This window comes from Thermobia domestica, chromosome 5 (genome assembly GCF_964235325.1).
Source record: "Thermobia domestica chromosome 5, izTheDome1.hap1.1, whole genome shotgun sequence".
Taxonomy (NCBI): domain Eukaryota; kingdom Metazoa; phylum Arthropoda; class Insecta; order Zygentoma; family Lepismatidae; genus Thermobia; species Thermobia domestica.
The window spans coordinates 306,821,688-306,893,776 of NC_137458.1; the positions used below are offsets into that span (position 1 = coordinate 306,821,688).

Sequence of the window (72,089 nt, forward strand, 5' to 3'; positions counted from 1 at the left end):
ATAAGTATCTAAAATATTTGTAATGATAAAGAATTACAAATGACCTTTAATGTATTTATTACTATGTTGCATTTTTATACAGTAAGTGTATTAATTGTTTTACCTCTTTTCCTTTCACTATACTACTAAATTTATTTGTAGTTTACAGTAAAAAGCTGCAATATAAAATGACTCACTGAAGGTTTGACAAGGTCCTGGAGGGCCTTAGGCAGAGCGAGAATGAATCTTTTTATTATTGCACCCCTAGTTGCGGGTGTAAGGAATTTATTTCCGGGGGTGGCCGAAAATTTTAGGGGGTACGCGGAGTGTGTTGCTGAATGTAGATAAATCACTGTGTATATGTATCTAAAATATTTGAAATGATAAAGAATTACAAATGACCTTTAATGTATTTATTACCACGTTACATTTTTATACAGTAAGTGTGTTACTTATTTTGTCACTTTTCTTTTCACTATTATACTAAACTTATTTGTGATTTATAGTAAGAAACTGCAATATGAAAAGACTCAGTGAAGCTTCGAATGCGACTCACACACTGATTCCATTTTTGTGACGTCACACTAAAACCCCCTCTTTTCGTTTGCCGTCACGTAAACAGCTGATTTTTGCAATCTTTGAAGCGTTGTATCTCCATAACGAAGAAATCTTTTTCTGAGATTTTTGTTATGTTGTATATTGAACACTAATTCTACACGATGATGTATTTAAATTACAAAGTTTGTCAAAAACGAAATGTCCATTCTTCTATTGTCACTAATATTAATTAACTTAGACCTATCACACCATAAATACATCCCTCAGAAATGAATAAGTTAATTATAATTCTATTTCGTAATTTTTGATAAAGTTGAGATGTCAAATCAGAAAGAATACATTTCTGATTTCGTATTTAATATATTTTGAATTTTACAGACTACGCATGTGCTAATTTCGTTTTCCGTAGTTGCCATATTTATTTTTCTCATCCGATGTATTGGAGTATTATTAGTTAATGATACTAAAATTAAAATTATTAGCTGACAATTATACTATTATACTAAACTTATTACTACTATACCATACTAAACTCACTATTATACTAAACTTATTTGTGATTTATAGTAAGAAACTGCAATATGAAAAGACTCAGTGAAGCTTCGAATGCGACTCACACACTGATTCCATTTTTGTGACGTCACACTAAAACCCCCTCTTTTCGTTTGCCGTCACGTAAACAGCTGATTTTTGCAATCTTTGAAACGTTGTATTTCCATAACGAAGAAATCTTTTTCTGAGATTTTTGTTATGTTGTATATTGAACACTAATTCTACACGATGATGTATTTAAATTACAATGTTTGTCAAAAACGAAATGTCCATTCTTCTATTGTCACTAATATTAATTAACTTAGACCTATCACACCATAAATACATCCCTCAGAAATGAATAAGTTAATTATAATTCTATTTCGTAATTTTTGATAAAGTTGAGATGTCAAATCAGAAAGAATACATTTCTGATTTCGTATTTAATATATTTTGAATTTTACAGACTACGCATGTGCTAATTTCGTTTTCCGTAGTTGCCATATTTATTTTTCTCATCCGATGTATTGGAGTATTATTAGTTAATGATACTAAAATTAAAATTATTAGCTGACAATTATACTATTATACTAAACTTATTACTACTATACCATACTAAACTCACTATTATACTAAACTTATTTGTGATTTATAGTAAGAAACTGCAATATGAAAAGACTCAGTGAAGCTTCGAATGCGACTCACACACTGATTCCATTTTTGTGACGTCACACTAAAACCCCCTCTTTTCGTTTGCCGTCACGTAAACAGCTGATTTTTGCAATCTTTGAAGCGTTGTATCTCCATAACGAAGAAATCTTTTTCTGAGATTTTTGTTATGTTGTATATTGAACACTAATTCTACACGATGATGTATTTAAATTACAATGTTTGTCAAAAACGAAATGTCCATTCTTCTATTGTCACTAATATTAATTAACTTAGACCTATCACACCATAAATACATCCCTCAGAAATGAATAAGTTAATTATAATTCTATTTCGTAATTTTTGATAAAGTTGAGATGTCAAATCAGAAAGAATACATTTCTGATTTCGTATTTAATATATTTTGAATTTTACAGACTACGCATGTGCTAATTTCGTTTTCCGTAGTTGCCATATTTATTTTTCTCATCCGATGTATTGGAGTATTATTACTTAATGATACTAAAATTAAAATTATTAGCTGACTGAACATCAAAAAGTACACCCTTCTTAGTACAAGGCTAATATGATGCTAATTAATTGTGTGACGAACGCTGGACTAACGAATTCTCATTGAATACCACCCATTTTATTAAGTTTGGTAAAGTATTTCATTCTAAATTACTTACGCCGGAGGCTAATTACGAAATAATTTATTGATATCGAAGTGTCATATTCTAGATATGCAATGTAAGAGACTTTCAATCATATACTGGAACTCATACGGAAAGGTTAGTGCGGTTATCTTATTCAATCTATCCTGTTTTAAATTCAATTATTGTTCCTAAATTTGTTGATCTAATACATTCGTATATTGATTTACAGATCGCATTTGCTTGCGTATTTGGGAAGATGTGATTGTCTACATTTGAATTATTCCTTCTGAGAGCTTTGTGTCCTAAACATCATTGGCCTTATGCGGAGTCGTTTGCAAGTATGACTAGAGTCTTACTAAAGATCTGACTACTGCAGGAAACAAACTTTAGTCGAACTCTAACCCTTTGCCCTGTTCAACTTGGCTTTCAACCTTCTATCACTGTCTGAACTTCTTTCCAGATTTTGACCTTTTTCCCGATTGTATCCTTTCTTCCCAAATGTGTCCTGTATTTTATTCAATTTCGTTCCTGAACCAAAAATCCTCCGTGTGAGGTACACATTTTACCATTATGAAATCGTAGGACACACGCCTGTCGAGCTGGTGCACCTTTCTATTTGACCGGTAATGGTCTACGACAAGACTAGACCAGTGTTGTCAGATGGCGGGAAATTTCCCGCAAAAGGGAAATTCTATCATTAGCGGGAATGCAGAAAATTATGTTTGAAAACGGGGAAATTCTGTCAACTTCCTTTTCATGTCTTCTCTTCCTCGCTCCTTGTCTTCATCTCTTTATACATGGAGTAGTACATGGATTCGAAGCGTCTTTGAAGGTCAAAAGAACAAGAACAGCAAGGGAGGTTTATAAACCGATCCAAATGGAACTGAGTATTAATCGCGCCAATATCCATTTTCTCGAGAAGAATGAAGGGAGAGAAGCTTTACGGCCGTCTGCTTAGTACAGGGTGCGAATTGGCGGGGGGGATGCCAGGGATTTCCCCCCCTGACAAAAATCTTTCCCACCCTGGAGAAGAAAAATTTTATCCCTGGCAGGGATAACTTTTTCCCCCTCTGGAGTATTTTTAAATGGACATAAAGATAAGATAGAAAAAGGGAACAATTCTTACTTTGCGTAACTAACCTAAATATTACTTGAGTGAAAATTTATGAAAGATCTCACATCTCAACTGTTTTGTACTTGTTAGTATATATATATATATATATATATATATATATATATATATATATATATATATATATATATATATATATATATATATATATATATATATATATATATATATATATATATATATGTATGTATGTGTGTGTGTGTGAGTGAGGGAGGGAGGGAGGGAGGACTGGGTGCGCATATGGGTGAAATTCATCCGCACCTGGGAAAATTTTTCAATTCGCACACTGGCTTAGTATATCTGTTATAGCGAGTCATTCAGTAATGTTAGGGTGAATAGAGGGAAAAGAGAAAAGAATATAATGTGTGAAGTAGCACACACACAAACACAATTTATATTTCTTTCTATATGAAATAAATTACTGATAGAAAATAGAAGCATGGCCCTATAATAGATTTCTCCTCCCACAGGAAAACATGTACTTCTGATTCATTATTCATAGTTATTTGATTTTAATTTAAAATTATCAATGTAATGATTAATTAATTAATCATTAATATTAATGAAATACTAATTAAAGAATAATATTCTTCCATGGCGGGAAATTTTGCAAGCGATCGGGAAATTTGAGGGCTTTGGGCGGGAAGTCTGTTATTCTGAATCTGACAACACTGCACTAGACAAGAGGAAGTTTCAAGAGTCACAATTTCAAGACAGTTTGAACTCCCATGGTAATTACGTAGGTAAATTACTTTAGCTTCATGTTTTATAGGTTAACATTACAACGCCCGCTCCGGCAGGTATACTCACTTAGAAACGAGAAATTACACACTAATAATTTTATGAAAATGGATGAAAGATTACTTAACCTTAAGCTAACCCGTTCCTAACCCCTACCCTACTTCTTTCTATCTCATTCTACTCTACCTTACCCTACTGTACTATACTTTTTAAAAGGGCCCTACTTATCGATCCGCAGCTAGAGCGCGTTTGGTAAAGTTTACCCTGTTTGATTGTTGGTATCGCGTAAAACTCTGTTCAATTTCTAAGATGTCGAGCATCTGGATTATTATTATTATTATTATTTATGAGTGTACTGTATTTCAATTGTATTAAGATTTATTCCTACTGTTCTTGAGAGAAGAATGTGGATAGCTCTATGTAATGTCCATAAACATAGTATTTTATGGTTACGAAAGCATATATGCAAACCTTCCGTGGTAGCAAATTAATATGGTTAAGTTGCGTTGTTGGTCATCCGTTTCTTACTAAATTCGGAAAACCTACTGAAAACAAATGGACAATTTGTTCGTTTGTTTCCTTAATAATATGCAAGGAAAACGGATATTGTGTACGTTTTTCTTTATAAGTGTTTGTAAACATGGTACTATTTGGCAAGTGGAGGGGACTACTTTAAGCAAAATTACCTCATGCCTGGATTGCGGGAAGATTACTGGCATCTGTATTCTGAACATGGCTGCAGGTGTACAGAGACTCACCAGTTGTTATCCTCACGCAAAGGCGAAAAGTTACAGTTCTTTTTTGTAACAAATTTGATCCAAACTTACCTAACTTTAAGCTAACTCGATCCTACCCTACTCGACCATCTCTACTTTATCATACCATTTTAACCCGTTTTTGCCCGAATTTTTTGAAAATTTGTGTTTTTCTGAATGAGAGGCTTCTATTTGTACGATTAATATTAAATTCTGCCACTTTTCGCCTGTTAATTCGGCTGTTTGGGCATGTTCCAATATTGGAACACCAGGAACGAACGGTACCAGTAAGATTTTTTCTAAACTCTCACATTACTAACGAACGTGACAGTAATGTTTGTTATATATGTTATTTACTCTACAAATAGAACACCTCTCTATGCCTCTACTTTTTCTAGATAGAAATTTCTTTATAAAACAACCGATCAATTTTCGTATTTTTATTTTGCAAATATACTTTGTACGAATATTATAGTATGAAATACAGGACGAACAGTATAAAATATAAATGTTTACTACAGAATATGAATATAAATATTCTTTAATAATTCTAAACTATGTATCCTATATTTCTTATAGGTCGGTATAGGAATAAAATAATAACACGTTTGATTTTCTTTCCGACAAATCTGACCAATTCAACAACTAAAATTACATAATTTCAAGCCAGAAAATGGTGCTGGCCTGCTTTTGCGTTCTGTATTGATTTCCCTTTCCACAATGTTTGGCAAAGAGTGTGGTAAGGTGTGAAGACCTCTACGGATGCGTGACAGAAATTCCTTGCTTGTTTTCGCCCTTCCGCTTAAAGATGGTAGAGAACTATATTTCTGCAAATATATTTCGACTATACTTCTTATGAAGTCGAGATAATCTATTGATGGGTTTGTTTCTGTTTTCCTGTAGAGTTGCCAAACATTGTGGAAAGGCATATCAATAGAGAACGCAAAAGCAGGCCACCACCATTTACTGGATCTGCTTGAAATTATGTAATTTTCAATGTTTTCATTCATCCTATCCACTCTTCCCATGAACTTGTTGTACTTTGAAACAGTATTAGGTTGTGGAACTGGTAATTTCTTCTCCCTAGCAATCCATCTCTTTGCAGGCTCCACAGCATTGCATATAGTTACCAAATGAACTATGCGATTGTCATTCCATTCCACCATCATGCATTTGCTAGCTCCGTCGGATTTGAAACAAATGCCCCCATCTTCTTTCTTTTGTTCCTGTAGATCTTTTAGTGGGCAACTCTCTGTTCGGTTCTTCATAACAGTTCCAGTAAAACCAATACCCAATTCGGCTAACTCACTTGCTAATGAAAGTGATGAAAATAGTCTATCCGCGTATATCTTGAAATGCTTATCTTTTGGAATTCAATTTGTCAACTGTACTACAACGTATTCTCCCAAGCCAGTGTCTTTAGGTGTATTTACATCTCGTCCAACGTGTGGCTGAAACTGTACTAGGTATCCTCGAGGTTCCCATATACACCACACAAATAAGAAATGAATTGTTAGATAATAATAATAATCTTTTGTGACTAAATGGTTAACGTTCTCGCATCTGGTGCAAGAGACCCAAATTAGATTCCTGGCAATTAAAAAACATCATAGAACCATCAGGTATCTCTGTAGAATGTACAACCCTACTACAAAGGGAATTGAACCTCGGACTCAGTGCACCAAATACATTCGTGATACTAACTTGTTCAGTGATGAATTATACATCCAGCATACATCAATGCTCCATAGCTTTTCAGAAAATAATTTATAATATTATATAGTGCAATAGTATAATATTACAACCAAATAATATTATGAGCTATCTTCGACACTTTTAGAATGATATAAGTGCTTGCGCGCCGCTAGAAACAAAGTAAATATAAACAGAGAAATCGTACGGAAAGCAAGAATCATTTATATTTTAATAAAAAAGTAATATACATTCCAAGTTGTGAGACAGAAATGAAATTTTACAATAATGAAAACAATGGACCCATTCGTTCCTGGTGTTCCATTATTGGAACATTGTACTTTAGATCACACTGTACAAGTTATAATTATTACTTGCTTTATATATCTTTAATATGACTTGAAACAACTATTAATCAAGGTATCTGAGGCAATAAACGGACAGAATTATAAAAATAAAGGAATATTTTCTTACTTTCTTTCCTTCACGGTGTATGTAAAATTTTCTTTGACAATGACGTCACCACCGCGAGGTGCAAAAGCTAATAGAGCAGGAAACAAGTACATCACCTCTTCATTCCATCGCTTGTGAATGCAGTTGGTACGTTCTGAACTAATGGCGATACAATGTAGCCAGCTGAGCAGGTATTTGCGCCATTTTTAAAATTGTTCCAATATTGGAACACCGGGAAAAAACGGGTTAAAGCGTTTCTTAAATTAATCCGCCTTATGCAGAGTCGTTTTGACGTATGATTAGCATCATACTAAAGGTCTGACTACTGTATCTCCTTAGTATGGCACTAATCACTTGTCATTACGACTCTGCATAAGGCCCAATGATTTTTAAAATTTCGTGTATGCTGTTTGTCGAAAACCAAGCAAATGACCAACCAAGCAAATAAATGCCAATTAATAATATACTGTGTTTCAGGTGAGCAGTAATGATTGCTGAAGATACATTACAGACGGAGGTACAGCTAAACTTCCGTACATGGGGTCTTCGATTTAACACACAAATAGAAACTTGTATTATTATTCATTTGAGTTACTTTAATATATCTAATCTATAATTACTTCTCTTTCATTTCAATCGTACTCTCCTGACTCTTAATCACATATATTTCTTAATATCATGCTTTCTTTGCCTTATTTAGATACATATTTATGTGTTGGGGTTAAGTTCCAAAGTTGGTCGTCCGTTTATAGCAAAATTTTGAAAATTTATCTGGAAGAAATGAATAAATTGCTTGTTTGTGTGCTTGGTAATATATAAGGAGAGTGTAAGTTGTATTTATTTTATTATATAAGTGATTCTAAACATGCAACTATCTGGCAAGCAGAGGGAACTACTTGGAGGCAGCTTACTGCATGGTAGGATTTTGGGAATGTAATGAGCATTTGTTTTGAAATCAGGATAGAGACGCGTCCCTGGACACGAGGTAAAATTATTACATTTTGTGACACAATAAGGTGATGATCAGAGAAATCTATTATAAGTAAGTAAAAAGAAAGCCTTACTAAATCTAAAAATAAATTGTAGGAGATGTGCTAAGCAAATAACTGTAAAGAAACGTGGAGAAAGTTATACTTTTCAATGTAACGTTAACATAACAAATATGGCATCAAGGTTCTCGTACACAGGTCCCCCTTTCCATTTAGCTGTAATAATGACAAAAAACACCGTGTTCTGCGGGGTTCTACCCTGCATTCACTCGCTAACGCTCGCTCGGCAATACTATGTGAATTACATGTAAAACTTTGGTGCAAAAGGAACCAATTATTATGCTTTGAGACAAAAACTAGGCGACAAACACCGTGTGCGTGTGTTTTCTCGGGGCTCTCCCGTTTCCTCCCACTTTCTTCATTCCCCATTTCATGCACTACTTATCATCACCGTCTCTTTTAGCCTATCCGGCATAATCGTGGGACGTAAATCTCAAAGATTTCAAAAACTAGGCGCACCGCCAGCTTCGGAATAAATGCCATGTGTTGTATAACAATGAGCAAAATTAATACTTCCATCTCCTAAGTGTTGCAAAACCTGCGCTATTCGGGAATAATGATAACACTCAATACTTACATTTTTTATTTCCGAATCATCAATATAGAAATCCTTACTAGCGTTTTATGAATAAATTTTGTAAGGGAAATTAGAAGCTAAGCCAGTTATCAAATACACGTCCCTGACTCGTGGAATATTTCAAACCGCATAGAAAAAATCTTCTTTCCTATGCAAGATTGATACAGAAGGGGATACTTATATTAATGAAATATGAATTTCACGTAGAATGAAATGCACTCTTACTGCCTTAGAAAGTTCTTTTTTATGGACAAGTTGCATTAATAGGTGCAAACTGACTTTAAGAGGGCTCCGTACAACTTCAGCATGTGCACATATAGCATCAAAAGTGCATTTTACGTCTGTTTACGTGAGTGCCTTTCCCCGAAAGAACTTGCCAAAATTCTCTAAAATTATATTGGTTGGAAAGAATTGCATATCCATTCTGTTTCCTTACACAACAGTTTCTATTGTCTCATTTATATTTCGAATGCCATCTGTTTGAGTCTAGCACTCAACTTTAATGTTGGAATTAACACTTAATCTTTACAGATCACTCCAGTTTTTGTCTGCCCGCACGCACCAATTACTACTACCAGCATTATATTACTTATTGGGGATGGTAAGCTCCAAAAGCGGACACACGCTTAAAGTAAAGTTTCACTTGTTGCAACTTCCTAACATACCCATTCCAGAGGTCGGGAAGATGTACCCCTTAAATAATTCCATACTAAGGAAGAACTACTATGTAATGTAGAAGTGGCATAATCAGTGGTGCTATTCAGCCGATTCGCTAGAACCGGTGTTAAAATATTTCGAGCTCGCAGAATCGTTTGTTAAACTCAGACATAAAAACAATTATGCAAACATACGCATGACTTAACCAAGAATGAAAGAAAGAAGCCAAACAAATTTGAGAAAACATCTCTGTAATTTTCATACTCGCTTGCATAGTTGTGAAATAAGCAACTTCGAATTGCTTTAACGGGCAGAGAGAAATTGAAATGGATAGACGCATATAAATATATCATAAGTGACTTATGAAGTCTCCCAGTTATGTAAATAAAAGATTTCCAGGTCTTAATCGTTAATTCTTCTGAGTGCTCTATGTTTCTATTGGTAAGAATAAATAACTGAAATTTTCAGTCAACAAGGGACTGGTTTTGGTAAAGTTTTGAAGCTATTCACTTAATTTCACTAACAAAAATACATTATTGTATATTCTGTTACATGATTTCCCCTTCTTTGCGTTGGTTTTGTTTGAACGTGGTGCTACGAAGTATAATGGAAACAGTTATTAGGCCAAACCCAAGATGATAAAATTGACATTACGTTCTAAAGTGTAATATCTCTTGTATATAGCGTGTATGGTTTGTTTCTTAAGAGAATTATATCTATCCATTTATCTATGCGTCTAATAAAAGTAACCAAGAAAGTTATGTCGTTTTTTGGAGGTCTGTTTTCCATTGGCCCTCACCCCGTGATTTTAATGCAAATAGAGATAAGTTGAAGATCAGTTTTTGGTGTGGGTACATCCAACATACTACTGGTACCTGGTTGTGGCAGTTCAGTTACACCGTGAACGTGCGTAAGGACATATTACATATGGGACCTCCAGAGAGCGTCATAAGGGCATGTATGCTGCGAGTTCAAACTGGGGTCAAACGCTGATCCAGCAAGGCGGAAAATATGCCAGCCCTTTGATGAAGTCGTGACTATGCGGACAGTGCAGTGGTGATTTACCATGTTTAAGAACGCTGACGAAACACTCGAAGATGCCCCACGTGCCGGAAGACCAACGTATGTACAAAATGAAGACCTTCGGGCGGAAATTGGGGCGAACAGTGGCAAGACATGTGTGGGCCTGGGACTACATTTCAGTGTGAGTGAAGAAACCATTCGGCACCATCTCCACTAACTTGGGGAGCACTACTAGTTGAGCCGATGGGTCTCATGTGATTGGACTCCGGTCCAGAAGGCAACGCGAGCTGACGCTTATGTTTCTTTGCTGTCTCGCCTGAGGAAGTAGACACTTTTGGACAAGGTTTTGACATGTGATGGGAAGTGGGTCCTGTACGAAGCTCCATGGCGTAGTCGTCATTGCTTAGCATACCATGAACCAGTTCCAAAACGGCAGAAACCCACACTGCACCAGAAGAAGATCCTTGTGAGTGTTTGGTGGACTGCTCGCTGCGTCGAGCATCGGGAACTGCTACGAGCTGTCAGAGCATCAAATCAGCTGTGTACTGTCAGTAGTTGAACCGTGTTCAAAACAAACTCAAAACTCTGGAGACAGCACTTCTGAATCCAAAGGCGTCCTCTTGTTACAGGACAACGCTAAGACCCTCGTAGCTAGGATGACCCGGGTCACCATTCTACGCCTTGAGTGTGTAAAGCCATTGCACCGTCGGATTTTCTCTTGTTCCATTCCTTGGACAATCATCTTATAGGACATCAACTGAAATTCCGAGTAGAGGTGCAAAATGCACTTGATATATTCTTCACTTGACGACTTAAAAAGTTCTACCGCGATGGAATCCATGGCCTTCCAGAACGTTGGCATAATGTTGTTGATGCTGATGTTGACTATTTTAGATTTTCCGTGTTCGCCTTAGCTGACATATCGATGTTCGAACGTGGTGGGTGTGTGTGTGTGTGAGAGAGAGAGACGGCTTAAAAAAATAGAATAGCACCACTGGGCATAATTCTTACTCAAAATCCTTATAACTTCATACACGAATCACTTTCGTTTTACGTGTTTTTTCGTCGATCAGGTGTAACAAACTTTTGCATTATTTTTAACTTACTTTTTGCCCACTAATTACGCGAGACGAACGACTGACAAGATGCCTGTTAACACTTCAAAATTCGCTCGAATGAGTTCGTAGGCGATGAAAATGTAACTTCTACTTAGTAAATACATTAATCAGACAACTATTGTTCTTGCCTAAATCGGAATGATTCATTTTTCTCGAAGGATTGCGCAGTTTTTTGGGAAATGAGTTCGCAAATTATTCCTGTCGACATTCATTATGAATCATTTAACAGCCGACATTTTTAAGTAATTGTTTAACGATATCATATAGTGAAAAAAATAACCTAAGTCGCCACTAGATATTATTTCCCTTTTTTCCTTTATATATTTTAGAACTTCGGATTTAATTTGCATTTAAGGCTATACATTTCCATTTGTTCTTTTTTATAATGTTACATTTCTACAAGCTATGAATCTCGCACTCACACATACATAGACTTTTACACTTTTCGTTTTCCTCTCCACACGCCAGGCGCAAAGTTGCAAATTATTATTTTCTATGGTACCAGATTTATATAAAAAAGTACACTTATCATTTATATAGGCATAAACTACACTGTTGTAATAATTATATAAGGTTGAAATCTGATGTCTACCAATTAATTTAATACAAACGTACCTGTGCTGGGTGCTACTAAATCACAAATTCTGTCTAACAAAGTGAGGATAGGAGCACAGCACGCTGGCTAAAGCCGAAGTGAGGGGTGCGTCCGTGCAGAAAAAGCGCGTCAGGAACGTTGGTTATACACATAAACGAGAATTGGAAAACATATCGTATGGCATAAAAGCGTGCTTTTTGCACTGAATTGAATTACTAATTATTTCAGTGGGCGATGTTCAAGCGGAGGCTGCTCTGCCACCTAACCCTTGTCATCATTACAAAGAAAAGAAAGAAAAAATATATAAATAAGAACATAAAATGATACATTTATTAATACTAACGATAAACAAAACATTCAGTCCAATTTCATACTGTAGTAAACCTCCCTGTGCCAATGCTTTGTTTCTGATCCCTAAATAATAATGTTTGTAGTGATGATTTAAATGAATTGTACGGTTTGTCAGTGATTATCTTTGGTAGGGAGTTCCAGATACTTGCTGTCGAAATTAAATATTCCTTCTCTGTTATTTTTAAAGGATGCCGCGGCGTATTCAGTTTATTACTTCCTCGTATATTGTAACGGTGAATTTCTCATGTACATGTTAATGTATGATGCAAATGTGGTGGTGTTTTTTGTCAATGTATTTTATGTAGTAAACAACAGTAGCGAAGATATCGTCTTGGGGACATGGTTAGGCTTTTGCTGTGGCTCTGCCTTGTGTGATCACTTTGTACGCCAGCTTCACATAGCAATACACATAATGTATCTTTATGTAATATTACGCTGTAAACGGCAGAATTTCTATCTAATATTTCTACTTCATTATACATGTATATCAGATCCCTATTTTCATTACTTGTACAATCCTTTTGTGTTAGTATTTTTTCCGCTGATTTTACAAGAGCATACCAACAGAACGTGGGATAATACCAAAAATTTTGTCCTTTTTCACTATATAATTTGGGTACAACTCCACTATATAATTTGGATGCAACTCCTTTTCATTTATTTCCCCTCTAAATTTATGTTTATCTTACCGTAGGTTTCAAACATTGCCTTGTTATGAATATTTACGTTTTTACCCAATATCGCATCAATACACGAACTCATAGTGCAAAATTTAACTTCGTTCTTTTTCTTAATTAAACACTAAGCACTGATTATCTTTATTACCATTTTTTCTTGCTTCCATACTGAAATTTCGTCCGATTTTGTTCATTTTTCCGTAACTTTTGTATTTCGGGGCCGACGTCCGCGGAAGCTACCCTGGACATTTTTAATAAATAGAACTGGGACAAAAGTAATACTGAGCAAATAATACTCTCCTAGGGCGAAGCTGATAGTAGAAATTGCTACTTGTAATTTCTTTGTTTGGGGGATATCTTGCGCGCGCTGAACACCTAAGAAATATTTACACTAGATCGTGATATAAATCGCAAATTTACTGTTAAAACAACCTAGGGCGGGTGAAATAAAACTGTCTTAGTTAGTGATGTGCGAACTGTTTTTTTTAGAAATCTGTCAAATTGTAAAAAAATCGATAGACGGGGCAATATAATTTATTGAAGTCAACAATGGTATATTTTGCTAATGTTCCTAATAGTAAGCTATATTGATGATTAAAATGTTCTGCAAGTGAAAGTGAATAATGAAGTCGTGAGTGGACTTTTAATAGTATTTCACAACGATTCGACCAGGGATGCACTAGTTTTCGAAAGTAACCTTTATTAGCCGAAATATAAATCATGTCGCGGGCGCGATAGACGTTTTCAGTTGTGTTAATTTCATTTTCGCCGATCCCAAGAGTTTCATCTAATACATGGCGTAGTTGACACTTTTATTAGGTCAATAAAATGATGATGTATGTACACTATGATGAAGCGATGAGGTTTTGAGATCAACTTACTGTCTTTATGCTAAATGATTCCTGTCTATGTCTGTTTTTCAGTATTTACATATTTGTGTGTGTGACAGAGATAGACAAAGGAAAATTATTAATGCCACTAAATGTTAAATGTAAGCCGTTTCTTGATCTTGTATGTGTTACAGAATATTGTACTTAAATGAATAGACCAGACGAACACCAAACAAACACGAATATTTAGAGGAGAGACGCGGAAAATATATATTCTTGCTTCTAAATAAATATATTGTGTTGGAAACCAATACATGAAATCACTGGAAAAATGCAAAAAAAAAAAAAAAAAAAAAAAAATAAATAAATAAATAAAAGAAAATAAAATAAATCATTTTAAAGGGACTGTATTTTGGAGGGGCATATTGTCAGAGATTTATAAGTTTTGTACGGAATACTATTGCTTATGAAGAGTCTGCAGAGATATCTACATCTATGATACTACTGGCACCATAGATTTATGTGGGTCCGAATGTTGAAGTTTCTTATATTGATGCTATTTTAGGGAAATAATATCTCTGGAGGGCAAAGTGCTAAAAATTGCGGCTTAGGCCACAGAGTAATTCTATATGTGGATAAACTATTGCAAGAAAATCATTACGGACATTACATGGAGAAGAAAGTGGACATGTAGAAATGCGAAGAAAGCACGCCCGTGACGATGGCTGTAGCTCTGAAAAATTTAAATGTTTTTATATATTTCATGCTAAGTCTCAAAAACTACGCATGGTTCAGAAATTTGGCATGCTTTTGTTTGTGCTGAGTTGTGCAAAATCTTCCGAGTGGTGTTTGTTCCATCTTTCTAGCTCCGTGATCATTGTCACGTCTAGACAATGGACAATTTATCTTGACCATCCGCTATAAACGACAGATCAAAAGAGAGAAAAGCGAAAGTTTGCACGAATCAACTAGTGGAGGGTGACATCTTTGTACGTATAAAAAAGAAAGAGCTCACAAACAAGTTGACAACCCAATATGAAAATATGTTTTTTTGAAAATAACACTACGTCAGATTATTACATACTTGAAATCAACGTGTCATACGCAACCTTAAAATAGTGCTCTTATTATTCAGTGTTGCGAACTAAGGATGTTACAGTATCTTAAACATCCAAAGTTTCGAAGCCTCTGACGCAAATACAGCATAACGGAGATGCACAGGATAATGCACATCGCGAGTATTTCAGTGTTCGATACCATGGTCGTAGTATGGCTTGTTTCGAGTGAATATGAACGAAGTTACTAGGAAGAAATTTTGTTGAAATCTTTTATTTAAAAAAAAAATGGTTAAATAAGTATCCTACATTTGTATGATTTGTAATGGACTTCTAAATTGTTTTGCCGTTTCCAGCTCTTCGATATCTCAAATCGTTCCTTAGATATAATGAAAACTGCTGAAGTTTGTAACACTGTTTAAATCGTGTAATTGCAAGAAGTTGTTTTACAGCTACTTAAAGCTATTGCTGTAATGCTATAGAAGAGAATGAAAACAATATTTATTTTAAATATTTTCCACATATATGCCATTTTCAGTAGGATAAGGTAGATAGGTGTAACGCAAACTTGTGAAGACATTAACTTCTGTAACTTGGATTGGATTTAAATGACAATGCTAATACATTAAGTTCCTTAATACCGTGGCCCATTTCGTCAATGGGTGTCGCGGGTGCAAGGGAGAGGTAACCCCTTTACCATATAGACACGGCAATGATCATGGAGCTAGAAAGATAGAACAAACGCCACTCGGAAGCTTTTGCACCACTGAACACAAACAAATGCGGACCTAAGTGCTGAACCATACGAAGTTTTTGAGATGTAGCATGAAACGTATCAAAACATAAAATTTCCCACGCTGTAACCATCGTCAGACACGTGATTTCTTTGCGATTTTACCATGTCCTTACCTTTACCTCCACGTAATATCAATCACGATTTTTTTTGCAATAGTTTATTTACATACAGAATTAATTTGTTCCCTAAGCAGCAATTTTAGCACTATGCCCTCCTGAAATGTTACGCCCTAAACATGGCATCAAAAGCACGAACTTCAATTTTCGGACCCCCATAAATCTATGCTACCAGTAGTATCATAGCTGTAGACCTTTTTGCAGACTCTTTACATTAAATAGTATTCAGCACAAATCTCATGAACCCCTTCACTTTATGCCATTCCAAAATAGAGCACCTTTAAAAGTGTAGTTTTCTGTACTTTTTCCAGTGATTTCATGTATTGGTTTGCAACCCTGTATATTTATTTAGAAGCAGGAGCATATATTCTCAGGCCCTCCTCTAAACATTCGTTTTTGTTCGGTGTTCATCTGGTCCATACATCCTCTGCAATTGTAGTTTTAGTAAATGATTGCAAATGCAAAAAGTGGCACTTCACCGACAACAAAGATGGCTGCCATTCAGGAACACTTGTACATACGACAACGTGAATGATGTTATTGACCTACTCATACACAAGTTTCATAATACTCCAATTTCTATAATTTTCGAAGGTGTTCGAGCAACCACTTTCGCCAGCTCTGGACCACTGCTGATGGATTGATCTCCATATGTATTTTTGGTCTAATTATACATTATATACTCGAATTTGTTTCCCTACACCTCGAATAATAAGAGGTTTCTGTACAAGTTCTGTACAAGTGCTAGTTTCCAGAAAAAATAGTATGTTTAAACAAGGTTACACGAAGTTCTTTGGTATATGTTCATGTCAATGTCATGAACCTTTCATGCGTTCATATGAATTTAGAAAGAAAGGAGGAGTGTACATTTGTGCAAGATTAGAGAACAACAAGAGTAGGCAAAATGGAGGGAGTTGACTATGAGGAAATCACGAGAGCCCCGCCAGCAGTCTTCTTACATACCATAAATGAGTACTTCTAATGAACATCTTCTGATGACGATGAGTCAAATTTTAATAATTGCTTTGCGAAGCAACAGGATATTTGATAAAAATGAAGCAAGCAGCAACGACATGGCCTTGGACCTCTCGTTATGCTGGCAGACCAATTTGGAACATCTGACCGTGTAACTACTTTGATAGCAATAGCTATATTGCAATCTTTTGAAATATTTGATCCAAAGAATGCTGGCCAGATGATAGACCGCTCAAAAATCCGGCGAGAAAGGGAAGAGATACGACAAAAGGAAGTGTTAATGGCCAAAGAAAAGGTTCTTAGAGGCTTGTACCTCTATGCACGAAAGAGACTGGAGGTCGCTGGTTTTCAGTAAAAAGATACTCTACTTGTAAAGGTGGAGAAAAAAACACGTGTGACTAATGAGAACTTCCTCAAGATACATACCACAAAAGAAGGGCAAATGGTTCAACAAGTGATTCAAAATATCTGTTATTTCGCAAACCCAGAGAATATATTGCTTTCTATGGTTGACGGTGAAAGACTTCAGGCATGGAGGAAGATAGTCAACGCAAGGGAAAAGACTAGGAAGACAAAACGAGGAAGACTAACTAAAGTAGGCAATGAGTCAAATGTAAACAATTTATGCTACCAAAGCTCAGTTTCAATGCAAACGATTACACAGACCTTATTAATTGGGAATCAGTTGAAATGATGCATTCTCCAGCGCTGTCCTGTTTTCCAACAAAGAACTTGAAATCCACAGTAATAACCGTGAACATCTAGGCATAAAGGGAACTTTGAAATATTCCTGTCATATTAACTGTAGAGAACGCTGGGTAAAACTTGTAACAAGCATCTGCAGCAGTTTCTGGCAGAGATTGTTTTACCAGACTAAAATCCCAATCTGTAATCCTAAAAGTAGAAACAAGGGCAAACTATGTTCTCCAAAGGACCAAAGATCTAATTTTGAACATACGAGTATGGATAGTAGGGTGGGCATAAAAGGAATCCGATTTGCACCCACTGTCTCGTCTTGGGTTGTTTCATTGAAACAAGCAGAAAGGTGCAAAAAATATGTATGTATTTTGTATGAAGTAGATTGTAATTGTAATGAAATTGGCTATTATGTGATTCCAAATGTACCTAGATCATGCAGAAAATATTTCTTAAATTTTATATATTACTTAAGAAATGTAGGTAATAGTTTTGTTCATTTACCGTAGAAACACAAGAATGATGTGCACAGCGGGTTTGCATGCCGTATGAAGACAAAATCTTTTTTGGGATTCGCTACCCGAAGATTTTATCAACATCAATTGACAACTTTTCCGCATTATTGCGTTTTCGATATACAAAAAAGTGATTTTTCCCTCCACCATACTATACATTTAAAAGTAAATTGTTTAATAGAAAACTTATAAACAATTGTTATTACACTTAAAAATTAATGAGGTTTCTCCGGCAAAGATTATAAATGCTAACACTTAAAAATCTTAATATTGTGCGTCAAATCATATTGTAGTACATATAGAAAATATGAAGGTAATTTTCTAAAGGTAATGTACGACATGAAAAATAATAATCTTCTTTAGTGATCATCATCATTTGTATGCTGTGCAATAATTAATAATATCTTTCTTTACGTTTTCAGAATATCTCATTTCATTGAATCACTGAGCCTACACGTATCAAATCTCTTACGTGAACAATTCCTAAGTTAAGGAAAGGTATTTCGGTTTGTTCAAGATGGCTACGATTAATGTTGAAATCAAAACAGGAGATGGTGCTGAAGAAGATTGCAATTATGAAATTGACAACACTAACGAATTTAAAGACAAATATTCTCTCAAAATATATTCTACATCAAAATTAGAATGTAAGGGACCTGAAATTGGGACGGAGCCACTCAGTGATATTAACCTTTCTATGGTAAAAGATCCTTTACTGTCTAAATTCAAAAGTGCTTTGAAAACTAATGAGGAAGATCTAAAAGATTGGAAACTCACTTCGAAACCGATATGTTTGGTCAGTCGTTTATCAATACCAAATTTACCAGCTGATGCTAAACAATTTCTTAACATGAAATTTCCGAAGAGAAATTCAAGTGATTTAACATATATTGTGCAAGAGTCTGGACATGAAACCTCTGAGATTATAAAAGATAAGACAAGGGAAATTATTCAGCAAAGTGATAGTCGTGGAATAGATGTCTATTCTCAGGAATTCAGGTAAGTTTCTGCACCTCTTGAAAGTTACATAAAACTGTTATTTCCAAAACTTTTAATACTTGCTTAAGTGTTTTTTTTTTTTTTTTTTTTTTTTTTAGTTTAGATAAAGTCAGTGGAAGTGCAACGAATATTTAGTCGAGAAAAGAAGTGTACTTAGCAGTTTACATAGTTTTAATAACTCTTACTGCGCATGTAATATAATTCGTTCCTAACACTAGGACTCAAGATAAATGTAAGATCCGTACTTGGAAATTACATTAGTAAATGAGAGTCCAGTATTAAATTTTTGTAATGTATGTTACATTACGTTTACTAGTTAAATTTTTGTTTTTAATAATTGAAATTTAGAATTATAATAATGTTAGTAGAATAATATACTGTAAAATATTATCCTTTTTATTACCCTGGTTATTCCTCTATGCATGTGGATACAGGCGACTAAGAGTGGTCCTGCAGCTTGGCGGTTTGGGTAAGGCTATCAACCTCATCCTGTAAAAAAGGCACTTGTTCAGAAAACTTTACAAAAGCTTCGGATAAGGACTGATAACTTGGCACAACCTCAGCAAAAGAAAATGGACATGAGATTCAGAACATGAAATATGAGAAGTCTTTATAGGGCAGGCGCCTTAAAAACCGTAACGAGTGAGTTAGAGAAATACAGGATGGACGTAGTAGGAGTTCAGGAAGTTAGATGGGAAGGAAATAGATCTGTGAATTCCGGAAATTTTACCTTCTTTTACGGGGAAGAAAATAAAAATCACCAGCTAGGAATAGGGTTTTTCGTTCACAAACTAATATTACCAGAAATTAAACAGGTTGAATTTGTTACTGACAGACTTTCTTTTCTTGCTCTTAAGAGACGGTGGTGTGATATTATTGTTCTAAATGTACATGCTCCAACTGAAGATAAAGGTGACGATATAATAGATAGTCACCCTTACGAAGAAGTGGAACGGATAGACCAACTCCCGCGATACCATATGAAAATTCTATTAGGGGATTTCAATGCGAAGGTGGGACGAGAGGATATTTTCAAACCGATTGTAAGGAACGAAAGTCTGCATAAGGAAAGTGTTAGACTCGTGAACTTTGCAAAATCCAAAAACCTAATCGTGAAGAGTACAAAATTCCCACATCGCGACGTTCATAAATACACTTGGACATCATCAGACGGAAAAACACATAATCAAATTGATCACGTTTTAATAGATAGAAGAAGGCAATCTAGAATAATTGATTTCCGCTCGTTTAGAAGGGCTGATTGTGATACTGATCACTACCTGGTAGTAGCGATAATACGAGAGAGATTATCGTTCAATAAAGGTAATATTCAATGTCCGAAAACGGAGAGATTTAATTTAAAATTAGAAGAGAGCCAGGTGAGAGAGGAATATCAGATTAAACTTTCGAGTAGATTCTTGGTGATAGAAGACTCGTAGTGCACTAGTATTGAGGATACTTGGATTAAAATTGAAGATAGCATTAAAAGTTCAGCAATAGAAAAATTGGGACACGCGGAAATACGTATGAACAAAACAGGGTTCGACCAGGTATGCTTTAATCTAGCAGGGAAGGAAAAAAAGCCGAAATTACGCTGGCTACAAAATCCGAATGAAATAACTACAAAAATTTCGCAGACATCAGGCGGGAAAATTCTAATACTTTTAGAACAAAGAAACGCGATTTTTTGAAAGCTAAAATTAAGGAACTCGAAGTTAATAGTAAAAATAAAAATATTCGGGCCATGTATAAAGGGATCAGCGAATTTAAGAAAGGCTATCAACCTCGTGCTTATATATTAATGAAAGCTGACGGAACAGTTCTCAGTGATACGGATAGCATCTTAAATAGATGGAGATATTTCTTTGACGATTTGCTGAACACTCAGCCAAAAACTAACGTGCGTGGAGAAAAGAAGATACAAACCGCAGAACCGTATTTTCCAGAACCCAACCGAATATAAGTAGAAACCGCTATAACGAAATTAAAGAAATACAAGTCTCCGGGTGTAGATGGAATTCCGGCGGTATCCACCAGGTTATGACATATGCTGATGATGTAAATTTAATAGGGGATGATAGGAGAACAATAGAAAGATATGCAAAGATCTTATTAGACGTTTGCAGGGACATGGGTTTAGAAGTAAATGCAGAGAAAACTAAATACATGGAAGTGCGTCGGGACCGTAATACGGCAAATTGTGGATACGTTAAAGTATTCAATAATACTTTTGATATTGTGCATACTTTCAAATATTTAGGATCGATATTATCAGACGAAAATCATATTCACGAAAAAATTAAATGTCGACTAAAAGCAGGGAATTCGTGTTATCATTCAGTTCAAAATCTTTTGTCCACGCGAATTCTGTAGAAGAATTTGGAGCTTAAAATATATAAAACGATAATCATGCCTGTTGTTCTGTATGGTTGCGAAACATGGTCGCTTACTCTGAAGGAAGAACAGACTGAAAGTATTTGAGAACAAGATCCTGAGAAGAATATTGGGACCCAAGATGAACGGGAATGGGGAATATCGGAAACTTCATAACGAGGAACTACGTAATTTATACGGTAAACTCAACATTGTTAGGGTCATCAGGTCTAGGAGGCTTCGGTGTTCAGCTCATGTAACTAGAATGGAAGAAAGTAGAAATGCTTTCAAAGTCTTGACTAGAAGACCCATCGGAAAACGACCATTAGGAAGACCTAGGCGCAGATGGGATTACAATATGAAGATGGATCTTGCAGAGATAGGAATACAAAGTAGAAACTGGATCCAATTGGCTAAGGATAGAAGTCAGTGGAGAGCTTTTGTGAACGCGGCATTGAACCTCGGGGTTCAATAAGCAATAGAGTTAGTTAGTTAGTTAGCATGTGGAAACAAAATATCTCGAGCCAAATCTGGTGAAAATTGAATCCGAAACTAGAGTATGTATGTTCAGCATGTTTATTTGCACTCCAACTGCCTTAGAACATGCGGAAAACACTGATACTCTTATAGCTTAATCTGGACCAATAATATTGAACGCTGCACAAAACTATACCAGTTAATTAAATACGTTTGATTGGCTATTATTTTTCTGATTTTAGCACTATCTAAAGGATAGAACTGTTCTATAATGAATTTTTTCAATTAAAATGAGAATCGACTGTTGGGTTTAGTATGTGCACACTTATCTTTCAGTGTTGAAAGAATAAGTATTCGATTTAAGAAAAATGTGTTATAAGTGCAATCCTGAAGTAATTGAATATAACTGTAGCAGAATCATACTTTTGACTGTTAATGTTTCTTGATATTTTATATCAATATGTAAGCTACAGGAACCCCACAGTCGGGATATAGGATTGGTGTGCCCATGAGTATATTAAAGCTGACATAATTTTTTGTTCAATCACTCGTGATAATAGTAAAGAGTCGTAATTTTAGTTGATAGAATGACGAACTGATATTCTGTTTATAAGACGTTGACGGAATGGGAACCCTTAGTAAGTTATATCTGTTCAACGAGTAGAAATGCTTACAGCGTATTCGTAAAAGGATGACCACATCGATTATGCCTGTTTTGAGCTGAAAATTTTCCAAGTCAAATTTAGTTATATTCGGAAAAAGTAAATCGAAAGTATCAGATTTGACCCCACAAACCAACCATTGTAACAAGGAAATTTGTACAGATGTATTTTTCTTCTTTTAACTCTAATAAGATATGCTGAAATGTTGAACGTAGAAAAAATACATATTACATTGAAGTACGTAATAATACTATATTGTGAATCTAGATACACATGTGAGCACGTGCTGACTTTGATACCTATATTTACATACGTACAAAAACATTTCCAGTTTAACAAAAGACAGCGAGCATTGTCCTTGCATCCATAAGGGAACAAAAAACACAAAAGGAAAAGCAATAGCATTTCCAATAAATTTATGCTATCGTCTTGAAACTTCGTTAGAAGGAGATTGGCAGGAGAGCTCATGTTAGATCTGTGGTAAATCACCGGATTTGTAATCATCTTCTTCAATTCAATTTCCGTTTCGGAGAAACATTTTTGTTTGTAATGTTGTTTTCACCAATGCATGAATATTTATATAAAATAATTACAATAAAATAAACCAGTTATATATATATTTATAAAAAATTTCAGAGCATAAGTAATTATTATCTTTACAATATATCTGAGGTGTGGTGGGTATTGACGAAGCGTCGGTTCATTATATGTGAACGTAAAATACAAGTAAAACGATTAATTGCAAAAGTCAAATGTGTCTTACGTGTTTGCAATTTCTTATTTTCATACAGAATTTACTTCTCAATATTGTCACTACAGCATGAGATTTATGTCCTTATAGGTGGTATTGTAATCGCTAAATACGAGACATTTGCATCTGTCCTTTATCTAATTCAGAGCTAAATTTTTGTACTATTACACATGCTCTTATTCATTTAACTCATGACCTGAGTTATTTTTTTTATTGTGTGAAATAAGTAGATTGGTTGTAGCCTTAAAATTATTAGCATTTCTCCTCACATTTTATGCGAAACACGGAAAAATATATAATTGTATTTCGTTAAATTTCCAGACTGAAGTTTTGTGATATATGTTTTATAAGATCTAACGCAGATCAATAGCAGCTGCAGTGATCAAATTTACAAATTCGAGAATATCGAAATTTAGTAATTTAGGAATTTTACAGTTGTAGAAAATGCAAATCCCTTAACCAAAAATAAAACTTGACTCAAACAACTTGATAGGTTTGTAGAAAAGAATCATGTACATCCACACACTTACTAATTGAGTATGGTAAAAAAATTTGAATTACGTACAGACTCCGGGTTTCAGAATATCCCAAGTCTAGTACATTTACAACGAATATGAGTATCGTTGTCATCGAAAACCGGAAACTCAAAGTAATATTTCTTCAGAGCAGGTTTGTAAGTGTGTTCGTGTTAGTGGTTGAGAGCGGGATTCCCAATTTTCTTGTTTTTATCTTAAATCCAACAAACCTTTTTCTTTATTGTATAGTATTTAATGTATAAAAAATATTATACGTTATACACAGTTAATGTAAAACAGTGATTGAAATTAACAACAAAGCATAATTTGGAAAAAATACAGCATAATTAAATTTAAAATAAAGTATAATGTGGGTTGCTCTACTTATTAGGGACAGCGGGTTCTAGTAGAGTTCATTTTAGTATCGTATTTAGAGATTAACGAGGGCGTGATTCCAACTTATTCATTTAAAAACCCATTAGTAAAGTTAGCACGGATTTGTATCAAGGTAACCAGCTACGACGTTTCCGTAGGGACTTAACTCATTTAAAAAATCACGGTAAGAAGTAAGAGAGAGTCGTGGCTGTGTGGAATCATATTAATGGTATCTAACTTAATTAATATGTTTCTAAATACGACAGTTACCATCTCGCCTTAGTCAAATTTGTAATACCACAATAAAGACGACTGTCAATAAGAGCTTGTTCCTCTGACGGGCTTGTGCTCTACTCTGTGATATCGTGTGTTTCTACAGTTAAATATTTATTGAAAGTTATTAAGCTCCGGGCCTTTCATCCCAATGCTAATCTCTTTCCAACAACCTTAAGGAATTGCTACTTCATCAGATTGAAGCACTTTTCTAAAAGAAAAAAGAAATTTCCCTGTTTATAAATTTTTAAAGGCATTTTACCGCTACTTTTAGTATGCAAAAAGCATATATTTTGCCTTACTCCTATCTAACTCCGATTGGTGTCTCTCAGCTTTATCATTTGTTCTCCATACAACCTTCAATTTCAATTTTTGCTATGACCGTTTGTTTCTATACAAATCGGGGAATAATAGCTTTTATTCTTTACAACATTAAGCGAGTAAATGAAATCACACCTTTGTGTTTTCTTCCACAAGGTAATTTAGTTTCGTGAAGAGTGCAATTTTAGTCCTTCTTTTATTACAGTAATACAATTTCAGCGTTTTAAAAATGTCCTTATGGGTCACATATCACACCAGCAAAAGACTCAAAAACTATCTAGAATAATAAAGTTCAGCCATTTTGCGTATAATTATCTTGTAACTTTTCTGTTTAAGGTTGTCATACCTGCTTATGATATATTCCATTAGTTCATATCTATGTAGAACAGTAAAATAGTACCAACAGTATTAACAAAATGTTGAGACTGATTATAAAGATTAGGGGAATTGTAGATTATTTAACTATTTTCTATTGTTCGTAAATTTAGTACAGTAGATTGTATAAATTTGCGGAATATATATTATTCAAGTGTATTAATTAGCTTTCACCCAAAAAGCGAATTCTCATAAATAATAAACACTGATTTACCTATATTGCATTCGTTAAACAGCTAAAAAAAAAATACTCCCGATAAAACAATGCTACTATTCCAACGAAAATTTTACTTTTAAATGTGAAGGAACAACTCAAGTGTTTGCCGATTTTACTTTTCCCTGTTAAACACGCATTTTTAATTTGTAGTAAGAATAAACCCTTCGTGTTTTTTTAGATTATTTGATTTTCATGAAAATTAAGACACCGTGTGTAATACCACATGCTAAATCTAGTACATTTATTCGTATTCTTTTATGAATAATTTAGAATCACCTTTTATACTTGTCTTATATAAATCCTCCATTTTCGCTATTCTTTTACATCTCATTGTGCCATATTAGTTATCTCGTCTTATATAAACAGTTTCCTTTCTCAGCTCCTAACTATTAAATTTGATTATATCGCTCGGAGTTTTCAGTTTTATACTAAAGCTAAAAGGAGACCAAAATTTTAAAAAAGTGGTATATAGCATGGTTAACTTAAGTAACGAATGAATGTATCTAAAAATTTCAATAATTTCTTGAACAAATAAATTAAAAAATTCTTTTCCGTTCTGTGTTATTAACTAGATTTAAATGTAATTGGTATATAATTGAATTGATTTTTATTCTTAGGTGCCTACATTTTTTATACAAATTTCGAATACATATATATGAGTTTATGTACCTATGTTATATAACAAGTTTATTATTTTGGTTGGTGTGGGCAATCTTGAAAACAGTAAGGAGTAAATCCATGAAGTTTGATAGACGGTTACTGCTATCAGGTTGTACACACGGTAAAAAAATGTTTTATACGCGTTAAAATACCGGACAAATCTATAACTCTGTAGTACTCAAATATCATCAGGGAAACATCGTTTGCAATATTGTGAGATACCTCAAATTTAACAGTCCAACAGTTTCATTTTTCAAACGTCACTACGTCAGATTATTACAATTTCAAATTCACAAGAGAAATTTCAGTACCACGCTTGTCAATCAGTATTGCGAGCACATGACGCTATAGCGTCAGAAGCATCAAAAACAAGAGACTTTTATAGCGGTCTACAATAGTAACAACGTTACAGGGACAAATGGAATCCAAAACTTATACAGATGGTGATCAGATAAATGGAAACACCTGAACAAAATTGCAACTTACCAGATTAATATGGTGTCGGGCCACCTTTCGCCTTCAGAACAGCCTTGATGCGACGTGGAATGGAGGCATAGAGGTCGTGAATGGTAGCAAGTGGAATTTTACACCATTCCTTGTGCAGAGCATCGGCCAATTCTGTGAGAAAGTACAGAGGTGGAAATCATTGCCGGAATCGTGTCTCCAAGACGGACCACAGATGTTCAATTATGTTGAGATTTGGGGATTGGGCGGGCCAGGCGAGATGCTGAACTTCATCCCGATGTTCCTCAAACCACGCTGCAACAACGCCAGCTGTGTGAATGGGTGCATTATCATCCTGGAAGATGGCGTCATTGTCCTGGAACAACATCCGGATCATAGGATGCAAGTGGTCTATCAAAATTGCGACATAATCGTTGGCAGTGATTCGTCCACTAAGTGTGACCACAGGACCCAATGAAAACCATGATATTGCGGCCCACAGCATCACCGAGCCGCCGCCATGTTTCAAAGTTGGGCGGAGACACTGCAGATCATAAGCTTCTTTGGGCGTTCACACGTAAACACGTCCCGTGGTTGAGAATAGGGTGAAGGATGACTCATCCGACCATATCACACGTTTCCAGTCCTCAGCGGTCCAAGTTGCATGGTCGCGGCACCATTTGCGGCGTGCGAAAGCGTTATGGTCCCTGATGAGCGGTTTGACCCGTGCAACAAGACCCCGTAATTTCATGTCATGTAATTCGCGGCAAACTGTGTCGACACAGGACGGGGAGGTGCTGATTGAGTTCCTCCGTCACTTGCTAGGCAGTGGCACGACGGTTCTGCGTGACAATGCGCTTTTACCCGGCGTGATCTGTCACTCATAATTTTCTTCCGCCCACTGTTCCGCTTCCCCGATGTGGTTTTCCCGTGTGTAGTGTAGCCTGTCATCACCTTCGACACTGTCCCACGCGGCACACCTTACACAGTAGCCACTGCCGTCACACTCACTCCACATAACCACGCACCAACAATTTGCTCTCTTCGAGAATCTGAGAGGTGTCCCATTTTACACTACCTCCGTCTGCTGCAGCCACTGGACACTACTGTTCCACTGCGTCTGACGTAGTATGGAGACCGACCTAACACACCATCACCAGCGGTCCGGCGCTGCGGGCGCCACGACACCACTGCCAACCCATACATCTGACGTGTTGCCAACTACAGGTGTTTCAATTTTTCTGATCACCATCTGTATGTGTTGCATGCTAGGGTTACCTTATGACATAATTAGAACAAGTTGAAATATGGTTACAAAAAATTGAAAATTCGTCATTTTTACAATGGACTTCAAGAAAGTGCTTAAAATATGTATCTTACTGATTTCTGTAGATGGTACCATTTTTTGTGATTTTGCATCCCAAGCCATTAGGTAGTTAGGAGAAAATGATCAGGTTTGATATATTGTTTAAAATTGCGTATCTGTGGAAGCATTATAAGGCTCTTTTATATTTTGGCTTATATATATTCCCACAATACTTTTCGGTAGGTGTAATTACGACATATTCTTCAAATATTACATAATTTAAGTAATGTTGCAATGTATAAAATATTTTCAAAATCATTTGTGAAATCAGATTACTATAAACTTAAGTTTGATTTTCACATCTATTGAAACCCATAAATGCAATTATATGAGGCAATTATCTATACAGCTTTTCGAAACAAAAGCTTTTGGACAACTCAAATTTAATCGGAAAGGACATGAATCCCTTGTAAGATTGTTTAATTTTAATTGAAATTTATCACAGTGATCATAATATTAGATCCTGAAATTCGTTGCATGTATGGTTGCTAGTTTCCCTTGTTATTACACTCTTGTCTAAAAAATCTCCATGACTCTTATCACTCGAAACAATAAATACAACATCGAATATTTCATTTTACCTATCTATAAATATGAAGTATGAAAGATATTCACCTTCTGATATTGGAAAAAATGTTTCTTTGATAATATTGTTTACCAATGGTAGAAGTCTGTTTCGCAATCACATGCCCGTAACGACATTTAAATGGTGCAATTCTTTTCAGCGTCCGTTGCGTTCTTTGACTTTTAACTGAAAAAATACGCAGATATATGAAGATAAATGAACTACTGCGTATACATGTAATAATCTCGAATGTTTTTGTAACTAATAATAAAATTGTTTATTATTTCGACGACTTTACTCGTTGCTGTCTTAGTCAGCAACAAATGTTCTTTCCGATGTTTTAGTCAGCAACAAATGTTGCTTATGTACACTAATTATATTCTGCTGGTCGAGAAATTAAGACTACACTCCATAATCTTAAGTCCAAAAAGTTTAACCAATATCCTTACATTCCTCGAAAGTGGTTAATATTGCAATTTGTTTCTCTTCATTCAATGACAAAGCGACAGATTTATATTCTTAATAGAAGTAGCTTCTTTGTCCATAGCCTTAAAGTAAATATTTAATGCGATATTTAAAAAAGAAAATATCATAAAATATGACAGAAAAGTCAAAAACTCACACATTATTTGCACATGATTTAAGTCTTCTGAAAGTACTCCGTCCGCACAAGACCAACACAAAAAAGAATAGTTCGATTCCCGGCGGGAGCTCATGTGGTTCGGATTCCACGTTAATCAGTAGGCCCACGTCTCATATAGCCTCGCTGCTGAAAGGGACGCAAAACTAAAATCAACTCAACTCAACAAAAAAGAATAGTTATTAGTCTCGCGCTCTTTGTCTAGTTTACAACGTAACGGATTCGCGTACTCATGTCTATTTTGACGTATTCGAATCTTGTCTGCTGAACCTGTTTTCCACACTGGGCTTTCCTTGACTTAAGGAAGGATGTTAAGATGTTATTGAAATTATCTTTCGAACCTAAGACGTTTCTTTTATTATTACCAACTTCTTTTTTCTTCATATTAATTAGTACTTTATTTTACGTATTACATACTTACGTACCCCAACGAAAAATGGAAAACTATATTATATATGTATTTTATATAATTTAAGACTTAAGCTTTCTTATGGAATCATTCAAGAAAAATAGTTTTTATTTCAAAATAATCTATAATGTTTTTATATTATAGAAACATGAAAGTTCGTAACTCTTAATTCCTATAGCTTACTAAATTTTTCATTCATTTTTCAGGAGAATGCAAGGATCTTTCCTTACAGAGAAGCTTGTTCATTCGTGCCGAGAGTGTGGAACGGAGTTCAATAAGAGATTCCAATTAAAGCTTCATAGTCTCGTACATACCAATAGAAAATCATATTTCTGTTCCGATTGTGGAAGGGAATTCAAATATATTAACAATTTAAAGAGGCACGAAATCATTCATAGTTCTCAGAAAATATTTTCGTGCGGTGATTGTGGAAAAATATTCACACAGAAAAGATACTTGGAAAGGCATGTATACACTCATACAAGAGTAAAAAATTTTCACTGCAGGAAGTGTGGAAAGACATTTAGTGTATCACAATATTACTCACGGCACATGAGGATCCATGAAGCACCAATGCTTTATTGTTGCCCACTTTGCGATAAATCGTTCAGACATAAAATATCTTTGAGACTGCACTTGATGAATCATAAAGGTGAAAAACCATTTAAATGTGAGAAATGCAAAAAAGGCTTTACTACAAAATATCTAATGACAAGCCACATGTTCCGTCATATAAGGGAAAAACCGTTTAAGTGCAATGTATGTGCAAAGGAATTCATGTATAAAGGAAGTTTAAGATATCACCTTGCAGCGCATACTGGTAAAAAATCATATCATTGCCAGGAATGTGGAAAGAGCTTTGCTTCAAAGACATATTTAAGAATTCACATTATCAGCCACTTGGCTGAAGGGTCTCTCTGTTGCCAAAAATGTGGGATAAAAGTTAGTTCGGAAGCAAGTTTGAAGAAACACAGGCTTCTTCATTTGAACAAACAAATTTATCGCTGCCAAATATGTACCAAAATTTTAACCTCAGCCGAAGGTCTGAAAAAACACATTTCAATCCATGCCGATCAGAAATCTTTTAATTGCGAGGAGTGTGGAAAAAGTTTTCATTCAAAATCACATCTGAAAAATCACTGTGCTATTCATACAGGTGAGAGGGCGTATGACTGTGATGAGTGTGGAAAAAAGTTTAGAAATAAAACAAATATAAGGAGACATATGTTCACTCATACAAGTGAGAAACCTTATCATTGTCCTGAATGTGGAAAGGGATTCATTGGAGAGGTAGGTTTGGAGAGTCATCTGTACTCTCACGGGAAAAGGGCCCCACATTGTTGTAAAGATTGTGGAAGAAAGTTCAGTTGTGAACTGTACTTGAAAAAACACATGTACAACCACATGATACAGAAGCCTTTTAATTGTCAGACGTGTGGCAGAGGATTTCGTGTGAAATCAAGATTAGAATACCACATGTTTACTCATACCAATGAAAAACCTCATGTATGTGATGAGTGTGGTAAGGGGTTTAATATTAAATACCAACTGAAAAATCACAAACTTCTTCATGGTAAGTAGACAGTCATTATGGAAAATTTGTCTGATCTATTTGATTGAAAACAATATGTATACTCTTTATCGCCCTTAATAAAATTCTGTATTGTTGAAGGCCAGCAGTAGGTACTATTAGTTATTATACTACGAACCCCATTGTGCTATAATGTTGGCTGCTGTAAGTTGAAGAAGAAATATATTGTCTGATGTTAAATTCCTATCTTTAATTAAAGTACTCTCTCTGCACAGTAATTTTTTATGTAGTCAGAAATAAATCCTCAAATTCATGCATGTAGATAAGATTTTTTTGCTCAGAGAATGAAGTGATGTTATTGGTTTGCACATTTGGAAGAGTTGTCGCCAACATGCCTGGGGTACTTATTCAGGAAATAATTGTCGATAAAAAAAGGAAGAAAGGGTATATTTGGATGTCAGCCTCTTATAAGAAGAGCTGTAATATTTTATAGTATGTAGAAGTCCCAGATATTTTAATATAGAATCTATTTTAGAAATCATCGTGTACAATATGCAGTCTCAATTCCATACGTAAATTGTGTACAATAAGCTTCGGCAACATATCACCTATGGGGTATTGATAGCAAAATACAACTCATTATTCTTTTTGATATATCAAATTGTTTTGTGACGTAATGGAATATTGCGTTTAAAAAATGTACTTTCAGAAATTCAATGCCTAAACGTGAAAAATGATGTATATTTTTACTGTTACCTATTCTTTTCGAAAATTTAATGAAATCTTTCCATGTAACATGCCATGGCTACGTAGTGATGGGCAGTGGGAATATTCCCGGTGGGAAGGAAATAAAAAGTGGGAATAATCCTGTTTTTCCCCTGGCATATAAATTTCCGGGTAGAAATTTATTTCCGTTTCTTTATTTTGTCTTCAAAATTATCAGAAACATGACTGACTACTTTATTTTCATTTATTATCATTTACGTCTATTTTTTAAAAATAGTTTTGAGGTTAAAAAATAAAATTCGCTGACTGTATTTTATATAACTAATCAGACGATTTTTTAAGTATCCTTTCTATTTGCACTAAAAATTAGCAAAGTACTAATTTACAAATGAGAACAAGGGACAACTTTGTGAAGTAATGTACAAATTGTGTAGAAATACAGATGAAGTACTATCCATACACCCTGAAACGCTGTTAGCACTAGACGTGTCTGTCCGTCTCCTGTCTCTGATTCAAATTTCTTATCAGGTACTCGGACTGCTTTTACATGTGATTTAACAGATAACATTTTCAGAAAAAAATTGGAAGAAAGGTTGTGTGTGGCATTCCTAACGTGCAAAATTATAAAGATAACTCAGTGCCTTGCGAATATTCTGAACATAAATATGTATGCGTAAGCGTTGATAATATGACTACACATTTGTTTTCTGGCAGTTACTCAAACTAATTTGTTTAAATATGTTTTATCATAAATAGTGTCAGGTTTAGAAAATCCACTTCCATATAATTTAAACTGTTTAGAGGTGGAAAGGTATGTGGACTTACTAACAACTTTTACCTTAGATTTATTTCCATAGAACTTTTTATCCGTTTATACGTCCCTCTGAATATTAATAATATAACATAGTACTGTTCAGAATATACATTTCAAAGAAACCTTTGAAGACAACAATAATAATATACTGATAAGAAAGAAAAGCGAATTTAATTTTGAAATCAAAATAGACTAATAGAATGCAATTTTCTTTGTGGTTTACAAAATTCCCGGAATGTTGCCATTTTTGGCAATATTCCCGAAAAATATCTTCCCGGAAATTTTCCATCACTATGGTTACGCCTTTTAGGCAAATTGGGACGAAGATGGAAGAATTATTGGAATGGCAATCTGGAAAAAAACAATTAGCCCAGGAAAATCAAAGGACACGTCCAGGACAAACGTATTTGTTCGGAATAGCACATGGAGCCACACAACAGAAGCAAGCGTTCAGCACAGCCACTTTCCCCCTCTCTTGATTTTTGGATTCAATGCTCTTGAATTTTTTGAATTACCTTTCGTTACATTTCTAATTCCTCTGATGATTCTTTCGTTCAGTTACACGCAAGCGGATATATGTTTAAATCCAAAGTAAGAATAAGAAATATCACACTTTTACATTCTTTATCCTTATAATTTTATCCAATTTAATTATTTCTGAAACCAAGTCATTACTTCAATTTATTCAGATAACTTTCCTAACCTTCCCGGAAAAAAATTGGGAGTTACAGTTGTTACACCTGTAAAACTGGTTTGCGCTGAGTGCTGCTTTGTACATTTTAGCCGCGAAGTTCTCTTATAATGTTAGGCTTACAAGTTAGCCCTAACGACATATAATTTTATTCACATATGTAACATTCCACTATACCAATCATTGCCAAAATGTAAATATGAATGTTTACTTCAGTATAATCTATAATTCCAATGAAAAGCTGATGTAAACAAAAACACATTTATAAAATATATAACCATGAACAAACACTCAATACATCATAGCCAAAACTATACAATTTGAATCTAAACAATCACATAATACAGAAACATTTTTATCTTCTTTAAAACATTTTCACTTTGACATGTGTGTATTTGTTGCAGTCCTTACTTCCCAACATCTTTCCCGGGTCTCCGCAAATGTAGTTAACTCCCAAAAACAGTGTTGAGGAAATCTTTACAGCCATAACTTTTTCATCACTGGTAAATTTTAAACTTTTCAACATTTCTCTTTTTTGTAGCAAAGAGTAGGGTACTGTTTTATAACGTCTGAACATTTGATTCCAATACATGATTGTTACTTCTAATAACCACCCTAATTTCTTCTTGGTATGGTGTGCTCCCTGAGACGACTGCTTCATGTCCTGCCCCTTTGAGAGGTGTATGTCTATTCAGATTACACACTTCATCACCTATAAAACAAAACCAAACTGCAATTAATTCAATAGTTCGTTTCATATCCCTTTGAACAAATGACGTATTAAGGGCCACAAATAATATCCTCCGATCACGGCTAAGAAATCGTGATAGTTCTCTCTTAATATATTGGATCTTTCTGCTCGGTTTCTAGACTCTGTTTTAAAAATCTACCAGCAGACTTCATGGGTAAAATAAAAAGTTGTTCTGAGCTAAAATTAGAATATAAATCTTCCTAATTTTGGGACTGGGTTTTTCATTTAAACTTGAAGACTGAACCTACTTAGAATTTGCAATTAGTGCAAGTTAACATTTTAATTACAAGTTTGTGATAATATCATTTAATAATTTGCAGTGTGTAGTAAAGTTTTCCGCAGAGCACCAAGAATTCGCTCCCGAAACTTTGTGAATTATTGATATAAACAGAACGAGTAAAATAATTATGGTTATAGACCTTGTGTGTTCAAAAGAAAGAAAAAAGGGTCAAATACAAAATGAGAGTTAAACTGTCTTACACAATTTCTGATTGTATCAAAATGAAGAGAATGAACATTTTAACCTATGTGGGTGACAATTTAGAGGAATCTAGTGTGTTTTATTAAAAGAGAAAAATCTTTATCAGAACCACACTACATAACAGAGTTAAAAAATAGCATTCAAATTGGAGTTTAGATTTAATCAAACCGAATTCTACTCAAACGCAATCTTAATTGATAATAATTTTAACTGCTTGCTGGGGAGTATTATAGTTTTGTAGCAACTTAGCAGCTGTTACTTGGAAATTGTTAGCTAGTGACAATATCTACAAGACAGTTTTCTGTCTGATTCACAGTATTTTTCTGTAAATTCATCGTCGTTACGTTTAAATAATTACTGTCCGTTTGTTTTTAATATGGTGGGAAGCAAACAGTGATGATTTAGGTTCTTTCTGAAACATAATTTCTTCTGAGAAAAGAAAGTAGAAAGGAATCATAAAATAAAAATAATAAATCATGAAGAGTGAAAATCTTCTATAAGATCACACAGCAAGATTAGAATGAGATTTAAACATTTATTTACCACACAAGGAAATAACAATACTAATGGCTATAAAGAGAACTGTAAATGAGTCTTCAGTGGAATGTACAAGCAAGAGAGAAGTTCCTGTTTAAAATTGTTTTAACAATATTGTCCTCTAGTAGTTCGAAACGAGTTTTCTTTATGACAAAATTCTGCATATTTTTGAAGTAACTACTTCGTTACGAACATAACATTGCATTTATAACAAAACAGGAACTGAAAATTTCAATTAGAAAATAACAACGGAATTGATAGTGTTTCACTTTACTTTTTCTTCTTTGCACTGTTCCCAATGTTCCCATTCTTAGGAAAATAGGAGAAAATCTAGAGCGCAATTTTTTTCCTAGAAGTAGTTCTAATATGATAATCAGTTTATTATTAGCATGTTTGTAACACTCAAACAACGAAACTACTTTTTAGAAGAGATATTCATTCACATATGTTGGAAAAAAATTTCTTGGAATTAAGAAAATGATTACAGTGTATGGGACTAAGACTAACATCTAGACAGGGCAACTTGAATGGAAATCTGTGATACAGTGTTATTTTGATGAGAGTAAAGTGCCAAGTTTGTGTAATTCGGCTCAAATTCGGAGCATGATTGCAACATCACTTCTGTAAAAAAAATTGAATTTTTAGCTTCTCACTTTCTTGCCTGATACCTTAAAGTAAGCACCACTATATGGATAAATGAGTGTGTAGATATTTAGTTTTAAAAATACTCTACAGTTTATTTGTTGGAACATTAATCCATAGAACAAGTTGAGAAAAAAGAGATATAACTTCTGTAATATATATTTAATTCAGTAACAACAAAATTCGATTTGGAAGGAAGGTAATAGAGAAGCAGGCAGATCTAAAAATCTTATTTTAAAAATGTCTTAGAGAGGCGCGAATGTGAATACATTTTCTAATAATGTAATTTATCTCTCTTTTATTAATTTTTTTAATATACTTTACCTATTCTTTGTAATCCCGATCGTACTAATGTCTACAGTCAGGATAATGACAAAAATAACTTCTCCATTTTAAGGTTTAAATCAGATAAAAGTGCAGTGATTCCCGATCTGCGTCCAATACGAACTCACGATCTTGTCGCTATTATCCCAACACCCTACCGCTCGGCTAACAACAACTGTCTTCTCTCTGTTGACAGTAATGTTTTCCTTTGATTAAATACCGATTATTTCTGTCAGTTGCAGTTGTTAATGTTCAAACCTAACTAATAGCTTATTCTACAATACCGTATGTTTAAAGTTAATATTTTCGTCCTTCATATCCGTGAGTTTTCTTCAAGTTTTTCCGTTTCCTTCAACATTCTCGCCATATCATTTCTTCGTAGTCTTTCTCCTTCATTAATTATCTGTCTAATTTAGCTTGAAAAGCATAAACGATGTACGCAAAACGAAGTTTCATTTAGTTTTATCTCTATAGATATCCAAACCATTTTCTTTAAACATTTTTAAGTAACTAAAGAAGGAACCATAAACATTGTTAAATACATGGGATCTAAGAAGGGAAAAGTTCGTTCCCACTCCTAACATCACAGGTGCAAATATTGGAAAAGTGCAGTGAAAGAGAATTCGTGAACATCATTCACCACCTCCAGGAATCCATCCTAGACCCGTTACTACGGTAGTAGCGTACTAGCAAAAGACAAGACGACGAACAGTGGGACCAAAACACTGAATTCTTCGTAAAAAGTAGGAATGCGCAATATGAAGCGGAAAATTGTTAGAAAACCAATGGTTCGGTGTGTGCAGTAGGCAAAATAATGTATTCAATATACAGAAGAGAGATTTATCATGAAATAAATTTGCAAGCAAGCAAAAAAAAAAAAAAAAAAAAAAAAATACAATTTTTAGATGGCACGTACCAAGATACACTATTTGACAGGTCTTTTAAAGTGTAAAAGAAAATCTGTGGACTGAAATGTTCATGTTATTTAGACATTTTTTCACTCTGTGTCTTTCATTTGTAGTTAGGGTTACCAGACGTCCTTATTTACCAGGACAAGTCCGTATTTTTAAGGCTTGTCCTAGCATCTGTATTTATTTTCGGAAAGTTGTAAAATGCCCGTATTTTTAGCTACAAGTGATATTTATAAAATCTTAGCACCTATTTGAACTGACCTTTGTTGTGTATTCTGCCAATCGCAAGTGAAACACGTAACTCACGGACATACGATATGTAAAGCAAACTTTATTCTTCAACATCGCTTCTATGTGTTTTCATCTATACTGAGGTTTTTTTGTTGGAACTGCAACTGGCCACATAGAATTTGTGATGACAATTGAGTCGCGTTTTCGCGTATGAGCAAGAAAGTGTCAGTTGAGTGTATACATCAGAACTGAATTCTTTTACTTTGTGCACAAAACTGTAGTGCATTGTTTCGATCTAAAGTAAATAATGGGGAAGAGGAAGTGCAAATTTACTGCAGAACAAGAGAAAAAGTACAAGTGCATCAAGAAAGGACGTACTGATGAAGAAGCTGAATGTTTAGTGTGCAAGGCCGGGACGTACGTGTCTATTGCTAATCGAGGTGTACTGGACCTGGAAAATCGCATTTCTACAACGAAGCATAAAAGTAGTACACAAGGTACATCATCGTCATCCAAAATAACTGATAAATTCGCCATTGACCGACAAAATACGTGCTGCAGAAGGAACGTTAGCCTATCATATCATTGTACATCACAATAGTTACAATACAGTGGATTGTTTTTCGAAATTGCCAGCAAAAATATTCCCAGATTGTGAATTAGCGAAAAAATGTCGTGTGCGCGAACGAAGTGCATGGCCATCATTAACACAGTGATTGGTCCCGAGTCTGTGGAGTGTTGTGTGAGAGAAACCGAGAACGTGTCTCGCATTGGCGTCAGTACAGATGGGAGTATTCATGGAAACATAAAAGTGTTTGTTATAGCTATTCAGTATTTCAGTTTCAAACTACGTGGATTTCAAACGAAAATCAGTGATTTAGAAAATGTAACAAACGAAAAAGCCGAAACAATTTATTCCTTAATTAAAGATGTGTTGTCTCAGAAGGGGATTGAAAGTGTGTTGCATTTGGGGGTAATAATTGCAATACGAATTTTGGTGGAATACGAAGAAGGTAAAAATGTGTTCTTAAATTTGAAGTCCCAGCTCAATGAAAATTTGATAGATGTCCAACATAAATTTTACACAACAGCATTCAACATGGTGTCGATTTATTGCCAATTGACATTGATAGTATTATTCTAAAAGTTTTCAACTATTTTTCTCTTTATTCATTCGGAAATGAAACACTGAAAGAGTTCTGTGAGTTTGTATATATTAATTACAAGACATTATTGAAACACTCCAAGACGCGGTGCTTGAGTATTTTTCCAGCCATTGCGCGGGTGCTTGAAAAGTACCCAGCAATAAAATCCTATTTTCTTTCCAGCATTAAAATGGCCCATCCACGTGCAATACTAAAGAATTTTTTCAGTAACGATTTAAGCGAGGCTTACTTCTTATTTTGTCAGTTACTAATGTCTGTGTTTCAAGAGAAAATTCAGCAAATTGAAAGAGAAAACAATACGGTCATTGAAGTGAACCTACATCTTGAGAGTGGAATTAATGTGTTAGAAGATAGTCTAGAGCACAAGTTTATACCTCTCAAAGTCAAGAACGTTTTGAACGAGTTAAAAGAAAATGGGCTGCAGACAAGCTGTGATAAATTTTCTGAAGAAATAAGTCAAGTTTATGCTTTCTGCCTTGAGTATCTCAAAAAGGGGGTGAAGCCAATGAAAGATTTTGCATGATTTAAATGGTTCACTCTGGATTCGGAACCATGTTGGTCAGAAGTTGAAAAAACTGTGAGTTACGTAAACAGAAGGGGGTTAACATTGATAATGTTAAATTGTTTGATCAGTTTGTAAATTTGAAAAAACTACGTACTTGTAAAAAAGAAAGGCAAAATATTCATTGATACTCCAATGCACAAAAAGTTTACAATCTATTTTAATATCTGTAATATTGAATGTTTTTCTGAACTATTAAAATTGTGTGAATTTTTCTTTTCAATTCCTGCTCATAATGTAAACGTTGAGAGAATTTTTTCTTTAGTGGTTGATCAGTGGACAAAAGAGCACAATAGGCTGGATATTGAGAGAGAAAAAGGGATGGTTTGTACGAAGTTGATTTTCAAAAATTTCACATGCAGTCAGATTTATAATTACCTTTTGGAGAGTAAGAACTTGCTGAAAATAATTGGCTCGTCAGAAAAGTACAAATAAGTAAGCTCAATGCTGTAAGTTAGATTACTACATGTAATTTAGTACATACCATTGTTTGTAAATTTATATATATATATATATATATATATATATATATATATATATTGATAATTTTTATATCATTTTGTTAATTTTGCCTGAAAAAAATTGTCTTCAATGGTTTCTTAAATATCTTCTGTTTTTTGACCATATTTGTCCTGCTTTTCACTCATGAGTATATGGTAACCCTACCTATGACGAAATATACCCAATTGCCATGCACTCCAGAACATTAAGTTGATAATCCATGACAATTTCTCTTACTCCTCTGAGCTATCCTCTGCGTTGGAGCTTGAAGTTATAACAATCGTTATAACATGGAAGCACGATTTCCAATCATTATGAGAGATTTTGGTCGTAATGGGCTCAATGTGTGGTTAAGTGAGCGTGATCTCTGGTTTTTGTAAGGTTAGATTGAGTGTAATGACAAAATATTCCATTATACTTATATATACTATACTTAAATCTACTAATAAAGCTAGAACTGCGTGGAAAATCTTAAATGGTGGAACAACCAAAAGAAGATTGATTTTGATTATGTGAAGGTAGGGGACAAAATTATTAAAAATCCTAAATTAATTGCAGATGTCTTCAAGAATTATTTTCTAAATAACGTACAATTACGTAACACCACACAAGCGAGTCATGATGACTGAATGTAACTCTCAATTCGCTTACATACTTTCTTTTTAATTCCAGCGACAATAGAGGAGTTATGGAAAATACTGAGTAGGATGTCAAACTCAGGATCTTCAGGTTTCGAAGTTCCGGCGACTCTTATTAAATTTTGTTTCCATTTTATTGTTGATCATCTCTGTTATTTAGTAAACTTACCTCTTGCAATAGGATATCCATCAATGTTAAAAACGGCAAAAAGTTCCTCTCCATAAAAAGGGCAGTATGACTGATATAAAAAAATATCACCCAGTCTCCATTCTCTCTACGTTTTTAAAAAAATTGAATATGTGATGAAGTCGCGGCTCTGCATTTTTTTTAAGGTCGTATAATTTATAACGTAAAATTTACTATCGCCATCACAACATGGCTTCAAAAATAAGAAAAGTATTGAAACAGTCTTGTATGATTTCATGTCCAACATGACTTTTGAATTAAAAAAAAAAGAACAGTAAATATGTTGTCCTATTCATCGACCTATCCAAAGCTTTTGATACCATTGATCATGCATTTCTTTTGAGTAAGTTGTGTGCTTGTGGTATTAGAGGTGTAGACTACAATTGGTTTCATTCTTATTTATCCAGTAGACAACAAGCGGTTCAGATATCAAATTTGGATACAGATGGGGTTCAAACAACTTGTTCTTCTTTGTCAAGTGTAATCAAAGGTGTCTCCAAAGGTTCCATTTTGGGTCCTGCTATATATAAATGGTATATATTCTTTTCCTGCAATATATAAATGATTTGTTAGAATATATGTATCCAGCAAAATGTATTCTGTACGCCCATGATGACAGTATAATTGCATCAGGAAATTCAACAGAGAAAATCTGCAATTTTTACTGACAAATTGGTAATGTGGGTAATAGCGAACAGATTAATTATAAATCATGATAAATCGGATCTCTTACATTTTCATTCTCCAGGGAAATCGCGTATATCACCTGGAATAAAAATAGTTTCTCATTCCCTCTAATATTCTTACACGACAAAGCTTTTCGATCTAACCATAAGTGACGATTTTTCGTGGTCTTCTCACATCTCCATATTAAACAAAAAGCTAAGTAGCATGTATTTTTGCCTTGCATAAACTTCAAGGCATAGTTTCAGCACTTTCCGATTGCAAAGAAAGCTATTAGAATAATTCTTGAATTACCAACAAAGTCATCATGTAAAACGATTTTTATAGAATCAAAAATTCTAACACTTCCCAGCTTATATATTTATAAATCTATTCTTTTTACTGTGAAAAGCATGCATCTCTTTACCTTTAACAGAAATGTCTATAACAATAAAACGAGGTAGTGACATATTTGTGATGCATCAAAAATATGCTAATATAAGCAAAACTGTGAATATGAATTGTGTAAGGTTCTATAATAAACTTCCTACGTACTTAAAGAATATGACAAATGTTACCGTTTTTCGTAAAAGGTTATTTAATCTGCTTTGTGTAAAGTGCTATTATACTATTAAGAAATATTTAAATTATTCGTTAAATGAAGAACTGGAGGAAGAAACTCTTTCCTCAGTATATGCTAGGTGTGGTATAAATGGTTCCCTAATTAACATGTAAATGGTCATGTTTATTGTTATACTTAATAATATGTTCTATTTTGAGTTGAGATGATTTGGGGTTTAATGTTCTGTTCAGCAAAGAGGCTGGGTGACATCCAGAAGTCCTAAAGTGCAGAAGTCCTAAAAATATGGGCACTAGACCTAAATTTTAGGACTTCTGCAGTTTAGGACTTCTGCCTCGGTATGATTTATAGGACTTCTGCCGTTTAGGACTTCGGCCGCGATATGATTTTTAGGACTTGTGCCTTTTAGGACTTCTGCCATTTAGGACTTGTGCCTTTTTCATTCACTTGCTTTAGTTCTGAAATTCGCTACCACCACACAAAATTGGGACGATGCAGCAACTAGTTGGCAATAATGTTACGAACGTATCTAATTCCAACAGTAACAGCTATATTTGTACTACTAAGATTATTATTATCACTATCTGTTCTGCTCTTATACACGAATTACATAATACAACCTATTTCATTCTAAGAATTAATTACATAATTAGTTAAGAAATTCGTTTCTTTCGAATGGAGATACGAGAATCCCAAGACAAATTCCTAAAACGAAAATAAATAAATAAATAATAAAAAATGTTTAAAAAGCATATTTTACCAGACTTCTGAAACCAAGTAAACATTCAGAATTGCAATATATACTGTGCGGAGCGTATTTTATTAAGAGTAGGGCAAAAATCCATCGAAGTTTGCTTAATTAGGACAAAAGCTCACTAGACATTTCACGAGTGAACATTAAATACCAACTGTATACATAAAGAACGCAGTAAATTTAAAATTGAGCAAAGAACATTTATTATGCAATACAGTGGGTGACATTCATAAGTCTTAAACGGCACAAGTCCTAAAAATATAGGCACTAGACCTAAATTTTAGATCCTGTGCCATTTTTGCAGAAATTACTACATAGTCATTTAGGGATGTAGCCTGCAAATTTTTCTAGGGGAGCATGATTTTTATATATTAAAAGCAAATCAAAAGTTTATTTCCAGATTACGAAAGCTTCAATAAGACAATAAATTTGTACATATTACACATGTACAGAAATACATAATATTATATTTCCAGTTAGTTCCTTTTTGAAACCTGGACCTTGATACAGCGTAAATTTAAAATCACAGCTTGTGGGAAATGTACGAATCAGGTAGTTATAAGAAATCGGAAACTGTTCATGGAAATCCATTTGTTTGACTGTATTTATCTTCTGTACTCTTATATAAAAGAGTAAACATGAGTAATTTTTTGGGCATACTACTACAAGTAGAGTCGTTAAATTTTAATTATAAAATATAATTTTCTTATGAAAGCAGAACATAAGAAAGAATTTTTGGAAATAAGTATCGTAAAAAGGGTGGGGCAAGATTTTTTTAAAGGGTAGTGTATCTCGCAAGTTTCTGAAGCTAGTAAAATGAATCTTGGCATATAAACTTTCATGTTAAAAAAAAACTGAAAATTGAACACATAAAAAGGAAAGAGCAAAGGGAGCATTTTTTTATGTTCGAATTCCCCATTACTTACTCAGAAAATATGTAAATAAATTAAGGAAGGATTTGTTTAAGCTAGATGCGTGAAACTCGGTATTTGAACTTTTAACTAAAAGTAATAAAATATTATATGTTTCAGCATCTTGAAAATTACACTTCTAAGGGGAAGGAGGATCAATTTCTATAATATTAAAATATCCCACTGCTTATAAGATTTGGGCAGAAAACTCTTTTCCTTTAGGCCTCGGTTCATCCAGTTAAGCAAACGAGAGTACAAAGTGGCTAATTAATTAAGTTCTTTTAATTATTTTAACATGTTGACGTAGTTTAATTCTTTTAAAACTGTATTCTTTCACATTCTATTATAAACATCCTTCATTTGCTGTAATTATTAAACACGTTTAGTAAACATAAAACAGACTAACCCCCGGTCCCGGCCAGGAATGTGTTTTTGGTGTTAAGCCATCATTTGCCGTCCGTAACATAACCTTTGATTTTAACTTCACGTACTCTCAAGACTCAAGTCTCAGAAATGTAGCATATATGAAATATACTACTACTACTTCTATTACTACTACTACCATTACTACTACTATTACTATACTAATAATAATAATAATAATAATAATAATAATAATAATAATAATAATAATAATAATAATAATAATAACTAACTCTATGGCCTATGGAACCCGGAGGTTCAATGCCGCGTTCACAAAAGCTCTCCACTGACTTTTATCCTTAGCTAACTGCATCCAGTTTCTACTTTGTATTCCAATCTCTGCGAGATCCATCTTAATATTGTCCTTCCATCTGCGCCTAGGTCTTCGTAATGGTCGTTTTCCGATTGGTCTTCCAGTCAAGACTTTAAAAGCGTTTCTACTTTCTTCCATTCTAGCTACATGACCCGCCCACCTAAGCCTCCTAGACTTGACGACCCTAACAATGTTGGGTAGACGATATAAATTATGTAGTTCCTCGTTATGAAGTTTCCGCCGTTCCCCATTCCCGTTCCTCTTGGGTTCGAATATTCGTCTCAGGATGTTGTTCTCAAATACTTTCAGTCTATGTTATTCCCTCATAGTAAGCGACCATGTTTCGCAACCATACAGAACAACAGGCATGAATAATAATAATAATAATAATAATAATAATAATAATAATAATATGCACTTCTGAAATACGTATGTATCTATGCGTTATTAATTCTTTCATAATCTTGAAAGAAACTTTGGATTTGTTTTTAGTTTGTAAAAATCAAGGCCCTCTAGAATAACTTGCTGGCTACTCTCTGAATAACTATGTATTGGTTTCTGTACACGTATTGTGTTATCACTTGCTAGTCTAGTGTTATTTGTAGATGGTTCTTGGTAATGGTTCTGGTTCTGGTTCTTGTCTTGGAATATTACTAGTTTGGTGTGGTAGAACAGTGATAGAGTGTGACCTATAATTTAATTTCCCTGTAGGGTATGCTATCTGCAATGCAATAAACTGTATATGCTTCTTCTTCCTAACAAGGATGGGCGATAAGCCCCTGCAATTCCATTACAAATAAGGACGAAATTATTTTATAAACTACTTGGTGAACCTTTGTTAATATAACGCTATTAGTTCTTACAAACTTTTGTTAATCTTATTTAACAATTGCAAAATGGAATAAGAGAGAAAATATATAATGATGATAATTGTTTATTTGCATAAGATATACATACAACAAAAGGGAATCTGTTGGTCACTACTACGTATCTGCTGAACCAGGGTCAAACTCTGTGTGTCACAAAAGTTAGTTTAACAGCGTTTAAAATAATATAAATTTTGTTCCAAAGCAAAATAGGCTTTGGAACAGTGGGTGAGATCCAAAGCTATTGCTAAGAGGTATCAAAAAGCTAAAAAAAGATTGGCTCTGAGAAACAGAAACGCAACTTCTAGAGACTTAAACATTAAAATGGCTGAGTATGGTGTAGACATTTCGCCTGAAAATGTTCGAAGGGTTCTTTGTGTTAAGGGAATAAAAGCACTCAGGCCAAGAAAGAAAGCAAAAATTACCTCAATCATTACAAAGAAGCGCCTCGAATGGGCACGTGGCAAAGAACATTGGACTGCTGATGATTGGAGAATAGGAGTTTCAGTGATGAATCATATCTTCGTGCCTGATGAATGTTCACAATATGTGCAACTAGTGTTGCAAAGGTCTAGAAAAAACAAAAAGGAAATTTTGGGTAAAGAAAACAGTTTTTTACCGTTTTTCCCGAACCTGAAAAAAACGAAAAGAGTGGGAAAAATTGAAATATTCGAATGTTTCACACATTATGCTTTTAAAATGAAAACTACACTATTTTATATTTACTGCTTTACAGTTAAGATCATTGAGTAGTTATGCTTCTTGTATTAGAATAGGGAAATTTAATGGCAATAAATATATTTACACCATTCCTTTAAAGTTAGCACCGTGATAGAATGGAGCTATGGCTACAAAAAATTCTGAAATATAATCGAAGTTAGATTAAATAATATAGACGCATTTAAATTATCTTAAGTAATCTTATAAAGTTACCGTTTCATGGCAGGGAAGTGTTAAAATAACAGGGCCAGAATTATTTTAGTTAATACCAGTATGTTAAAATCAAATATCTATTTTATGGATACACGTATCTTCCTTGTGCTGTGTAAATTTTTGTAAATTTTGAACCCATTAGAAAAAAAAAATATTTTGTTCGGAAATATTGGCAAAACCCGGATAATGTAATTTAAAAATTATTTATTCGCCTGATGCTAATCTTATTTGCTGTAACGTGTCTGCAGCATCTATACATACAACGTATTTCGCTAGCAGGAAAAATAGTTAAAGCAACATCTTTTAATTTTACTTTTTAGTTTTCTGATAAAAAAAATACCTCTTTATTATTTGTATACTTTTCGAAGAACTCAAAAAGAGAAAGGATTTTCCTTACATATACACACATACACCGCATAAGTGCGTAAATTTGAGCAGCGACAAATATATTAAAGAATTTAACATGTGAAACTTCCGTTCGTTATTCTTAAAGACTAGCAGAATACCCGTTCTTCATACGGGGAGAATAGTTTCATTTTCGGTATAAGGAGCATCAAAACTGTCACCAGTGAACTTAGGGACCCCAAAACTATGAATTTGACACTAGTATCAGTCATTTTCACTTACTATTACATGTCATCCTCTCCCTTTGGGAGTAATAATGGGGGCTGAATTTTGATTTAAACGGCATCGGAAGTGTCACTGTTCATCTCAGCCACCCAGAAAAGTATGGATTCGACACTGATATCGACAATTTTCGACCGTTTTTATGTACCCACATCTTCTCCCCCCACAAGTTGCGGTGCTGAATTTAGATTTAAATGTCATCGGAAGTGTCACTGTTCATCTCAGGACCCCAAAAACCATGAATTCAACACTAGTATCGATCATTTTGGATCATATATATATCCGCCTCCAAATTGCGGAGATGAATTTGGGTTTAAACGGCATTAGAAGCGTCACTGCTCATCTCAGCAACCCCAAAAACTATAGATTCAACACTAATATAAGTCATTTTCGATCATTTTTTTATATATCACCCCCTTCCCCCTCCCAAAATTTCGGCGTTGAATTTGGATTTAAACTGCATCGGAAATGTTACTTTTCATCTCAGTGGCCCTGAAAACTATGGATTCACACTAATATCTATTATTTTCCAACATTTTAATATACCTCCCCCTCCCTCAATTTGCGGGGACAAATTTAAATTTTTTAGACAGCATCGAAAGTTTCACTGTTCACCTCAGCGACCTCGAAAATTATGGAATCACACTAATATGGATTATTTTTCATCATTTTTATATACCTCCCTCAATTTGCGGGAGTAAATTTGAATTTAAACGGCATCGAAAGTGTAACTGTTTATCTCAGCGACCGCAAAAACTATGGATTCGACACTTATAGCGGTCATTTTCGATCATTTTATACATCTTCCTCACCTTCCCCCAAGTTGCAGTGCTGAATTAGAATTTAAGCTTCATCGGAGATGTCAGTGTTCATCTCAGCAACCCCGAAAACTATGGGTTCGACATTAAGATCGATAATTTTTAATATATACCCGCACTTTCTTCCTCCAAGTTGCACCTTCAAAGTGAAATGATAAAACCATCTCAGGCCCGAACCTCATCTATGTTGAAAGTTTTTGCCGAGATCAGTCTGGTGGTTCAAGTGTTGTTAAGTTACAAATATAGTTACTTTCATTTATATATATATATATATATATATATATATATATATATATATATATATATATATATATATATATATATATATATATATATATATATATATATATATAGTTACATTCTTTCATTTCTAGTCTAGTTAGTTACATTCTAGTATACTTTCATTTATATATATGTTTATAAAAAACTCAGCTATTGCTTCTGCACTATTTCAATGGTTCGTACTTTAATACATCCCTTCCTCAACCATGGTTGCGGAATTGATTAAACGTAATGTTCTTGTATTAAACAAATATATTTTAAATATATATTTCTCATTAATTTCAATTAAGTTGCTTTTCAAAGATCCTCTAAAATTTCAGTGACGCACTATGGGCTATAAGCCATTAACTTCTATGGCCACCCTGCTACAAACTACAGACTTAAATATTCGATAAAGCATTTCAGTACTAAGTAGTTGCCACAATACCAATATGAACGTATTTAATTCCAACGGTAACAACTATGTTAGTAACACAAATTATTATTAATAATGATAACGAGTAAGGGTTTAGGATGTTTCGGTGTAGGATGTTTCGCTGTAGGATGTTTCGGTGTAGGACGTTACGGTGTAGGACGTTTCGGTGTACGGACGCTACGGTGTAAGGACGGTTCGGTGTAAGGACGCTTGCTGTAAAGGACGTTTCGGTGTATAGCCTAATATTTGATTGCATTAATCATATGCTTGTAATAAACAGGCATGAAATGTCATAGTGTAGCCACTCTGGAATAGTGTAAACTGATTAACATTGTTATGGAGTCTCATTGTTATTGAGATAGGATGATAATACAACACCAATCCATTCGCAACAATTTATTTCTATTCAGAGATGTCCATAGGCGAGTTTTATAGAATAATAATCAAATTTACTGCAAAATATTTAGCATTATTTCTAAATTGAAATAAATATATTGTACAAAGTTCCTGAGACACAGTAATAATATATACAAACTGAATAATACCTCAAAGGAATTTTTGGCATGGGAGACCCGGGTTCGATTTCCGGTGAGAGCTCATGTGGTTCGGATTCCACGTTAATCAGTATGTGGACGTCTCATATAGCCTCGCTGCTGAACGGGACGTTAAACTCAGAATCAACTCATCTCAACTCAAAGAAATTGTTGAAAAAAATATAATTACATAGAATCACTCAACTAAGAATCTAAAATTGTACACAATTCCTTTTAAGACTGTAATCACATCGTCAGATTTGTAATTTTCACAAACGTTGTTCAGTCTCTTCGTAACATCGGCGTATTTTTTCTTTGTTCTGACTTCATATCCGCCAATTAACTTATTTTTTCCATTTGAACAGCACTAACAAGGAGACTTACGGAAGTGTAATTTACTGATTTGAATGAAACTTTGCATACTTGTAGAATATCAAAAAATAATCGTCACTTTTTTTAAATTTTATTTTAGGCAATGGTGCGGGTTTAAGGGTACAAACCACTCTTTGAACGTTAGAGGTGGCCTCCAAGCATAAACAGAAAGCAATCATTAAAATAGAAGATTAAATGATACGACCAGCTTACTGTCAAGGAGGTTTTAGGACAGGTGATTCAGAACCTGACGTTGAAATTACAAAATTCAAATTGGCGGATCGAATATGATGATAACAATTACAAATAGTCTTCTGGTTTGAAATGTTCTGCAGTTAGCCAAGAACAATTATAATTGGCAGGGGCTACTGAGAGAAGGTGCAGACTGATTTGAAACCACTTTTCGTACTTATTTTAACAGGACGTTGATTAAATCTATAGCCAAAAAGTTAGAAGCCAATGCCAATGCATTTGTCGCGAATATGAAGCAACACATATTGGAAAGTTAAATATTTATAACTCTGATCAATAGGTTTAATTTTTAAATGCAGACGGGACGTACTCTAGTGTTTACAGGGACACAAACAGTAGAAAGTGTGGTACAGTCAGTAAATTCTATGACTCGTAGCTACATCATACAGCCTTTAATTTCTGGAAATAGTGTTTTGTTATCACCACTTTTAATTGTTTTGTAGGAAAACAATGGAACATTTGGTCTTATAGTCCAACACAACCTCTTTAAATTTGAAGATATCCTTATAAAAGCATCAAATCAGGAAAAATTAACATCAAGTCTTGTGAGATCATGATTCCAAGAGATTTTTCTTCAAGCGTCTAATGCAAAGTCCATTTTGTTATTAGTTTCGTGGAGTGATCACAATTCAACTTTGACCTATTTTAAGAACAAAAGAGTAACTCATAATAGAAACAATTTCTGCAGGAACAACTGGTAGGATTCAGCCTCTTGTTGTGTTCTTAAGGCAGTTAAAAATTTTCTTGAGATATTTTTCTGACACTGTCCTTCTCTACAACTATAACATGAATTTACATCTCCGTAATAATATAATTAAGATCTCATCACTGATTCATAATCAGTTTTCTTTTCCTAGATTTGTTAATCTTATTGTGTATGCATGATATAAAAGCGGTTATTGGAAGAAAAACCGCCAGTGTTTGAAAATTTTCTTTCAAAGATTGTGCAGCATTTTGCGATTTGTGCACAGTTATTGCCGTAATAAGGTGTGCGTGGTATATACAATGTTTATGCATCACACTTTTTTACTATACATCATTACCGTAAAACGTTTTCCCAATCAATTAATAATTATAACATTTGAGGATATAAGAAGTTCTGACATAGAGTGAAGCGAGGGGACTCACTATAAATAAGTAACCCTTGCCAATTACAGAAACATTTAATTTTTATTTTATTTATTAATTTATATATTCTACTTCGTGAATTTATTTCTCCCTAACGAATAATTTTAATTTTGAAGAGTGGACGTTTCGGTGTAAACATTAGAACTTTTACACCGAACCAGCCTCACACCTAAACGTTCTTACACCGAGCAATCCGTACACCGAAACGCCCTGCACCGAACGTCCTACACCGAAACAGCCGTATCCCAGGAGTAGTTAATTACGAGTATGACAATTATTTGCTACAGAAAGACTTCTGTACAAGAAATATATGTGTAAAAATAATTTACTTCAAAACAACACAAGGAAAGCAAAATTTATGACGTACATAACTAAACCACAATATTATGTTACTAATATGAAGTCAATGGTGTGGAAATAGAGAAAAACAGACATTATGAAAGATCTGGGAATCAAATTTGGTAGAAAGTTAAAGTTTTGTCAACATAGAAATATATCATGGAAAGAATAAGAACGGACAATAGGCTTCATTTATTTATTTATTTATTATTTCAGAACGATAGAATATGTATTTATACAAATAACTTTTAAGAACTAAGGCTCTGTAATATGAAACAGTATATCTAAAACTTTGACTAACAGATTGACAGTATTCTACTTACGGACGCGATGGTAGCGCCACAAGAGATCTTTAGGACTTCTGCAGTTTAGGACTTCTGCCTTTTAGGACTTCTGCCTCGGTATGATTTTTAGGACTTCTGCCGTATAGGACTTCTGCCTTTTAGGACTTCTGCCGTTTAGGACTTCTGCCGCGTCCCCAAGAGGCTATATGAGACATGGAATTACTGATTGACGTGGAATCCGAACCACATGAGCTCCCGCCGGGAATCGAACGCCACGCCAAAGGCGCGTACGCTAACCGCTTAGCCAGGGAGGAGCTCTATCTTGTATTTTATGGTTACATATTTTAGTAACATGCATAAGGGTAATACTTTCAGCTACCTGATATTTTTTTCTATTTATTTCATTGACAACTGTAATGCTTAGATGAGAATTTCTCGTGTTTTGTAAGGTAAGGAAACAGGCAAATAAATGAAATGAAATGAAATTCTGAGCATGAGGTGGAGCCAGCGTTATGAGAGCGAGAGGTTCACGGAGTTCGTATTCGAATTAGTGATGTGAAGGGGATGTTAAATGAGCGTGATGTCAGACTGAAGTCAAGTAAACATTATGTCACACTGGTTATGTTAGCGTGATGTTGAAATGATAAGAGCATGATGTAAAAGCAGATGTAATCGTGGCATTAAGTGAGCGTGTGATGTAGAAATGTGAGTGTGAGGCCAAATCAATGTGGTGTAAGTTTGTTGAATGAGTGTGATGTCGAAATGTTCTGAAAGTGAGAAGAAATGAGCGTGATGTCAGAGTGGCAGTAGTGAGCGGAGGTCGAGTGAAAGTGATGTAAGACTGGTGATAAGAGACTAGGGTCGAGTGAACGTCGTGTCTGATTGAAGCCATGAGTGTGAAGTTAAGTAAGATAGATAAAGCTTGATATTTCCTTGGACACTGTTCCTTGAGACGCATCTCTAACACACTGGCCACCTTAACTACGCTTTTGACACTTATCGGCGTACCTATGATTTGGTCTCTCTGAATCTCCAGATAAGTTTTTTACGCCTCGCTACTGTCTGCCTGTTTGAACATATGCTTCCGTTCTATCCATCTGATCTACTAAAGACTATTATCTAATACACGAAGTGAACTGTATTAACCGCCAAACTATCCTCAACTAACTTTTATTCTGTCTAAGTTTAACGAAAAAAGTATACATCGTACTGGACCTCCGACACACGACATTCACCTGCATGAACTCGCCCCTGTGTATTCGATCTCCTATCCATGTGTGCAACTCGTTTTCATTCTCTCACTCAGGGTTTTGCACGCTCCCGTTCACCACGAAACAAATCATCTTACATTTTTGGTATTAATGCTCTTAGTCTACGCAGCAACATGATAAATGTATTACGAATGTAGAGTCTAACTAAGATATATATATGTTATTTCAATGGGATATTTTTTTCAGGAAAAACTAATTTGGAAGCATTTCATTTTACACCTATGTTGTAAATCTGTGCAAGACGGTGTAAGTAATAGCAATGATTTAATAGAGCTAGCTTTATCCTGGCCTTTGTAATACTCCTGCTCCTTACATTAGGCCCAACATCAGATGTTCCAATTGTTAGGTGCAGACGCGCGTCAACACAAATGTTGTCTTTGGACATTACCTTTGTAAACAACTCACAAATCACACAATTTCAGCTGCCGATGTTGGAGGCTTTAACAGCAATGTCAGAATTGAAGACATGTCATCCTACGGGTTCCATCTCCGTCTACGAAGGACTAGGTATCCGTGACCCAGTGAACACGCCACCCGATTTTTCTAAAATGTGTGAAATCATCGATTCGCGGTAATGACGCAAATAGATGAGAAAGTTCTATATAATCCTCACTTAACATAGCTTATAAAGTGGTATACATTAGCAAATGATCCTAAATACGACTGCTTATCGAAGATATATTACATATCCAAAATAACTGGTAGACCAGAGGCGTCATTTAAGGGGAGCAGGGAGGGGCATTTGCCCCCCCTGAGTTTGAGATGTAAATAGATTTTATCAATGGAATAGTAGTAAATCAGTGAAAAACGCGAAATTTTACTTATATCAAGGGGTCTTGCCCCCCCAAGCAAAATCTGAAATGACGCTCCTGTGGTAGACACAGAATTATTTATGTTATATGTAACATAATCGCTGAGATCAGACAATAATAAGAATAGACGTTCGAATAATCTAGCTTTTCAACTTAGACATTTTTGTATTCTGATTCGCCGTAAAAATCGAAACAGCAACAAGTCATACTTAACATAATACTCGCTATACGCAAAGAAATATAGAAATACTGAATATCGTTTGTTAGTAGTAAGTATCGTATTTAATTTATAGTGCACTTTTGTGAAATCTTAGCTCAAAATAACTAATATGATTTTGTATACACAACTCCAAAAGTGCTTTATCGACTGTAATTCTCGTTTTCGTGCAATAGTAGGCCCCCAAAACGCAGTTGTTGGGTTGATTGAGAATTAGGAAGGGGTTGTACAAATCCCCAATTTTGTTACAAATATATCAGTTTGGCAAGCTGCACATTGGAGAATAAAAGAAATTGTTTAAAATGACGGTTTTATTGTTGAGAGGAAAATGAATGACATAAAAATTACAATTTACAAAATGATCTTACCTAAGAATTCAAACAAGACGAATGGTAAGGAATATATATCAGAGGAAAGACGTTTCCTTTTTTTAAAAAAAACTCGTAAAATGAAAAATGTTACATAATGTGAAGGTTTAATATAAAAGCCTAACAGCACAACAACAAACTTCCACAATAAACGCAGAGACAAACACAGACTAAGGGACACCATTGGCGTAGCGAACTTCCTTGCTACCCATGCAAGATGGGACCCTAGTTAAGAACCCAATTATTTTAATAAAATAACAATAATGATAATAATTATTATTACTATTACTGAAAACTCGTTTTCTTTCCAAATCTCTGACTCTGCTTAAGATAATGTCAGCATATAGCAATCATGCGTGCAGTTTTTGTCAATGAGCGGTCTCACCAGGTAAGATGCAAAACCGGATGGAAATCTCCAAGGGAGAGGTAAAAAACATTCTTTTGATAAATTCTAGGTCAAAGTTTGAAGCTCTTACTTTTAAGAAGTGCTGTTTTCTTTCTTTTCTTCAGGAACAAATAGGTTTTGGTGCCTAAGAAATTAGTATATAATATTGCAAGTTTGCAAGTGGATTTATTTACATCGTAATTTGTGGTAATAAAGAAATTGTCATTTGAAGACATTATTGTGAAAATTGAGTTTTGTTTCTTCATCCATCACAAGTCTTAGGGGCCCTTATGCCTCGCACCCCAGCAAGATCGATATCGAAAATTTAGGATATGGATATATCAATGTTGATATATTTGCAACATCGAATGTTGATATGTGTCAATATCGATATCGAGAATATCGATATATCGACATATTCCACAGGGTAAGATCCGAGAAATGATGCTTGAAATATAATGCAATCAATAATCAAAATCTAAATATGTTCTTGCATTTCCGTACCCAAAATTGAAGGGGAAGGGGGTGAACTCGAGAGAACATTTAAGACAAAAAGGTTGTTAAAATAAAAGTAGTCATAGTTCCCCCTTGATAGAAAAATCTTACCATTTATCTTTTAATCCTATTTCTGATTGTGATTAGAAATCAGCGACCGTATACATACTTTACATAGTATACCAATGTACTCTATAATTTTTCACAACTAAGCAAATCGGAAGATTGGCAACACTGGTATGGATGTGTAAAGACACATTATAAAGTGCTCCTAATATTTAGTTTAAATTTAAGTGATACTGTTTACGTGAGTGAAGTGATACAAGAATAACGAATTCGGTAAGTACTCTTACATTTAACTAGATACATTTTGTTAAATAATATCGCTGACCTTACTATCTGTTGCAAAAATCATAAATTGATTGACACGTAAACATCAAATACCTGAATAGGAGTACGATCATAAGATATAAACAAACATCATGAGCTCCTGCATTGAGTGTTCCAAACCTGTTCTGATACAAGATGTTACCTCCAAAATTCAGTGCATTGAGTGTCTAAACTGGACCCACCTAAAATGTTCGCAGTTAAAAGAAAGTGACGTGGAATATATGAAACAATCAAATTTGACTTGGAAGTGTAAAGGTTGCATAAAAGCTAGGCGTAATACCAATTCAGAACAGAATGAAGTGCTTCCATCTATCGAAGACATTTATAAACTGTTAAAAGAACTAAAAGATGATATCTCCGTGATTAAAAAAAACAACACTGACCTTGAGCGTGAACTTGGAAAGTCTCTTGACCTGGCGCATCAGAAACTGGATAAAAATGCAGACATCATCAAAAGACAATCAGAAAGTATTTCTGCGTGCCTTGCTACTATTGAACGGCTGAAGGAAGAAAACAACGCTCTCAAAAAGCAGCTACTAGACACTGAGATGAGATTAGATGAGCTCGACCAGTATGGAAGACGAAACACGCTAGAAATACAGGGTGTACCAGAAAAAACGAACGAAGATACATATGAAGTTGTAAAACAGTTGGGCCGTGCTTTAGACATAAACATTGAAAGAGAAATGATAGATGTATGCCATAGAGTAAAGAAAGCTCCTCACCAAACATCAGGAAATTTAATGGTTAAGTTTGTTCGGAGAGAGGTTAAAGAAAATTTCCTCCAGAAACGTAAAGTAAAGAGGAATCTCAATTGTACCCACTTAGGATATAACCATAATGAACCCATCTATGTCAATCAAAGTCTAACTCTAAACCACAGAAAGGTGTTTGGAAAAGCCAGGAAAATTAAAAGCGAAAAGAATGATGCCTTCCTGTGGGTAGATAGTACAGGTAGCATAAAGTTGCGTAAAAGGGAGGGAGATAAAGATGTTTTTATATTACGTAGCCTAGAAGATGTTGATAAATTGACGTAATTTTCAGCAAAAACAGGTAGTAAGAATTGTAGGAAGGGTTAAATAAATGCTTGAAACAAGTTCTATAATTGAAGATATAAATACTCAACAAAATATCGAAACTAATGTATGCGAAACTGTTACTTTATTTAATAATGTATTTAAAGATAAAATTGGTATCAACATCTTGAATCTTAATATTAGAAGTGTTCGTAAAAATTGGGATGAGCTTTTAATTTTATTACAAAATTTAGAATTTAATTTACATGTATTAGTTCTCTCCGAAACATGGCATAATCAATATGAAATATATTTAAAAAATTATCATTGTTTCTTCACAAAACGATCTCTAAATAAAGCAGATGGTGTAATGGTATTCATAAATAATAATATTAGTATTGAGAATATTACAGAATTAGAACTAAATGATGCTTCTGGTCTAAGTTTAAATATTTCATATGGCAAAGAAAACTATAATTGAATGTGTATTTATAGAACGCCAAGTGGTAATGGATGAGAATTCTTACGCTCCTTTGAAAATGAACTTTAAAATATCAAAACAAATGGGTTGGTTATTGGAGACATAAATTTTGACATATTAAGTAATAGGTACGACGAAAATGTAGACAACTACTTAAACATACTTTATAAAAACGGGTATATTTCATGTTCATGTATAAATAATTATACAAGAGTAACTGAAACAACTAAAACATGTATAGATCATATTTTTTTAAGGCAAAAATATAATCAAAATGTCACTGCAGCAATATTGCATACGGCAAATACAGATCATTATATTACTAGTGTTAACTTAAATATGAAAATTGCTGATAAATCAATAACAAACAAACCTAGAACTATTATAGATTACCAAAGACTAAAAAATGAAATACAGAAGTGTAGTTGGTTGAATGTGTATCAAAGTTTGGATGTAAATTTAGCTACTTCAGCTTTCATTTCGACATTACAAAAATGTATTAAAACTTCACAAATAGTAATTGAAAAAAATATCCCAAAATATCGTAAGTTAAAGCCATGGACAACTGACGAATTGATATTACATATACGAGAAAGAGACAAATTAAGCAAACTTGTAATAAAAAATAAAGATAATCTAGAAATAAAAGAACACTATAAAAATATAGAAATAAGGTAACTCAACTGATAAAAATGGTAAAAAAATGAGTACTATAAAAAGCAGATTGTTAATTGTGAAAGGAATACAGGTAAATTATGGAATGTAATATCAAACATTATTGACAAAAAAGAAAACAAAAGCATGGACATTAAAGTAATACAAACGGCTACGGGTAACATTAACTTTCAGCAATATCCTAAACTAGTAGTTGACACATTCAACAAATATTTCTGCAATATAGGTGAAAGGTTAGTAAAAAATGTAAATTTAACCAAAATAAATGAAAATCTAGGAAACAAAGCTAAAAACAGTGTTTTTTACGCCTATTACTGAACAAGAAATCTCATTTTATATAAACCAACTAAAAGCAAAATCGGCTCCAGGACTAGATGAAATAACTGCTAAAATATTGAAAAATGTAAAAGAAGAAATAACTAAACCACTGTTGCATATATATAATATGAGTTTAGAAACAGGTATTTTCCCTAATCAATTTAAACTAGCACTCGTGAAACCAGTATATAAAAAAAGGTCAAGAAAGGATCTCAATAACTATAGACCAATATCGCTACTTAGTAATTGTGTTAAAATATTAGAAAATGTATTAAAAAGAGATTAGTTTCCTTTCTTGAAACTAATAACATACTTGCATTAAAGCAGTTTGGTTTCAGAAAAGAGAGAAGTACATCTGATGCAATTTATAAACTAACGGAAATAATAACAAATTACATGGATCATAATGAAAAAGTAATAACAATATTTTTGGATTTAACCAAAGCATTCGATACAATATCTCATAATATATTGTTAACTAAGCTAGAACATTATGGAGTAAGAGATGTAGTACTCTCGTGGTTTACTAGTTATTTAAGTAATAGATTGCAAGCTGTTAAAATTGGAAATGTTATGAGTGACTTAACACAGGTTAGCTATGGAGTGCCACAAGGATCAGTATTAGGTCCAATTTTATTTATAATTTATATAAATGATTTGTACAATATAGGCATTCATGGCTATATTCAATCTTTTGCAGATGACACCACTATAACAATAACAGGGAAAAAGTGGGAAGAAACTTATAAAAAAGCAGAAATAACAGTAAAGAAAGTAAAACAATGGCTTGAACAAAATTCCTTAGTACTAAACTTAACGAAAACCAATTATATTGCTTTCTCACCAACAATAACCGGACAGCCACAAAATTTTGTCTTAAAATATCATAACTGTATTAATACTTTAGACTGTAACTGTAATATAATAAATAAAGTAACTGAAGAAAATTATTTAGGAGTGAAAATTGATAAACATTTAAACTGGACATCGCATATTCAACATGTAGCCAAGACATTAAGAAAATTGCTGTATAAATTTGTACAATTAAGAGGGTGTTTAGAATTAAAAGCTTTACGTATTTTATATTATGCACTAACACAAAATATATTACAGTATGGTATCTTAAGTTGGGGATCTGCCTATGAGACGCATATAAGACCTTTAAAAGTTCAGCAAAATAATATTATAAGAATATGTTTAAATAAAAACAAAGAAGACAGTCTAGAAAACCTGTATAGAGAATTTTCAGTCTTAACTGTTGAAAAATTATATATAAAAGCAGTCCTACTCTATGTAAAAAACATGAAAATGAATGGAATAAAATTGCTCATGGGTATGGAACAAGAGAAGTAACTCAAAAAGATCTTGAAACAATAAAACTAAATAAGGGTATATCACAAAATCAAACATATTATTTGGCTCCGAAACTTTATAATAATACTCCAAAAGAAATTAGGGAAAAAGGAAAAATGCATAGATTAAAAATACTAACAACTAATTGGTTAAAGGAAATAAAGAATGATGACTTAAGAGCGTTAATGTATTAAATAAACGTATTAAATTAATGTATTAAATTAGTAAATAATCGACTAAAGTCACTTGAAATATGCTTATCTACAACTACTGGGGGTTTATTTTTTTATTTTTTTGAAAAGGAAAAAATAGGGAAGGGAAAGAAAAAATAATGGAGGAGAGAAGGAAGAAAAAGAGAAAAAGATGAGAAAATGATAAAATTTCAATTATATATATATATATATTTATGAAGATGGTTTCTCACTCACAAGCGAAAGCTTCTGTGAAGAGCCATCTATCATAATCATATTATGTCATTAGGTTGTATTATGTATGTGTCTTCTTGTTGAAAGATAGTGTAAAATTAATAATAAATTAAATGATAGTTAATTAAAATTGTAGTAAAAAAGTAACAGCTATAAAAATGATTTATAATATAATACTGATTAATATTAAAGAAACCCTGCGAAGGACTGGAACCTCAAGGAGGTCCGGAGGGTACCAGTCGTAGTGCTAATAAATGTAAAAGAAAAAATAAAATAATTTTATAGTTGTGGTGTGTGTATTAGAAGTGTTGCCACCAATATATATATATATGTATGTGTCTGTATGTCTTTATGTATATCATAGTATGTTTTAATGTTTTTTTGGCCTCGTAGAATACCGGAGGCCATCCGGCCATATAGGCTGGTATGTAAACTAAGTTTTTTGTATAGGCCTGATAATAAGTCTCTGGACTACCGGAGAATTTCCGGCCTAAAAATAGATATACTATTTGTGTGTGCAGTGCATGTGTCCACTATGTTCTGTATTGTTACTTGTATAAAATAAAATAAAAATAAAAATAAATAAATTCCTGTGATACTAAAGTGGAATGTTCTACTAACTAATCATAATTCATTGTCCTTATCTATGTCGGTAATTTTCACATAGACTCAGAACTACAAGACTAATAGAACAAGAAATGGGTAATTTAATTATTTTTCCTTTGAAAATAAATGACTTGTGCATTTTGCTGAGATTGTCGTTTTTGAAAATGCAAATCCTCTATCCCGGGCTAATTCTGGGTTCCGGGGTTTCAAGGCAATCGGTACCCGAAAGTAACAAATATGGGATTATAATAAATGTTAGAAAGACAAAAGCTATAATGATTGGAACGAAGCAGTCAGTCAAATATAGAATTTGGAAAGGACAAAACGAGCAGGTGACTACTTTTCGATCCCTGAGTAGCATTTTAGTGAGGATATGAAATGCGACTTGAAATAAAAGCACGGATGGGATTGCCGAAAGAAGTTTTGAGGAGAAAGAAAAGATTATTTTGAGCAACATTGAATAAATAGTTAAGATAAAAATATCCATAAAATGCTTCGTGTGGAGTATTGTACTGTATGGTGCAGAAGCATGTACTTACCGCAAAAATGAAAATTGACTGGAAGCTTTGGAATTGTGGATTTGGAGGAGAATGGAGAAAATTAACTAGGTCGGAAGAAAACCGAGCGAGAAGGCGTTAGAAATGGTGGGGGAGAAAATAAATTTATATATTAAGAGGAAAGAGAAAAACTGGTTGGTACATTGGGAAACAAGGTCCTGTATCAAAAGGGACGTGGAAGAGGGTATGGTGGAAGGAAAGAGAGGAAGAGTGCAAAGAATACTACAATTGATGGGCAATATAAAAACAGAAAATTCGTACATGAAGAGAAAGAGATTTGAGGGAAGCAGAGGAGATAGAAGCTTCCCATTGCTGTAAGCAAACTGTCAATAATGGCAGAATTACTATGATGATGGTTACGATGGTGATAGGTTCTGTTGGGCCATGTCATTTAGTTTAGTATTTTTCAATAGACTTTCGTATAATATTTCACAATGTTGCACTAGATAGAAAAGTGTCAAACTGAGTGAACATTGATTTAAAAAGTCTAAGAATAGTCTTGGAATTAAAATCATAGATTTTGCATAAACAAATACCAAACTCATTATAGTTTATATCAATGAATGTGTCCGTGGTGTGCATCTATAACCAGAAAAATATAAATTTTAATAAATAAATATTTAAATATGTGACAATATTTAAATTTTCATTTCAAGAGAGATTAATTAGACTGTAATTTGATTATATGATGTTTAAGTAAGAATGTATGGTATAAATATACCAATGTTTATTAATTATTGGAAATGCCTAGAATGTTCAGTTTACCAGAGTTGATTTGAGTTGATTTTTTAGTTTAATGTCCCTTTCAGCAGCGAGGCTATATGAGACGTGGACCTACTGATTAACGTGGAATCCGAACCACATGAGCTCCCGCCGGGAATCGAACCCGGGTCTCCCACGCGAAAGGCGCGTACGCTAACCGCTTAGCCACGGAGGAGCTCTCCAGTTTACCAGAGTAATGCGGTGTCGGGCCACCTGGCACTCTCATAACATCTTTAGTACGACGTAGAGTGGAGTCATAGGGGAGGTGAATATTAAGGAGTTTAATATTACAACCTTTTGTATACAGTGCTTGACTATGTTCTTTGAGAAAGAATGAAGGCGGAAATCTAACCTGGATTCGTTCTCCTAAATTAACCACAAATCTTCTGTTAAGTTCACATCCGGAAATTCCTTCGTTCTTGGGAGGCATTTTACTTCATTCCGATTTTCCCCGAAACGTCCCAAAAACTCCACCTGTGTAAATGTGTGAATTCTCATTCTGTAATATGCAGTGCCATAGATCGTAAATAACATCTCAATCATGAAACGAACATGGCGATTAATCATGATAGTGATGCGACAGGTAAGATATATGGTCAGAATAATCTTTTAACGAAACGTTTGAACACTTACAAAAATAAGGTATCTATATAGAATGACAAAACATGGTGTTATGTTTGTTGGCAACTTTGTGACTTTTTTGCCTCGGAAGTTGGTCACACTGACAACAATATATTGACAAAATTTGATAATGGTCTAATTACTAATTCTTTATTGGAAGGTTTCAAATCGTAAGTTTGAAATCTGTGAGGCGTTGGTCTCTTGTCATATACCGAGAAAATATCAAAGTTTTGGGTTTTCGGTTAACTTCTAAAAAACAATTTGCTGTCTCACGACTCCATCAAACAACTTATAATATTCGACATTGCCCTTTCTTTGCAATTATATTCTGACTTTCTGGAAACGTAAATTAATGACACATAGCTTCTAAATTCTCGTCCTAAAATTATCATCAACTTTCTAATCTTTAATGAATAATCAAATATTATAATTGGTTTGTGGAAATAAATATTCCATGAATTTTTGATTGGTTTAAATAGAGAGTTAAAAGAAAATTTCCTAAAACTTATCATGTAGAATATTGTACTATACACCCTAATAACAGTACCATGAATTTGCACGAGGTACCCAAGAAATAGCAGGTAAATCCCTGATGTACCTATGAAAGTTCAATGTACCTTAGACTAGTGAGTACGCACCGCATCCCAGCTCCTTACCCATGATTTAGTGGCTACAGGAAAGATTTATAGGTATCGAAAATTCGTACCGAAGAATGTACCCATGAAAATAGAGGAAAGTACACGATAACCATTAAAGCAACCGGATAGAAGCCATATTGTGTGTTTTGTTGACGTTCTGTGTGTGTATTATACATACACCCAATTTCAAGGAAAAGTCGGAGGAACAAATCCAATGGATCATATTTAATATTGTAAATAGAAAAAACGTTCGTATTTTTTAGAAATGTACGTTTTCTTAGAAAAAAAAACCATGCCTCTCGTTTTTTTCTAAATTTCGTTTTTATAAATTGTCATTTGTAATGCATCTTACTTCTATTTGATTATGAAATATTTTTATGTGGGCGTAACCACCGTGAAATGCAACATAAATTAAACGCTACATACTGATACGCTACAAATATTTGACAATTTGCATGAATACCATACCTATTAACAATTCGGGTTTCAGCAGTTTTCATCAATATCAACTAAGAAGTAAAAGTAGAAATGATTGTTTTTTTCGTGAAAGCAGGCATTTAATAAGTACGAAAACAATGTTACTAACAGTATAAAATTCAAATAACTTGTTTAAAGGTAAAAACTAATACTAACTTGCCAAATAGTATTTTCCTAAATATCATATATAAATAATTCTTCGACTAGATATATGTGATATGCAGAGCCGGTTCTATCATATCGGGTGTTGCAAAATAAGTGTTACAACTCTTCGGAGGTGAATCCTGCCACTGAGACAAGAGAAAAAGTTCTCTTGAACTTCCGGCAATCGGACATAGTTTCAGATCTACAAGGTCCCGAAAGCGTGGGAAAATGACTTTCGGACGCCAATAGTTCGGAAACTATCCAACGTAAAGAGGGCGGATAAAAAATTCACTGAAGAAGTCATACCTGCTGTATTGAATTTTGCATGTTTCACAATCCTACCATGCACGCGCAAGGGATTCCCCAAAGGAACGTAGGGAGTCCCGGATAATCTGCTAAATGAAAGTTGGTCTAAATGGATATTAATTGATGGGGTTTCTACCAGGCAACGTTAATTCGTTTGTATTAAGTCGATATCTAGAACAAATACAAAATGGCGGACACTTTCATGTCCGTTGTGTGTGGTTGCATAATCGCCAGGTACGGAATTCTGGCCAACAGTGAAGTTCTGAGTATTAGGTGTAGCGTATTTGTACTCAGATGCTCAAGAGAGACATCTGGAGTGTCGGTAGAGCACAACAGACGAAGCAGGGTGATTGACATGTGTGGAAACACTTAACGAAAAATGCCCAGAAAAAATGCACTCATACTAAGTAAACGTGAGTTCAAAGCGTCGGAAATGTAAGGATTAGCGTCAAGAACATGAAAGTCAATTCACCAATAATATTCCCTCAAACCGACGCAATATGATATGCACGGTTGCATACCAATAAGGATGCAACAACTAAGGCCAAGTTGAAATTGTGCAAGGGGACTCACTAAGAAACTGGGTGAACTAAATGAATGTCTCTAGTGCGATCACATGATCGATATTGAAATGCGGACAATTTGTGTGTTGATATCGACATGTAGCTAATGGACAAATGTGAACATGTGCCACTACTGCTGGGACACCGTCCCACGTGGGAAAAATAGGAAAATAACTAATCGGGTTCTGAATCTGAGGCCGTGGGCTCTCAGTAGGATTGGAAACTGCGATCACGCGAGCGAAAGCGAGCGCTCTAGCACTGAGGCTCGAGGGAGCCTGACTTTCTCTGTATACATTTCTTTGAGGAGTACCCACTTTCTTTGGCAAGCGCTCTTTTACAGCCTCCCGACATGCTTGTGTGTTACATTTTGTTACTCCTGCTGCACAGTTGTAAACAATCAGAGCTTTAAGACGTTTTTTTTCAATTTCTCATGTCGTTTTATTTTCCATATGTATGGTGTTCCAGCTGTAGTGTTACATGTGCCAAATTGTTCATTTTCGTCTTTGTCTTGGCATGTGTACTGTGTCTAAGATACATATTTCTGGAGGTATTTTGATATCGAGTACGTCATATGTCCCAGAAGACGTGATACATGATACAAGTTTGTTATTTTCACGGTCTATCACAATTTGAACCATAGATTAAGAAATTTCTTTTCATATGTGTCGACTTGGGACAATGTCCCAAACAAAGTGGGACATTGATACAATCTTGTTCTTGTTGCGTTCTACCAAAAAGTGCACCAGATGTAATAGCAGAATGTACAAGGTTATTTTCCTAGTTTTCGCATGTGAGACGGTGTCCCAGCAGTAGTGGCACATGTTCACATTTGTCCATTAACTATATGTCGATATCAACACAAACATTGACCACATTTCAATATCGATCATGCGATCCCACTAGAGACATTCATTTAGCTTACACAGTTTCTTAGTGAGTCCCTTTGCACAATTTCAACTTGGCCTCAGTTGTTGCATCCTTATTGGTATGCAACCGTGCACATCATATTGCATCGGTTTGAGGGAATATTATTGGTGAATTGACTTTCATGTTCTTGACGCTAATCCTTACATTTCCGACGCTTTGAACTCACGTTTACTGAGTATGAGTGCATTTCTGTGTCTTTTTCGTTACGTGTTTCCACACATGTGAATCACCCTGCTCCATCTGTTGTGCTCTACCGACACTCCAGATATCTTTCTTGAGCTTCTGAGTACAAATACGCTACACTTAATACTCAGAACTTCACTGTTGGCCAGCATCCGTACCTGGCGATTATGCAACCACACACAACGGACATGAGTGTCCGCCATTTTGTATTTGTTCTAGATCGACTTAATGCAGACGAATTAACGTTGCCTGGTAGAAACCCCATCAATTAATATCCATTTAGACCAACTTTCATTTAGCAGATTATCCGGGACTCCCTACGTTCCTTTGGGGAATCCCTTGCGCGTGCATGGTAGGATTGTGAAACATGCAAAATTCAATACAGCAGGTATGACTTCTTCAGTGAATTTTTTATCCGCCCTCTTTACGTTGGATAGTTTCCGAACTATTGGCGTCCGAAAGTCATTTTCCCACGCTTTCGGGACCTTGTAGATCTGAAACTATGTCCGATAGCCGGAAGTTCAAGAGAACTTTTTTTCTTGTCTCAGTGGCAGGATTCACCTCCCAAGAGTTGTAACACTTATTTTGCAACACCCGATATATGCAACACGTGCATTTGCATGGAGCGTAAAGTTTTGAGGGTCCGGCAAAATCTGTCATAACTATATTATTTAAATTAAATATTTCTTGTTGGAAACAGACTTCATAATGATGGCAGTTACATTTACTAAGCTGAAATATTTGAATACTATATTCATAAATTATGTTTAGGTTGCATTAGTTTAAGGTCGCATGGACAACGCTAAAGCAAATGGTCGAATAAATCCGAACAGAAATTGCTTGATTGTAGTCAAATGCAAGAATTCAATTCTAGAATAGTAGCGAATATCTCTTTCATTTAGTAAGTTATCACAGTTTTCATATGACAACTAGTCTTGTTTTTGTCAGAAACAAGTTCCTTATCATTGAAGATAGAAACAAGTTTTTTTTAAAAAAAATGTTAACAGCTGTAGAAGAAAAATCAAGAAATAAAGATAAAAGACCTACTTGCACTGGAATTGCAAACTGATACGTTGAGATTGAAGCTTGATATTGAATTCTATAAAAAGGATTACCAACTTTCGTCTGCAGCTCTGTTTGCTTTATATTTCACTAACATAATAAATAAATATTTAAAGGAAAAAACAGATACAGCGGAATTGCATTTTTATTAACTATTTAAGCCTTTCTGAGCGTGACTGCACTTACCCTCCCCTTCGTTGTTCATGCTGGAGTAGCATACTTTAAATCATGTCTTTTAAGATTTGTTTATTTTTCTGGAGAAAGGGGGAGGCGGCAAATTATGCCATTGCACGGGGCCACAAATTGCCTAGGGCCGGCCCTGATGATATGTATATACAAGACTTAAATATAGGATGACAATTTGAAGTAATGCAGGTTGTTCAAAATCAATATTAGGGTTTTGAAACTTTATAGTATCCATTGCAATTAACTTACAATTATAAATGTTATATCAAATGAAAGAGCAACTCAAAAAGTTTTGTACGCACGCATGTACATGCATTGTTTCCTCTGTCTGTCGTTAGAAAGAGCAAGTAGCAAAGATGGAGACTAGATAGCAGAAAACTTTTTGTTCTAATACACACTGAATCTGCACAGTGCAACCGTCTGTGTGGAGAATATTAAGGAGACGCTTGCAACTACGTCCTTATCGTTTGCAGTTGCTACAGGTCTAAAGCCTACAGACTACAGTTTACGTGCCAATTTCACAAGTGAAATGTTGCTGCATAACAATGAAGATTTTCTGGATCGGGTCCTCTTCAGCGATAAATCGACATTTCATCTAAGAGCTAATATGAACACTCAATGTTTGCATCCGGCCGTCAGCAAATGCTCAGGAGGTGGTATACTTGAAACGAGCCTCCCCTAAATTGAATCAGTTTTGTGCCATATGGCGGAAAGTTTATGGGCCTTTCTCGCCTATCGACTAGATGTGTGCCGTGTCACGAATGAATCTCATATCGAACACTTGTAGCAAAGACTGTTTGAGGTGCTCTTTTACTTGATGAATTGCTTATAATTGTACGTAAAATGTAATAGGTACTACGAAGACTTAAAACCCCAATATTCACTCTGAAACACCCTGCATTTCTCACCAACAGTGTTGGAACTAAGATGTAAAAAGGAGAAAAATTTTCCTTATAGTGTTATTGTTTACAACAACGATATTATTAATAGTCGAGACTATAACTACAACAACCACACGGATTAGTAGTCAAAAACATGCAATCAAATGCATACACTCGGTGACCCCGGTGGCCAAAGTGGCACACACGGATTTGTCACTTCTTTAATCCACTCCTGTGTGGACACTAATTAAGATATCGGGATATTATTCTTGCCAAATATTGTTGGACCATAGTTTATCATATTAAACACGGTTCCGAGTTCGATTCCCGGTGGCGGTAATGTTCAACGACCGAAGTTTTTCGGATTCCACTATGATCAGTAACTCCACGTCTCCTTTAGCCGCCCTAGCATAATCGTGAGACGTTAAACTAAAACAAAACAAACCAAAAATCAACACAATGTGTATTACTAACTGTAAGTCTTTGAATGATTGCATATAGCTATATGATATGGATCGAGTTTGAGGTGGTCGGTGGTCAAACTATAACAAATGAAATGCAGTTAGGGTGTAATTAAAATTTTAATAAAGCAGTGTTTTAATCTAAAACATACACCAGGCCTAAGGCTTAGGGAGAACAACTAGTGCTACTGAAAAGTTGTCAGTTACGTTTAATTTCAGTTACAATTTGCTTTTACGTGTATTGCTGGAACGAAAACTTTGACATTAACATTATAAATAGCCCAAAGACTATGAAAAACTTCGTGTTTTGAAAACATTCTTGCACCATAAAACAAATTACGAGTAATTTTAAAATATTTTGCACTTTAGCTATGTTATTTGCACTATATTTATAATAATATTTAGCAATTTATTTAAGTTCGCAACACTGCTTAAAATAATGTAAGTGCGACTTGTTGTAATTAAAACTACTGAACACTAATGTTATAATGTTCATGCCATTTGAGTTATTAGAGATCTCCAAATTGTTGATTTTAGTGATATGTATTGTCCTTTGTTACACTGAATAATATATGTGCTTGCGTGGTTTAATTTAATATCTAAATTAGAAATATGTAGAGCTCTTTCGTGGCTAAGCAGTTAGCCTATGGCGTGAGAGACCCGGGTTAGATTCCCGGCGGGAGCTCATGTGGTTTAGATTCAACGTTAATCAGCACGTTCAGTCTCATATAACCTCGCTGCTGAAAGAGGCGTTAAACTCAATTAAAAAATGAAATGAAATTTTGGAGTTTTACGTCCCACGGTTATGCCGATTAGGCAAAAGGAGACTGTGATGATGAGAGATGAATGAAATGGTGGAATGAAGAAAGTGGAAGGAAACGGGAGAACCCCGAGAAAACTCATGCACTAAACTAAATTAACTGAACAGAAATGTGTAATATCAAACGTAGTGCAATTTGAGAAATTACAACTTTATGTTGCGTTGGCAACATTGCTTGTTTATCTAGTGGTATTGCAGAGTATCTGGAAGAATTTCCCCTTCCATATTTCACACAGAATGATAAAAAAAATTCAGCATTTTTAATATATATGACTATTATATATAACTAGATGAAATACCTATTTTTCGCATGGGACCAGTATTTGGAAGTCAAGACCTGTGGGAGTATCACTATCTCAGCAACCGCGAAAACTATGTATTTGACACTAATATCGGTCATTTTGTATTATTTTTACATGAATTGGTACCCTCTCCCCAGCAGGTGAACCCCGGCCCGCATGCAATGGTAGCTGAATTTGAAAGTCATCGCTAATGGAAGTGACACCATTGATCTCAGCGACCGCAAAAACTATACATTTGACACTAATATCGGCCATTTTGGATTACTTTTACATGTCTCGGTATCCCTCCTGTGAACTCCGGCCCGCAGCTGAATGGGGTGAATATGGAGGTTAATGCAATCGGAGTTTCACCATTGATCTCAGAAAACGCGAAAACTATTTCACACTAATATCGGTCATTTTGTATTATTTTTTAGTCTCGGTACTCCCCTCCCCCGCAAGTGAATCACGGCCCGCATGCACTGGTAGCTGACTTTGAAAGTTATCGCTAATGGAAATATCATCATTGATCTCAACGACTGCGAAAATTATGTATTCGACATTAATATCGGTCATTTTCTACTACTTTTGCATGTCTCGGTAAACGCCCCTCCTGATTCAAAATTTAAAAAAAAAAAACGCTTCTTCTTGGTCTGAGGCCTGGGACATGATACTTGTCACTCAAATTTCGTAACTCTTGGACTCTCGTCTAGTCCCCACGCCGCACACAGGCAATCAGAAAGACATACACGCAGACACACAGACAAACAAACTCTTCCTTTTACTTATATTAGATATGATATACAGGCGAGGATCCAAGGGGAGTGTTAAAGGGGTTATACCTCCCCTTGACGCTCAGGTATACACTGTATAAAATGGGCTGCAATCCTACTTCTTTCTTTACATTGGGTAAAATATCAAACTATGCTTTAGCCCCTCCCTCGATCATATCCTGGATCCGCTAGTATATATATATATATATATATGTTGAGAGAGGGAGAGAGAGACAGAGATGACTATGCACATCAGCAGTGGATTTTGTTTCGGGAGAGGCTTGAGAACGAGTAAGAAATATTTGTGTTGTACGTGCAATGCGAAGAAATGATCACAAATCTATTTCGGGAGGGGCTTCAGTCCGATAGCCATCCCCTAAATACGCCACTGAACATTAGTCAACCGTTCCCATATTACCTAATACAGCAACGAAAGAAATTTTGAGTAAAGGTCAATCTTAATAGTTGTCTATATCAATATTCGAGACGAGACCGAGACTTTCGAGACTGAGCTAAGTCTCGTCTCGGTCTCGTCTCGATTTATAAAGGTCCGTCTCGGTCTCGGTCTCGTCTCGGTAGATTAAAGGCCGTCTCGGTCTCGGTCTCGTCTCGGTATATAAAAGTCCGTCTCGGTTTCGGTACCATCCCTATCTCATATAGCAGCAATGGTGCTAGATACAAAAAATTTTGAAATTCGATTAGGGATTTTTTTGTAAATGTTCACCCCTACATTTCCCTCAATAATTTCCCACCCGTTGGCAACGCTGTAATGCAACTTACACCAATAAATAGCCACATCGATTTTCTAAACACAAGGCCTTAACCATATCAATCGAATGAATGGTTTTTGAGCAATAAGTCAATAACTGAAAATGTAGAAAAACGCCAAAAGTGACCTGAGTCCGAAAGGAATAATCACATAGTGTCGCTCGTATAGGTACAAAGAAACAAACAATTTGTAAGTTACGAGGACTTCGACTCAAGTTCTGTTGATTATTTCAATAATCTGCACCATAAATCAATAAATAATTGCTGCCAGAAACAAAAAAAAAAAAAAAAAAAAACATGAAAAATATCAATGTTTTTATTGAAAAAATCACAGAAAAAATGATTTTTTACAACACTAATCATATTTAACCCTTAATTGGTGACGTGATGTCCCACGGACACCGAACACCTTTTTTCTTCTTCTCAATCTAGCAGACGATTGACTTTGAATACCTGCCACTCCTAGTACCTTTCTCGTTCGCAATTGGTTATAAGTACCTGTAGAGTTCCAATGTCAAAGCGTCACTGTTACGTTTCCTTGCAGTTAGTAGAGTCCCCGGGACCACACGTCACTAATTGTGTTACTATTTTGTTTTCGGGCAGTGTTCATGAGTTGAGTTGATATTGAGTTTTAACGTCCCCTTGAGCAGCGAGGCTATATGAGAAGGGACCTACTGATCCTCGTGGAATCTGAACCATATGAGCTTCTGTCGGGAATCGTACTCAGCTCTCCGACGCCAAAGGCGTGTACGCTAACCGTTTAGCCAAGAAGGAACTCGGCAGTGGTCACATTCTATACATTTTGAGAAAAAATATATTCACTTTTTCTCGTGCAATATGGTTGACAAACCTGGCCCATCTAATGTGAATATATATAATTCTGAATTTACAGGAAAAAAAAATTAATTGCATGTTACATGTTTCATGTCAGAAAGTGACAGTGATGTAGTTTTAAGTATTTCGTTTATTTTAATTCCCTTATCAGTGTCAGTGTCGCCATATATAAAGGTATCTTTATTTACATTAGAAAACTTATACCAGACTGGTTTGAGCATGTTATATCCATGCATATTGCTATATTTCTTTATTATATCTATAGTGCGTTATGTCCTATAGCTAAATGTATAATTAAAACAAGCTTATCTCTCAAAAGGAATTGTGCTTCTTTTTATATTTAATAATGAATAAGGGTCCCAGGGATCTCACGTCACTAACTATGCAGTAAAAATCACTACACCAGTTGAAGGTTAAAGTAAGTAGAACATCCTGTATTTGTAGTTCTATTTGAATATTGTAAAGAGAGTATACTTTACAATATTGTCTACGGAATATACTATATTTCACTATGCTAGCAATAGTTTCTTTTAAACACAATGGCTGTTTAGGCCGATCAGGGGATGTGAATTTTAAGTTTTTTTTTTTTTTTTTTTTTTAACGTGCACCACATGCTAATTTTAATGACATTAACTGAATAATATTCGGACTTTTCCGTAGTTGCTATAACGTATCTAGGAAAATGAAGAATCGTTTATGAAATTGAAAATGCAAGAGCCATCTGAGAAAATAACTAAAGGTAAATATTTCAAACTGGATTCAGCACACATGCTTAGGAATTACTGCTATCGCCGAACCACACGAAAATCGAAAAAAAAAAAAAGTATTTATTAATTTCTCCCCCTACTAGTTTGTAACCCTGACTCACTTGGTAGATATTATTGTTCGAAATACAGTGTGGATATATGGTTAAAAAACAGTGCATAAAATACGAACCAACCTGTGGCCACTATAAAGCTCGAGTCCTGTGTAACCGAATCAGGGTAGGAGTGTAGCAGAAGACCCGAATTGTAGCGAGGGGGTGTGTCCGTAGTGAGCAGGCGCATCAGCGACGGTAGAAGAAAAACAGCTTATATGTCATAAAATGCATGACTTACGAGGAAGGTCCATAAACCGAGAGAGTTGAATTTTGATGAAAATTTGTGACAAGATTCAGTTCGAGTTGCTAAGTAACGTAGTAATAGTCACTCGATACGCAAATGCTTCGTTGCTGCTACACCGACGCCATCTTGAAATCCAGTAGGCAATGT

At 34.6% G+C, this 72,089-nt stretch overlaps 2 protein-coding genes across 6 annotated transcripts; both read left to right on the plus strand.

Moving 5' to 3' along the window:
* Nucleotides 1–4,175: 4,175 nt before the first annotated feature.
* Nucleotides 4,176–32,389, plus strand: LOC145686766 (uncharacterized). Of its 5 annotated transcripts, none has more exons than XM_081760411.1 (3): nucleotides 4,176–4,247; nucleotides 18,598–19,174; nucleotides 29,804–32,389. In XM_081760411.1, exons 2-3 carry the CDS (start codon nucleotides 18,693–18,695, stop codon nucleotides 31,176–31,178), a joined length of 1,857 nt encoding a protein of 618 aa, XP_081616537.1. In that variant the 5' UTR covers nucleotides 4,176–4,247; nucleotides 18,598–18,692; the 3' UTR covers nucleotides 31,179–32,389. The 5 variants fall into 5 exon arrangements, with proteins under 5 accessions (XP_081616537.1, XP_081616539.1, XP_081616538.1 ...); XM_081760413.1 differs by having other exon boundaries at nucleotides 4,178–4,235; XM_081760412.1 differs by having other exon boundaries at nucleotides 4,191–4,243.
* Nucleotides 32,390–54,813: 22,424 nt separating this feature from the next.
* Nucleotides 54,814–55,758, plus strand: LOC145685631 (uncharacterized). Its single transcript, XM_081758021.1, has one exon. The coding sequence runs from the start codon at nucleotides 54,814–54,816 to the stop codon at nucleotides 55,756–55,758; it is 945 nt and encodes a 314-aa protein (XP_081614147.1).
* Nucleotides 55,759–72,089: the final 16,331 nt, after the last annotated feature.

Coding starts and splice junctions, on each gene's coding strand:
- LOC145686766 (XM_081760411.1), top strand. CDS start 18,693: ATGGCTACGATTAATGTTGAAATCAAAACAGGAGATGGTGCTGAAGAA. Junction 19,175..29,803: donor GTCTATTCTCAGGAATTCAG/GTAAGTTTCTGC, acceptor TTCATTTTTCAG/GAGAATGCAAGGATCTTTCC.
- LOC145685631 (XM_081758021.1), top strand. CDS start 54,814: ATGAGCTCCTGCATTGAGTGTTCCAAACCTGTTCTGATACAAGATGTT.